The following is a 72,089-nucleotide window of genomic DNA, read 5'->3' as shown; positions in this document are numbered from 1 at the left end:
ATGTATCATTCTTGCCGTTCGAAACCTCGAAGAGGGAGAGACTTAAGAGAGGTGCTTGAATCAAAGCGAGCCAAGAGGACTCTTTCCAATATTGACATTAAGGCTAAAGCTCAAGCGCCTAAGAAGGAAGCACCTCTAGTCCAAACATTGACATATGAAGATCCCCTAGAAGAAGCTCATTAACTCTTACTTGAAATTAAGCAAGTGCAACTCGAAGCCATGACTCTCTTCTAAGGTGTGGAGGTGTGTTTCACACTCATGCGCAACATCGCCAACTGCCTTGTGAAAATAGGGCACTTTACTTTAGAGGATTTTAAGCCAAATCAAAGGTCTTAGGTTTTGAGTTTTTGAATATTGTAAACATTTAGTTAAGGCCTAAGAATTATTGTAAAAAATCAATTTTTGGGAGTAATAGAAAGCTTATCTATTTTGAGCCAAATATTCCTAATGTCTTTAAGAAAAAAGGAAAAAAAAAAAGAAGAAAAAAAGGGAAAAAAAAGTCAAAAGAAACGGTCAAAAGGAAAGAAATCTCAACTATATATAAATAAAAAGCCCTGCTCAAACTTTGTTTGAGGCAAAAAGAAAGGGATACAAAGATAAAGAAAAAGAGACATTTCAGAATATTAGGCTACAAGGTAGGGCACGTTTGATTCTTTCATTTTTTAAAAGCCTTTCTCTAGTCTTCATTTTGAACAGTCCCGATTGGGTTATGATAGAATATAATATTAGTTGCATTTCATGATGTTCTGTTGCGTAATTGCATTTTGTGTGCATTTGCATATTCATGCATTCATGCATACATGCATCATGTCATTCATTTCTAACCTTTGTTTTGTATAGTCAAGATAGCACCAAGGAAAGATAAAGCGCCTTAAGACGTCAACTAGTTAAGGATGTGTAACACCCACCGCCCAGCCCCGAGAGATCCGACGGCGGATGCCACATTCGGTGCTGGAGACACCGTCCTAACATAACATATAAATCATAAAATCAGATTATGAATTAGAAGTGATTAAGTGTTTACAAGTTTAGCAAGGTGCCGTAAACACGGACTTATATTCGTAGCAGTTTAAGATAAAATACAAACTTTATTTAATTACAAAATACAAATACAAGATTTAAAAACTTACAACAATTTTACTTTAGACTTTCTCCAACTTGAACTCTTATAACTCGAACTAGGAGTACAGAAGGAGAGAGGGATTATAGGTTATAACTAAAACTAAAACTTATGCCTTCACAAGGGGAGAGGCTCCCTTTTAATAGGAAAATTGGCGAATCTTTACTATTAATGAATAGTTCCTTGTCTGCCACTGGCTGAGGAAGATGCCTTGGCCTTTACTGTTGGAGATGCCTTGGCCTTTACTGTTGGAGATGCCTTGGCTTTTACTATTTGAGAATGACTTGGTGACTTAACTTTTACTGTTGCAAATGCTTCTTTTACAATGTGTCGGAACATGATGAGGAGGAAGAAGTTAACGTGTCCTTTTTCTTTGCTTTTCTTTTTATTTTTTCTTTTCTTTTTCCTTTAGCTTTGCCTTTCTTGTCTTTATCTTTTTGCTTTTGACTTGCTTTGCTTCGGATTTTTATGATATCACTATCATCACTTTCATCACTAGATGAACTAGATGATGAGGATGATGGTAAAACGATTTTACCCTTGCTTTTATGGTGTGTAGTGTTTGAAGATTTACTGGAGGATGCACTGTGGGCTTTACTGGTGGATGGTTTTATAGGCTGATTTGAACTGGTTGAGAGTTGTTCAGACATCTCTTGACAGATCAATCTATATTCTTCTGCTGTTTTAGCTGCAGCTAACCGAGCCTGACATTGGGCTTTTTGGATACCAAACTGGGGATTATCCTGAATAGCTAATGTATGGGCATAGGTTAAAGCTGGTTTAGATGGGCTGGATAATTTATTGCGGATCCATTGACTAATTTTATGTTCAGTGGTGGAATTCTTGAATGATCCCCACCATTTTATTTTATGTCTTTTTACTATCATGGGAATTTGACTTCCTGGAACATACTGATAATCAAAATACCATTGATATACCCATGGAGTGAAGAAGGTCATACAATAATACATCAAGGAAGGAATATGGACTTCTTCGGGTTTGGGTTTATAATGGGTTTTAAAGAACTGATACAAATAAAGGATATCATGAGGAATGATTTCCTCTGAAATTCCCTTAAATTGCCACCATCGTTTAAACCAATTTGGGATTTTTAAATCAGTGCGTATATTTTGATCAAAATATATTAACCATGAATGAGTAGTGGTGGGATTTGGAAGACAAAATATCGTATCCCATGCTTTTTTATAATCAAAATAATTATAACTCATATTATATTTATGTAATCCTTTAAATTTTACTGGTGTTACTAAAGAAGGTACGGGCCAATCCTTAGGATGGATGACGCGTTTTATTTTTATAGAAGAATAAGAAATAATGCCATTTTTATCAAAAGTATGTTTGATGTTTACTGATTCAGTATCTAATAATATATTATTATAATAGGCCTGAGGTTTTGACAAATCTGTCGGCATAAAAAACCAATTCTCAGGATAATAATTTTTTATAATTTGCCAAGGATTGGTATGATTATATCCATCCTCAATTTCGATTTCAAAATCAAATAAATTTTTATCAAACCATTTATGTATACTACCAGTAGATTTATATTGGATTTTTGGCAAATCCACAGCCATCAACGGATTTGATAACTCTTTACTGTCTACCGTTTGAGACAGAGTAGCCGTATCATAAGCGGATACGATCGCTTTAGATTTAGAAGACATACCTGGGTCCTCTGTGGAAGAGGATGCCATACCCTGCAGGGCTTTAATGACTTCGGGAGATTGAGAAAGTTCCTCAATCCATTTTTTAAGATCTTTAGGAGGAGTGGTTTTAGTGTTTAAGGTTTTAAGGTCTTCAGAGTGCTCAGAAAGAGCTTTAGTTGGGGAGCCGGAATCTTGTTTAATTTCTTTCCCTTTATCCTTCTTTCTTCCCATGGTTCTGTAAGAATTCTCTAGTTAGAAAGTCTGGAATATTATTATCATTGCCTTTAATATATTCTATGTCAAATTCAAAAATACTTAAAAGTGCTTGCCATCTAGCAAAAATTTGTTTAGAGGCAAGGTTTTGGACATCTTTCTGCAGAACATCTTTTGCAAATTGACAATCAATACGAAGTAAAAATTTTTGATTTAAAAGATCAGATTGAAATTTATTTATACAAATAACAATACTTAAAATTTCTTTTTTAAATAGTAGAATAATTTAATTGAGTTGGAGTCCAATGACCTGAAGTATATTGGATTATCCGTTCTTTACCATTTACTTTTTGTTTTAAAATGCCTCCATAACCAATATTAGAAGCATCAGTTTCAACAATTTTAAAAGCATTAGGATCAGGAATATATAAGTAAGGAATTTCTTTTACCAATGATTTTATCTTTTTTATTAATTGAGTATGCTGAGTTGTCCAAGGACCAGCATGTTTACAAAGTCTATTATGTAATGGTTTTATCATACAATTTAAATTGGGATAAAAATCAATTACATAATTTAAACAACCAAGAAAACGTTGTAATTGGGGTTTATTAGTAATTTCATCAGGAAATTTTTCACCAAAAACAAGTGCTCTTTCTATAGGTTGAATCTTACCTTGTTCAATATAATGGCCTAAAAATCTAATTTTAGTTTTGAATAGATCCATCTTTGTTTTACTAAGTGCTAAACCATTTTGCCTAATTACCATACAAAAAGTTTTTAAGTGTTTAAAATGATCATCAATAGTTTGACTAAATATTAACACATCATCAATGTATACTATACAAAATTTACTATAGGGATTAAATATGTCATTCATGATCCTCTGAAATTCAGAAGGAGCATTTTTTAATCCAAAAGGCATTACATTCCATTCATATTGACCAAATGGAACTGTGAATGCTGTTTTATATCTATCTTTAGGATCAATTTGAATCTGCCAATAACCAGATTTCATATCAAATTTACTAAAAATATTTGCATTGTATAATTTCTTTAATAGGTCTTTTTTATTAGGAATTGGATATCTGATCCATTTTAAAGCTATATTTAATGGTTTATAATTTATTACTAGTCTTGGAACACCTCGTTCAATTTCAGCATTTTTATTGACATAAAAAGCTGCACATGACCAAGGATTTCTAGATTTACAAATTAATTTTTTATTGATTAAATCTTGAATTTCTATTTTACAATGCTCAATTAATTCAGGGTTCATCTGAATTGGTCGAGCTTTAGTTTTAATAGTTTTTTCATCAAAATCTTTTTCATATGGTAAATCTACCATATGTTGTTTACGATCCCAAAATGCACTTGGATGCTCAGCACATAGTTCTTTTTCCATTAATGTTTGAAGATTTTGAATTTTATGTTTAACAAGATCTCTGCCTAATTGAGTTTGAATTCTATTTAAATGGATATTGTTATTTAAATCTTTTATATTTTCTTCTTTTGATTTTATTAAAGAATTGATTTCTAATATTTTAACTGAATGAGCTTTTAACAAATTTAATTGTTTTGTTTTAGGTTTTTCTGTAAATTCTAATCTAGCTCTACTATTTCTTATTTTGAATTTAATACAATCTTCTTTTACTGAGTATGGTGTTATTAGGTTTATAAAAGGAGTACCTAAAATGACCATATAATTTATTTGAGGAGATAGCAAAAATACTGTGTTTATTTCTAATTCTTGATTTATGATTATTGCATCTGTCTTTCCTATAATTTCAAGTTTAGATTTATTGGCTGTACTTAATGTTTCACTAGTTTTTAACCAATATCTTTTAGGAACTAGATCAGATTTTATACAGTTTAAATCTGCACCTGTGTCAAAGAGTGCAATTGCATCTATCACAAAATCATTTATTTGAATGTTTATTTTTACTAAATATTTTCGTGAAGTGATTTCTTGTAATAAATTGAGAAAATTACAATCTACATCTTCATCTAATTCATTTATTTTTAAATTAGTATCTGGTTCGTCTTCTTCTGAAGAAGAACTGGAAATAAGTTGAGATTCTAATATTTTTATTTTTTTAGAATTTTGTTGAAGTTGGGTTTTTAATTCTTTTACTTCATTTTTTAGCATCTTAATTTCTTTATATAATTCTTTAGTAGAGTCATCTATATCGACTTTTTTAGGTTGATTTTTATTTAAAATGGTAGTTAAATCATAAATATTAGACTGAATTTTAGGAGTAATATTTTTTACTTCATCTACGTCTTCAAAACTGTTTATTAGTTTTTTAAGAAGTTTAGCTTTAGTTTCTTGATCTTCAATATCATTAACTACTGTTAATAAATTGCTTTGATCTTTAGATAACATGTTTAAAGAAAATTTTGATGAACTGGAAGAACTTGAAGTAGTTCCTAATTCATCAATTTGATTTTCACTTTCATTAGTCTCAGATTCCGAAGAATCCGAATCAATATAGAGTTCGTATATTTTACTTAAAACGTTTTCTTCCAAATTTAATTCATGTAATCTTTTATTAAATTTACAAAATTTAGATGTATGCCCTTTTTTACCACAATTGTAACAAGTTAAATTTTTATAAGAAGTTTTAGTGGTAGATTTAGAAGGTTGTTTATTTTTATTTCTATAAGAAGATTTTGTTTTCTTTTTACTATAAAATTTATCTTGACTAGGTGTATATCTATATTGTTTTTTAGAGTATTTATTTCTATAATATTTTTTAGGCTTATTGGTTTTAGAACATTGGCCCTCACATTTCTGTGGAGAAGTTATACTATAGTCAAATTGTTTACAAAAAGATCCTAATTCTTTTTTAGTTTTCTGCATTTCATATTTTATCTTTCTTTGAAGTTTTAGATCATGACATATTTGCAAACCTTCCTTTTGAATTATACTAATTAATTGTCCATAGGTTAACTTACTATAAGGTATAGGTTGACCATGTTGTTGTTTAATATGATTTCTAACTTTTTCTCCCAAGAAATAAGGTAACCCAGCTAAAAACTTTTCTTTCCAAAAGCTTTGATTAGAGTCTTCCCTTAACATTAATCTAGTGAGAAAAGTCGTTTTATAATTTTGAAAATCACCTAAATGTTTACATTTTAAATTACTAAGTAACTCGGCATTTTTATCTTTTAAGTGAGATGGATCTCCTATAAAATGAAGTGAAATGGTGAGAATTAAAGATGACACTGCATCTTGAATTACTTCACCATTTTCATCATATATAGGTTCACCTTCATCATTTACTTGAATTGAATTTAGAATTTCTAAATGTTGTTGGTCAGTGAGATGATAATCCCACCATCCTTTAAGTTGGCCGGTAAATCCAGCAATTAAGATTTCTGCTATAGCTTTATCAGAAATGATTGACTGTGTTTTATAAGCATTTGCAGCCATTGTCATTTGTTGCAAAATACTTAAGATATTATATTCACTTAAACCATCTATGTTCCATTCATAGATTGTTGAAGCATTATATTTAAATTGAGATATAGTATTAGGTTTATCAACAATTCCTAAGTCTGGTGCTCTATTTACTATTTCTCTATGATGATTTATAGGATTGATTTCAAATTGTTGAATATTTTCTGAGTCAGGTTCACTAGCATCAGAGTTGGTGTTTTCTTCAATTATATTTATGTTTCTTGATGCTGATGATTGAGGAGTATCCTGAGCTACATGTTGGGTAGTAGCAGATCTAACTTGAATTTTACTTAATTGATCTTTTAGTGTATTTACAAATTCATTTTTACTAGATTGAGAAATTTGGTAAGGTTTAAACATATGAGTTTTTACCTTTTCTTTACCTTTTACAGTCTCATTTACAATTGGTTTATCTTCTAATAAATTTTCTATTCGTTTTAATTGTGTATTTAAACAAATTAAACTGGCATTACTAAAATTATTTTGTTCAATTAATTTATTATTTGTATCATTTTCCCTTATATTTTTAAATGGAGCACAGACAATTTCATGGTCTTGATGTTTTAATTTACTAATTGTTTTAGGTGGAAAATCACTTTTAATTGTCTGATCATTTACTATCCATTCTGGTCTTTTATCTCTTACAGTAATTGGATTTAAACTTTTATTAGAAGAATTTTCTTTAATAAATTTATACCAATCAAAGAATTTAATGTCAGTTTGAGTATTTAATTTATAATCTAAATATTCATATTTTAATTCTTCAAAAGTATATTGTTTTAATATCTGTTTCATTTTAAGTAAATTTTTAATTTTAGATACTTCTTTTATTAAACTTTTTTCTATATCGTCTTTATTAAGTACATTTAATTCCCTGTTGAGTTCACTAACATTTTCAGTTATGGCTGAAGCTGTTGGTGATACTGGAGGTGTATTTACTAAATTTGATTGTTGATTAACATAATTATCTACAGGATTATAAACTGCCTGTGGTATAGAATTACTATAATCAACACCTTTCATTTTTAAATTTGGAATATCAGAAGTAGAAAATCTTGGTTTTACTAATGTTTGAATTATTGGTTTAGGCTCAGTCTCTTTATACTTAGCATAAATAACAGAAGGTATAGATGAAGTAGGTTTATCATTTTCATCCGTAGTTACAGAGGAAGATGACCCTACATACCTCATACTTTGACTTCTATTAAATTTTAAAGTTACTTTACCATCTTCAAATTGTTCAATTTTTTGCAAATTGATGTTTGGTTTTACTTTATCAATAACTGGAGGAGGTACAACCCCCTCTAAAATCCATTCATCTGGAAGTGTTATATCCTTCCATTGGATGGTTTTAGGAATTACTGTGTTTGTTTTAGTCAAATCTGTTTGAAGAAATCTTGTTTCACCAATTTTAGGTTGTAGTTTATATTTAGTACCAAAAGCTGAATTCATTGCCTTATAATGAATTTTATAAATTAAAGCTATAGGAATTGATCCTTGCTTCATTTTATAATTATGAGTTTTAATTTCCAAAACTATACTTTCTAAAATATTTAAATCATTTAATGAGACAGTCATATCTGGATAGACCTCAAAGGAGATCGGTCCTTCACTTAAGCTAGTCTCAACTGATCCTAATAAAGAATCTTGAAAATTTAAAAATCTAGCGTCTCTTACTACTGCAAGAATACTAGTATTTAATCCTTCTCTGGTTAAAGGTTTTATTCCCACTTGAATTAATCCTATATGAATATATTTATATTTTTTACTTTTATGATGTTGCAAAGTTTTAGAAGATAAAAGAGTTATTCTTTCAAAAGGTTTGCTTAATTGAAAATCTCTTTCTTCGGTTTTAATTACATAGTCAGTTTTAAATAAATTAAATTTATTTATTTTATAAATTTGTTCTTTATCAACTTTAGGTATTTCCCATTCATCAATTGCTTTACTAAAATCTTGTAAAATTAATTCATTTCTATTTATTACCCTTTTAATTTCTGAAGAATCTGAGTCATCAGATTTAATACTACTTACTGATCTACACAATAAAGGATCCATTTTAATATATCAAAGAAGTTTTGACAATCCGGTTATACCCTTCCAGGTTATACCCATTCGATGCCCCTCATGGGTCTTATACTACTTCTGGGTTCAGTAGGAATAGGGTCCAGTGGACAATGCCAACACAAAATTGATATACTTCAAATAAAAACTTTATTAATGTTAAACAATAAGAAGTTTTAAACCGTTAGGCTCTGATACCAACAAAAGATAAAAGGATCGATTATCGATTTAATAATAACAAGTTCTTATTTAAAACTTATAGTCAAGTCTTATAGTCAAGTCTTATAATCAAGTCTTATAATAAAGAATCTTTAAATCTAAAAGTCTTTAAGTCTTTATTCAAAACAAAGACTTCTTACACGTCTTTAAGTTTTATAACAAAACAACAAACAAGTCTTTATCCTAGTCAAGTCTTTATGTAACAAATCTTTACAAGTCATAAATATGAAGATTTGATTTTAAATAAAATCATATATATGTATAGCACTAAGATTATTACTAGGATTTAAATAAATACAGATACAAATATTTAAAGATAAATCATAACTGTGAACTAAAATGCTATGATTAATTGGATTTATATGAATACTTATATAATTCATTAATTATAAAATCAACATACAATTTAAACAATTTTTCTGATGTGGAAGATCAGACTAAGCTGCATCCACAGAGCATACTTATCACAAATAAAATCAATTTACCAAATAATTTTTGTCAATCAACTCAACCAATTTTAATTAATTTATTTTAATTGAGGTTTAGGGTTCCTGCAACCTTAACCTGGGATCCCCAGAATTATATATATATATATATATATATATATATATATATATATATATATATATATATATATATATAACTTATAAAAACAATTTAGGAAAAATCCTACAGCAAAACTGCAAGAGTTTCCCTTTAAAACCGAGCTCGCCAAACATGTAAATACAAAACACTCCCAATTTTAAACTCTAAACCCCTAGCAAACTCCAGTAATCATCATAGCAACACAACAACACTTCTATACCTTCATAACTGTAGAAACCCTCAATAGCATTTTAATGATCATCAATTAAATGCATTCATTATATATATATATATATATATATATATATATATCAAGTCCTTGTGTTCTTAATCATACCAACTATCTTAAACATATTTTATATCCAAACATTAAATAAAAACTCATGCTTATCTCCAAATATATACACCAAACTAATTTATCATTACATGCTTAAGTTATAATTCACATGACACAATCTCCGAAAATGTAATAATTATACATGCCATGATTCTTAAGTACATTAAACTAATTCTACCACTACTAAAATAGTTTCTTCTGTTCTGAAGCTACTCTTCTGATCTTCAAGTAGCAACCACGGACTTCAACCTGCGCGTGATAAAAATCAACGCGTTGAGTCTAAAACTCAGTGGTGCTCATAAATGACAAACTTACCAATGTTGCACTGGCAACACACTTAAAATATAAATTTTCATCAAAAGAACATACATTTACATTTATAGCAAAGAAATATCAAATAAACTTATAATTAATAACATAAATAATTTAATTCTTCTAAATCAGAAATTCATTACTTGGACATTTATTATACCAATACACATACTATTTATTTTAAAACCATGTACCGAAATATCATGCTTTGAAAATTCATTTGATAACATAATCATTTATTTCCCAACTCATTCATTTAAGTGCCTTAAAAATATTTTCCAAGGGCTCGCATACACTTAGGAGAAAGAGAAGCAGATATGTTTTCATAACTTATTCATAATGGCCTTAGGTCGCCAACCTTTTCATAACATATAGAGCGCGTCCGCCCTAACATAAGACACCTACGTGCCTAGCATATGATCATAGCTTCTTATCATATTGGCATCAAATGACGAGCATGCTCATCATACATAAAATCAAATCATGCATCAAATTCACACCAAGTATATTAGAGCCTAAAATCCTTGTTTTAATTCTTAAATTCATAATGTCAGCTTACTTTAGAATGTCAGTAACTCATCAATACTTTCACTTATTTATAGCTTTTGGCTTCTCGGCCCAATTTGGGTTCTAAGCCCATTTATGGTACCTAGCTCTTACGCTTAGCTAGCAACCCACCTTGACCCGCCATCTAAGCAGAGGCATCATCGCTGGTCACAGGTAAGTTTTCAGACCAACAGGTAAATTTTTTCTCATTTTGCATGCAACAGCATGTTTCTCAACAAATTCATACAAATTCACATATATTCATGCAAAGCATGCATTTTCATGAATTCATGCAAAGTCATTCTTTTTCACATATTTTTATGCGAATTCACACATTTTCACATGAGCACACTTTTCCAGGCATAATCACGAAATTTTGTTACTAACTTTAACTGACCAATGGCCTTGTTTCCTATTAGCAAAAATTGCTTCTTACAGGTATTTCCAAAGTGACGCAATTCAAATCAAGCCGTTCAAAGAACGCACCCGCCCAAAGTGGTGCATTTCAGATCAAGCCGTCCCAGTTGGCGCACCTCCTGATCAGATTGTCAAAACTGGCATTTCCTTTCAGTTCAAGCCGTTCAAAGAATGCACCCACCCAAAATGGCGATTTAAGATCAAGCTGTCCCAGGTGGCACACCCTTTGTCCACATTGTCGAAACTAGCATTTTCCTTTAGTTCAAGCCATTTAAAGAATGCACCTGACCAAAGTGACACATTTCAGCAAAGCCGTCAAAAATGGTGCAATCATCTGCAAAAGTTGCCAAACATCATAATGGCACAATTCCTTCACTCTACATGTCCAAAGTGACACTCACCCAAAGTGGCGCATTTCAGATTAAGCCATCCCAGGTGGCGCACCTCTTGATTGGATCGTTGAAACTGGCATTTCCCTTCAGTCTAATATGTTCAAAGAATGCACCCACCTAAAGTGGTGCATTTCAGATCAAGTCGTCCCAGGTGGCACATCCACTGTTTGGATCGTCAAAACTGGCGTTTCCCTTTAGTCTAAGTCGTTCAAAGAACACACCTGCCCAAAGTGGTGCATTCCAGATCAAGTCGTCCTAGGTGGCACACCTATTTTCGGATCGCTGAAACTGGCATTTCCCTTCAGTCTAAGTCGTTTAAAGAACACACCTGTATAAAGTGACGCATTTCAGTAAAGTCGCCAAAATGGCGCAATCATACGCAAAAGACGTCAAGAATCATGACCAATTCAACCGCCAAACATCGCAAAAATGGCACTCTACGTTAGCAAAGCTGCCAAAATGGTGCACTTCCTACACCCAAGCCATTCAAAGAACGCAAACTAGCCAGGTAAGCATTTCTTACTCGCGCGTCTACTTTACACTTTGACGACATATTAGTCAAAAAGTAAAGTATCATCAAAGTGGGGGAAAACTATAGATGATAAATTTTTGCCCCTAAACGGCTCAGTGATGATAACCTTTTTTTTTTACACAAAATTGAATCAGGATATCTAATCGCTTTGATTCTAGGACTGATGATCCGTAACTAAGATAATTGAGTTGTTTGACCGTTTTTACTTTTTTGAATTTTCAGGGGTTTCAGAGTGAAAAGGGCCAAAAAAGCATTTCAAGTCCAACTGGCACGCATGCTGGTGAGCCGCCTCATTTTGCGTGTCGACCGGTCCAATTTGGTAAAATGGGCTGGCCCGATTTTGGGGCCTACCAGTGGCACCTACCACCTAAGCCTAAAATAGGGCCACCATTCCCATATTTGCCTATAAATAGCGTATTGGGAAATGTGTAAAGGAGAAGGAAGAGTTGATTGCCTAAAAAAACTCTTACATTTTTATGTCTCAAACCTCTTAATCAAAATCTACAACAAGTTCTATAGATTTAGCTAAAGAGAGAACAGATTTTTATCAGAAACTTCAATGGGTTTGTAATCAATCTTTCTCAAACACCAATCAAACAAAACAAATCTCGGATCATTGATCAAAGATCAAAGCTTATTGGGTATATCCTACCACTTTCAATATGATCTCAAGTTTTTCTTTAAAACAAGGTAAACTAAGAGCCTAAACCTTTGTTCTTCATCCTTTTCTTTTCTTTGGTGACCTAAATCACCGTTCTTAAGCTTAATTATGACAGAAACCTGGGATCAACTAAAAGGGGGCATGTCTGTGTCAAAGTGGCACAATAAATAATCAAGTTGTACAAGTCACTACGTGTGACGTGCGCCACAAGCAATGGCTCTGTGCCACTTCTTCACAGACAGCATCTGAGGCTTCATCTTGATTTTTCTAATTAGGGCAAGACCCGCACGCCACTTCTAGTGGCGCCTAGGTCTTCATTTCAGAATCTCAGAAACATAAAATCAATAACTCAGCTTTGACTTTGGGATCTAATTAAGTCAATCATTAAGCATCCTTGCTTAAAGTGCGTATAAAACTCATTTTAGCTCGGATGAGCACATAAGGGATGGGAAATGGGTAGTGATAGTCATAATTGTTCATCATTTATGGTGAACAACAAATTCTTGAACTCAAATCCTATTCTAAGTTAACTAATAATGTTTTATTATTCTGCCATTTACTTTCCAGTTCATTTAGATTTTATCATTTAAATTCCTGTCATTTACATCTTATGCACTTTACTTTTATGTTTCCTTAATTATTTTAAAGCTAACCCATCTAAAGTTAGATTAGAACATTTTACACATTCACATTCTTCATGTTAATTATTATGACTGCGTGCTGTTGATATTCAATTTGGATATATAATTGTATTATGTTTGTGTTGTTCTCCTTAAGTTCTTACTACTTTTGGTTAGTAAGCTTAATGTAAAGGTCCTTGATGGGTCCTATTATTGCATATTTATAATAATTAATGGGTTAGCTGATTGTTTGGGGAATTAATTGGGTATAATGTACATTTAGGAATTGGTTGTAATTCTTTTCTACTTTCTCCCCTTCTTTGGATGATCTATTTTATGCTTCATGTATGGACAATATGCTTGTTTGCCATGATCTTTTAAAAATGCATAAAATGTTTTACATCTCAATTAAAGTTAATCACGTTATTAATCATAATGAATGAGTGGACAATGAAGGAGGCTGGTCTCTAACTAGGAAGTTCAAGTTCCTAATCCCTTCTCGACACCGTACCAAACTCTCTGATCCAGTCTCTGTTTTAAAACCGGATTAGTTGAGTCCAAAGAATCGATTAATTCATGGTATTTTCCCTGAAGAGGGTGGCGACTCCAAATCTAAACTCTTACCAAAGTAAGAGCCATTTTTTTATTCCTTTCTAAAAGGACCGCCTTTCCCGAGGATTAATGAATGGGTCTAATAAGAGAAAATTGATTTAACAAAATAAAATGAACCAAGCCGATTTCATTCCTTCATGAAAAATCCATATGTCCTCAGTGTAGCTTCAGGATCGATGCATCAAGATTAATAGATGGCATAACATTCATGGTTAGAACACTTCAGGAAGATCATCAATGCATTAGACCTCTTAGGAATAAAAATCCAGATTGTAATAGTAGATGGATTAGCAAGAAACTTAAAGATGAACTAGAGAGTGATCCGTACCTTAGTTATGATGTCATGCAATTCAAATTAACAAAAGAGTGGGGTATTGAACCATAGAAGTGGCAATTAAATTGTGCTAGGAATAAAGCTAGGGAAAAGACAGAAGGGTCTCATGAACAGAGTTTTAGGCAACTCAGGAGGTACTTAGAGGAGCTGTAGAGGTACAATCCTAGGATTTTCATTAAATTTGAGCCTAAGCCTAAGAACAGTTTGGAGGAGCACATTGTTTTTTGTCATTTGTTCATATGTTTCGAACCAATGAGAACTGAATTCATAAATGGATGTAGGCCTTCACAGGCCTAGATGGATATCATTTAAAAGGGCCTTTTGGTGGTGTGTGTGTTTAAGTGTAGTGGGTATTGATGGTAATCATGGAGTCTTACCACTTGTTATGGCCATTGTGGACTTAGAATGTAGCTCTATATGGGGATTTTTTTTTTTTTTTAGACTGTCGTTCTCAGTGCATCATAGATGGGAGTGTGTGTGTTTAAGTGCAGTGGGTATTGATGGTAATCATGGAGTCTTACCACTTGTTATGGCCATTGTGGACTTAGAATGTAGCTCTATATGGGGATTTTTTTTTTTTTTAGACTGTCTTTCTCAGTGCATCATAGATGGGAGTGGTAGTCAAATTTGGACTTTCATGTCGGACTGACAAAAGGTAATGTAATTCTTTTTTTCTTTTTTATTATTGCTTTTGTACTTAATTTCATTTGCTTTAATGCTTCTTTTAAATATGAAAGTTATGCAATAATTTTTGTAGGGTTTGATAGATGCAATAAAGACATGGTTCCCGAGTGCAAGGCACAGATTTTGTTGCCAACACATTTTTATGAACTTCAAGAAGCAATATCCTAAAGGTGTCTTTAGAAAGAACTTTTGGGCTACAGCAAAGGCAACTTATATTCAAGAATCAAGGTTTACATGAAGAATATTGAGAACAAGATGGATGGTAAGCCCCATGCATGGCTTATGAACATACCACTACACCAATGGGCAAGAGACTCATTCGCATGTGATTGTAAAAGTGATGACATCACTAACAATATGTCTGAATCCTTTAACTCATGGCTTGGAAAATCAAGGTCACAATCAATAATCAAGATGACACACAAACTCAGGTCTTATGACCATTTTTTTGTCATTTTACTATTGTACCTAAACACTCCGTCCCCACTACTATTAGACAAGCCTAAAGAGATGCTCACTGGCATGCAACTATGAGGGATGAATTTAATGCACTTATCCAAAATCAAACATGGGAGTTGGTTCCTCGACATTCCTAAAATATTATCGGTGTAAATGGCTTTTCAGTTCAAGTTCAAGGCTAATGGAGAATTAGACAAGTACAAAGCACATCTTGTTGCTAAGAGATTCACATAATGTCCAGGTATTGATTATCATGCTACATTTAGTCCGGTTATCAAACCAACTACTATTTGTCTTGTCCGGACACTAGTAGTGCAGCAAAATTGGTCTTTACATCAATTAGATGTAAACAATGTATTCTTACAAGGGAAACTTGATGATGAGGTATATATGAGTCAACCAAAGGGCTTTGAGCATCTTGATTATCCTGGCCATGTTTGTAAATTGCGGAAAGCAATCTATGGCATAAAACAGTCACCTCGAGCTTGGTACATGGCATTGAAGAATTTTTTGATCAGTTATGGGTTCTTTGGATCTCAATTAGATAGCTCTTTATCTATCCTTGGACACTCGGGTATCATTCTTTGTCTTCTTGTATATGTGGACAACATTATTCTGACTGGTAATTTAGTAAATCTGCTATCTCTCAATCGATCACTACTCTGATACCATAAAGAGATTTAGTGAGGCTGAAGAAGCGTATCTATTAATATTGATGATTACAAATAGATACAATTATATACGAGAGAAATCAGCATACAATAGGAGAAGAAATAGGAAAGATGAATTACAAATAAAAGATAAAGTTCCTAAATATTGTTAACTTCCTGATTTGGTGCGATTTGTTGTGATTATGTTATTAGACATATGCCCACTAAAAAAAAAAAATCAGAAATTAGCGACAGAAAATTCGGTAGGTGAAACTTGAAATTCAATAGGTAAATAAGATTACCTACAGATTAGCGACAGAAAAATTTTGTCGATAAAGTACTTATCGCAAATTAATTACCTACAGATTTTCATTTTGTCGGTAAATTAACTACTGAATTTCTGTCGCTAAATCTATATATCTGTTGGTAAATATGAAATTTATGTCATAGAATTTATTGCTAATTTTTGTCGAAAATATTTTGTTGCTATTGTCGTAAAATCATCGTTATTTTTAATTTCTAATTATCAAAATTAATTTATTTAGTCAGTAATTTGTCAGAAAACAATACTTTGTGAAAACTTAGTTCATAAATGTGTGCAAAATTGAAATTTTTTAATTTGAAATGCCAATTAAAACCTATAAAAACAACTATTTTATATCAAAGTCATTTATTTAGACCTGTATAGTTGCAAAGTCATTCCAAATATCACAAATTTAAACTGTAATAGTATTTATATAATAGCATCCATAATAATATCACAATATATCAACATTCATATAGTTGTGAAACTATTCCACACTAGTTAAAATAGTAATCAAAGTGAAATAAACTCAACATAAAACATATAAAAGCTAAAACTGGTCATCATCCAAACTAGCATCATCCCGATCCTCCTCCCGAGCTGCTCTGTCTTCTAAAGTCCTCAGTCCAACACCATCAGCAAAACTAGAACAACTAGTGGATATTACAAACTGATTGGCTACATTAGGTAGATCTATGCTAGCAAAAGGAGAATTTAGTGCACCGATTGTGGTGGTATAAATTGGATGCATCCGCAAATGACGCAACAAGAGGTGTGTGCTTCACAATAGGTGTATTGGAAGAGTCTATTGATTTAGGATTATTGCTGGAGTTTAACAAGTCTTTCCTGGATTCTAATAAAATTATTTATTTTGCTGATAAAAAAATATATGAAATATGACTCAAAGGAAGATTAGAGCACTTGTTGTGTTTTACTGAACTTTTGTTCCTTTCTTTCCCTCTCAATTATTGTCTTGATAACAAAGCTAAGCTAAAATGGAACCCATCATATAAAAAGTGTTCATTGTTTTTTCACAATGAAAATTACTAAAAGATATAGAAATGAGGAATTTGTGCACTTTTCATGCTTTACATTAAGTAGTGAAGCTATTCAAAAAGTAGTACAAATAATTTAGTATTTTAAAAAAGCCTTTAATGAATTTCTCATGAACTATACATTTTTCCACCAAAAAAGTTCTCAATAGAAAAATAAAAAAAAATATATACAAGTTTGAGTGGTTTATGTAGAGCAATCAAAGCTGCCTTAAAAAGCAAAATGCCACAAGATGTGTTTTTCCTAAGCCCTTTCATCTTACAGGATCAAACATGAGAAAATACTGGACAATTCATGAAACTTGTGAATAATGCAGTAGAAAAGCTCAAATTTTAAGGTTATCATAAAGTAATTGGTGGAAGTGATGCATAGCTTTCTCAACTGTGGGAGCATATCTACCAACCGAATATGCCGGCGAGTGGAGTCCCCTCTGAACGCCTTCGCATAGCAAAATATCTTCCATCTGCACATCATGTATGAGAACCATAAGCGCAACATAGGCAATAACTAGCAAGAATTGAACTGAACTGTCGACTCTCTGCACCTGCACTCTTTCACTGTCTACAAGACTTTGCTCAATGAAAGCTTTGTCATCCTGAGGCCAAATTTTAAAATTGGTATTAATTAGGTCGGATTCCTTATAGATAGTATTCACTCAATAAATATCACATGATATATTGATGACTTCCAATGCAGTTTTATATGCATGCACGCTACTATACTACCAACAGAACAACAGAAACTTTTTTTGCATTAGATATTCTTTGCAAGCATCCACAGTTTAGAACAATTCCCCAGCAAATGTCCACATCTTACTAACCAAGAAATTACTCCTTTAAATCCATAAACATATAGTATCATAAATATTTGTAACTTAAGAATTGCAGCTTCTCATTTACAGACAATGTAAACTAGCCTTCAAAAAGCTATACTCACAAAACATTATATATAGTTTTTCTAACGCGTTGTCAAGCAAAATTTTACTTTCTCAAAGGTAACATCAACTTAAAAATTTATAATGTAGGAACAACTTCAACTGCAGTGTAACATTCACTTAAATATCATTTGTTAGAAAAAATTTTAGAAATTTTATGTAATGTGATAGCAACAATATATGGCCTCGTGTGTCTGTCTACCCAAGCTTCAGATTGTTTTACAATTGTACCTTATTTTACAATTTATTTCTAATGTTTTATTTCTAATAACAATCAAAAAAATTTCTTATTTTTAAAATTTTTGTTTCTCTTATCCTCCACTTCTACCCACCCACACACGCACCATCTCTCTCTCTCTCTCTCTCCTCTCTCTCACACACATCAACAATGGCACATTTGAGATCTTACATCAAAACCCATTTCTCATATCAGGAGCTTTTAAATCACACAATTACATTAGCACATAAAAATCATTGATAGTCCTTTATTCACTTTTCAAGCTTTAAGGCTGCTCTTAGTATACAAGCCCTATGGAACTATTATTGATTGCAAAGCTTTCTCCATATGGTAGATCATTAGGTATAATCCCATATGAATGACATCTTATTGAAACTAAGCCTTGTTAGTCCATGACTATGTATTTTGGAGTTGTTGACCTCGAGGGAGTTCATCATGCAAGTTATTACAAAGTTGAAAGGGTAGAGAGGAATTGGATAAGAGGTAAGAACCCATGATGGTTGTGAAAATGTGTAATATGGACTTACTTGGGCTTGGGCCAACTAATGCTAAAAAGTTAGTACTAACCAATTAGCTAGCTAGTTTGCCATATGCCCTTTGTGGGTGAGTATTTAATTCATGTGGAATTCTTAACACTCCCCCTCAAGTGCAATTGTGACTAGCTTCTAGTTGACACTTGAAACTTGATATCGTCCCCCTGAAATTGAATGGGCACACTTGAAACTTGATATCCTCCCCCTAAAATTGAATGGGCCTTGATGGGACTAGACATCCAGACAAGAGCCCGAATTGAAATGTAACGACAACATTGAGAATAACTAACTGAAACCGGATCGGACCTACTCTGGTACCATATTAAAAAGTTGAAAGGGTAGAGGGGAATTGCATAAGAGGTAAGAACCCATGATGGTTGTTAAAATGTGTAATATAGACTTACTTGGGCTTGGGCTAATTAATGCTAAAAGGTTAATACTAAACAATTAGCTAGCTAGCTTGTCATATGCCCTTTGTGGCTGAGTATTTAATTGATGTGGGATTCTTAACGCAAATAATTGTAATTTTAGGGAAAAGAATAGTTAAGGGAGAATGATGGTGGGGATGACAACTGCCAATTCCTCTAGGGAACTTCTATACCATTAGATTAGCATGAAGAGATGTTGGCAAGTGGAGGTGAGGGGAGGAGAGAGATTAAAAATATAAAAACATAAGTTTTTAATTGCAAACAAGTTGGTTGAGTTGTGATTTAATTATTTAAATTTCAAAGTGGAGTACAATTACAAAAACACGCAAAACTTGGGTAGACAAGCTTAGGCTACCCAAATACACGAAGCACACTCATCACAATGATAATAACAAACTCATGAAGCTAAATTCAAATATTTGTTTATACCACATTAGCAGTAATAGGCACAACTTTTTTTTTTTTTTTCATTTCTCAATACAATACAAGTACAATGCAATAGCATCTTAGCAAATGATCTACTATAACATTTGGATGCTTAAAACAAAGGGAGTAGGAAGAGAAGAAAAGGTAGAAAATTGAACATGCAAAAGGAAATTACAAACATGAAATGGTACTATTACAAATGATAAATTGTTAAAGATGTAATTTTACCTCTTGATTTGTACTATTTGAAAGGAAATTTCAACACGATATAGATATGCAACAAATTGCTTACATAATTTTAACTAACAAAATCACATGAGCAATCCTTACGGCAACAATTGGTCAACTTGAAAGAGATCATGGGGAATTACGAGTATTTCCTGGTTATTCAACTTTGTAAACAATACCAGTTGATTATGTTGAAAGATAATGTCAGAGATTACTAGTACTCACTATTCTATGTTGCACAGCCATGACCACGACATCTAGTTGGTCATCCATGTAGCTTCCAACATGATTCCTTAGTATTTCCTAGCCTTCCATAGTGATCACGCTGACAAGGATCCTCTTCTAATGATGTATGAGTAGTCTGGGAAGATTGAGAAGCTATAAGCTTACCTCTCTCAGTCAGTGGATAACATAAAACCACTTCTACTTTCTTCCTGTTGAAAATAAGAGTATGTCTCCTCTAAGGAAATCATAGGATCCTTACCCAAGATTTAGATCTGAATAGGGTCATATTCAACATTCAATCCAACAAGGAACTCATATGTCCACCATGTCTCAACCTTCCTTTGGTATCCTATCACATCCTCCTCACAATTGGGATAATAGGTCTCATATTAATCTAGTTTTTGCCACAGGTTATTCAATTTAGCATAATACTGACTAACTTTCAATTCCTCTTGCTTTGTGCCATGAACTTTGTTGCAAAGCTCACATGCAACATTCCCATGTTGAGAGTAGTTTTTCTAGTAACAGTTCTCCAAGTTTTTGCAACAATTTCCAACATCAAATATCCATTTGCAATCTTGGGTTCCACAGAGTTGATAAGCCAAGACATGACCAAAGAGTTTCCAGAGTCCCATTGATCATAAGTACCACTTAGAGGTGCCAATGAGCTTTTAGAACCAGTGATATAACCTTGAAACCCTAACTTTAATGAATAAAAGACAAGACCTTGACCAAGAAAGGTAATTTGTACCATCAGCTTGGCCGAACTGATTTGCAAGGAAGGATTGTCATGTCAAGGGACAATCTTGATGTCAAGTTCGCGAGGCATCACCTATTATTTATACCTAGAAAACAAAGAGAAATTGGGTTAACAACCCGAGATAAGGCAAAGAGGAAGAACAACCTTGAAATTGTGTCAAACCGAAATAGTAGGCTAGGTAGAAGCGCAACACAAGGGGGAGGCACCGGCCTAGGTCACTATCAGAGATGTTAAAATCAGCGTCATGTGTCTGCGCGTGGAGACCAGGAACTTCTAGCAACGCGTGGGCCCACTTGCAGCGTCGGATGGCTGCCGAATTCTAGGTAAGGGCCAATTAACATCTCCTCTTCCTCCTCCTCCAATGGGTGGTGTTAGTCACCTCCCTTTCTATGGTTGCCAAGAAGCTTAACCTAAACTAGGGTTTTCTCTGTCTAGTGTGTGAGACGAAAAAAGGTCATGTTGTGTGGAGAAATTCTCATTCATATTGGTAAAGAATTGTTACAAGCCTATTTATATACATTAGTCTAAGACTATGTGAAAACACACAATAGTTCAACCGCACTCAAAGGTAAGGCATTTCCCATTTCTATGTATTAAAAATAATGGTATCTCCAATTATAGCCCCTCTGGGATGTAAAATATATCTCTTCTCATCATCTTCATAGTGTATGAGACAAATTTATGAAATTTTTAGATGTATACATAGGGAAAGCCGTGTGCAATGAAAAATGCAAGCACGACTAGGAGAGTTTTTTTTACCTATTTTTTTAATAAGGAAAATTTCTACTTTGTTTGACTAGTTTTGGGTTCAGGTCCCGATTAACCCACTATGATTATCATATTAAAATCAGATGAAATCCTATATCATATGCATATAAATAGAAATCTAAATTCGATTTTTTTTTCACTCCAAATTTTAGCCAAAAATTTTTTGATGAATCTAGATAGATAAGATCATAAAGATATATTCATGAATGTTGATATTGGTTGACACAGGTATACAGTGACGGAGCCAAGATTCTTCCATAGGGGTAGCAAAAATATATTTGTGATTTCATACTACGAGTAGAACTAAGAAATTAAACTTGATTAAAAAAGCATGTAAGAATAATATAATTACACAAACTACTATATATTACATGCAGTCAAATTTTTTTAATGAAAACACTATAAATAGCAACAAAATGATAAACATATTTAATATAGATAACAACTTTCAATATGAAAGAAAGAATCAACTTCCTAAAATATACATATTAAAAATTATAATGAAAATAAAAATTAGTGTTTATAACTTTAAATATGTTATTGTGTTTTTAAAATTCGATTAATTTACTTTTATATTATTTTTAAAAACAATATTAAAATAGAATCACGAATTATTAATTAAATCTATATCTTTCAATAAATTAAATATCATGTGTTTATTCAACAAATTTAGAATTCTAAAATTTATTTAGTTTGTGAATTTAACTAAATAACCAATAATAAACAATTGAATTATAAATTTATAATGCTATTGTATATTTTAATATTTATGTGAACTTTTTGTGTATTCCTAAAATGGAAACAAATTCAAAACTAAAATTAAAAAAAGAATGTAAAATTAATTTAATGATATAAATTATTCAATTGCAACAAAAAGTAACTTATGAAAATTATGGGAAGATATATATATAAACTAACTACTGGCTAAAACTATATTATATATATAAATTAACTAAAATTGTTTACATATAAAAAATAAAAACTAATTAAAATGTAAAACTGTTGTAAATAACTAAAAAGTAAAATTATTGTCAGTAGTAATCGAACTCAAGTCTGGAGGCTTCAAAGCAGAGTTTTTACCACCAAGCTAGAAAGTAAATCATAAACATTGTGCCCATCAAACAATTTTACAGAAGTCAGGGAGCGGTGGCCCCCCCAACCCCCCTAGCTCTAACACTAAGGGTATATAAGTCATGTTACACCACTAAATAACAAGCCCTCAATTTTCTATTTCAATTCATAGAGAATTCATGTGCTTGGGAGTCCCTAATGATTAAATAAACCAAGATTTGACCATGACAACAGTTTTAGAGAGATGCGAAAGCAAACCCTTTACAATAAAAGAGTACTATTTAGAATACACAAGTCACCACTTCTCAATCTCATTTTTATGGTGATGAGAGTATCTATAGGGTACGATGTTGACTGGTTCAGTGTTTGGCTTCAGTGGGATTGAGTGATCATATGTTCTAAATGGGGGTAATGAGGTAGGTGTTTGAAACATATGTGAGTATTTTGCAAAGTACGGATGTGATCATAGGTGAGGGTTGGGTTTTGTTTTGGGCTGGTTGTTGTTCTGTAATTGGGGATAGGGTAATGCAAACAGTTTGGCTGTGACTCCCTTCCCACCAAACTGCATTAGTTTTCCCAATGCCTTTTGAGGTCATCATCCTTGTTGAAACTTGCTTACTCAGCCCCCTCAAATCAAGTTTCTTGCCCTTGTTTTGAATACTCAGCGTGTTTTCCTTGAAACCAAAAGTCACAGGTGAGCGACATTTCATCCAGTCCTCTCCTAATATCATGTCATAGTCCCCCAATTCTATGACAGTTAGATCAAAGTCAAACTTATAACCCTGCATATTCGACTTGCAAACATTACACTTCCCCATGATAGTTAGCTTTCTACCATTAGCTACTGTTACAATGACTGGTTGCACCTTAGACACATGTAGTTTAGATTCCTTAGCAACCTTGGAATCTAAAAAACTATGGGTGTTAATCAAAATTGTGATGGGTTTTCCCTGTAGATGCCCTTTTAGTTTTAGAGTATTATGACTGAATCCCCCATCCACAGCACTTAGGGACAAGGCTATATTCTCTAATGTTTCTTCTAATACTTCATTCTCATGCTCTTCAGCCTCATGCCACTCCTCATCCTCCAACTCCTCCTCAACATTGGCCTGAAGTGTCATTACTATCTTAGGTATACACCCATGACCCTGGAAATACCTCTCATCACACTTGTAGCATGCCCCAGGTGGTTTCTTTTGGAAAGCAAAAGGTTGTTTGGTTTGTGTGTTTGGTGGATAAGCGCTAGCTGATTTGTGTTCTGTGGTGGTTTTTGGGTGTATTACGTGTAGTGTTTGTTGGTATTATTGGGTGGTCTAGTAGGGTTATCGGGTACAGGATTCCAAGGTTTAGAAAGGGAATTAGGTTTATAAGTGGGTTTAGGTATGGTAGCTACCAGATGTAACTCCTGCAGGCAGGGTTTGAACATCTTAACTGCAAACCTAAGTTCGTCATCCTTAAGCCCTCCAATAAAGCAGGAAATACAGTAGGACTCAGGATGAAGGGGAAATACCTTTTCTATTCTCAACTTTAAGGACACAAACTTATCCTGATAGTCATCAACAGAATCAGTTTGCCTCAACTTTTGTATTTCCTCAATTATATCATTCTCCCTTTGATCTCTAAACCTTTGACAAGTAGCCTAAGCAAACCCATCCCAATCTAATATCTCTTTTCCCTTACTCCAGTTAAGGAATCAGGCCTCAGCCCTGCCCTGAAGAAACATACTAGCTAGATCTACCCTCCTATCATTTGAAACCTCAAAATCTGAAGTATTTCCTAAACTTGCTTAGCAAGGATTTAGCATCTAATCCCTCAGAGTTAGGCAAATCACACTTGGGGAGTAGCTTATTAAAATAAGTCCTCCGCTGTGTGTCATCAACTCATTATGTTCTCAATCCTCAGGGTTAGAAAGTATTCCCCTATCAGTTCCAGGAGATTCAGGGTTAAGGATAAAAGTTTCCTTAACTCTGCTACTGCCAGGTTGTGAGGAAGTGCCTCATGAATGAAGGAAGCAGAAGATAATTGGATTCCTTGAATCAGCTTGGCCAAGTAGGCTATCACTTCTGATTCTCTTGTTTGATATCCTCATAAATCACTTGTAATTTCTTCTGCTCCAGCTTCATGTTGTTTTGCTCTTGCAGCAGGTTCTCAATTGTGTTTTGGTGCTCCTTCAGTTGAGATTCAATGGACCCAAGCCTGGAATTCATTTGCTCTTCCAGCTTGGAGTTGAGAGAATGAAGCTGGTCTTCCAACTCCTCCAGGGATATAGGGATGCCTTCAGAAGAAGGTCCCCTCGTTTTCTTTGCAGCAATGGATTTACTCATGGAATCCAGCAACCTTAGCTACTCTGATACCAGTTGTTAGGAATATTCCTAACTGATGGCTAAAGTTAGCAGAAAATAGGGTAGATGAAGGAAATAGAAAGGATAGAGAATAGAAAGTAGATCAGAATAAGAGAAGAAGAAGAAGAATGACAGAAGAAAGAGAAGAAGAAAGGGAGAGATGGAGAGAGAGAGAGAAGATTTGTATTACTGCATGATATGATTCCTAGTCTCTAATGAGACATATACATATAGGAATTAAAGGACTAGCTGTCACTAGCCAGCTGTGTGTAGTGTTGAGAATATTTCTAACTAACTAATATTGTCCTTTAGCTAATTTAATTCCCTAGCACATTTCTATCCTTTCTCCTATATGTAACAATACATTAATTAGTGTAATGTTGATAATTGGTGCACTAGCCACAAGGCAAGCAACGATGACATAGATAGTAGTGACAGAAATTAAGTAAAGCACCAGATTAGTGTCCATCCATGGCCTATACCTATATAAACATGATAAAGAAGCCGAAAAAATTAGAAAAATACCTTATGATAAGCTTCAATAAAATAGTCAAATATCACTTGGCATTTGCTTGTTCCTAATGGAAGCACCAGATTGGTGTCCATCCAAGGTCCATACCTATAAAAACAAGAAATAGCTCAACATAAAAGAAAAAAATGGAAACAACAAATATCATTCATAGTTGCATCTAGCAGCTATGCACGGACCTATTGATCATGAAATTAGGATAAATGAAAGCATATAAAGCTTTTGATCCAAGCCGACCAAAATCATCCGCACTTTGTGTTGAGCTTCCTTCACATCTTTGGATGCTAACCTTTTCATATACCTATGGCAGTTATTTAGGTGAGAGGACAACCATACTTGCAATGAAAAGTCACATGGTTGATACTTGAAGTAATAAATTGAAATATCAAATGTGTGCATGGCAGTCTTCCAGATCTATTACAGTTACTGAGCTACAAGTAATAAAACTAGAACAAAAAACCAAGGATGAGAAAACACTAGAGATGCATACTGAAGTTGAGTAAGAGTCAAGCTTAAGACCAGACGCCAAAGCTTTATGTGCATATGGCACATGGTAACCACCATCTAAGTAGTTGTCGCAAAACACCTGAAAGAAGGGAGTGTAGAAATCAGTCCATGAAATCAAAGTTAAACATAATGGAATTCTAACTACTGGTTTTAAAAGTCAAATTTTTGTCGAGGACATGAACTCATTGTACAGAAAATGAATAGATTATTTAAATTCCTTGTGTGAAAATTAATTAGAAACTAAAGAGGACATTCACCTAGGACAAAGGGATTCCTATCCCCAATAACTGCTATTGTTATCAGAAGTGAGGAAACTCATATTTAAGGGTCATACCTTCCAGTTACACTCCATATTATATACACGCCTACAAACATGATTCAAAGAGGAATCAACTCCGCCATTTTTCAGTATTTCAGAGCAGCTACCAAGCCATTCATTTTCCACCATACTGCCTTCAACTCCCTGCTGAAGTTTACTCTCTTTTTCCACATTAAGAAGAATAAATGGTCCCCAAGTAGCAACATTTATAGGAATAAGCCCAAACTCCTACACTCCATGGCCAAAGAATCAACTAAATTATCCATCAATTCTAGAAATATACATAAATGGAAAATGAGATGACCATTCTAACAATTCAGCATACATTTAAATTGAAATTTTGCATCCCTGTTATTCTTGTTGCTTTAAGAAGTGCTCCATCTAACCCATATGTCCATGCCTGCAAAACCATTGGGTATGCGTGTGAATTATTTATTGCTTTATTTTAAGGATATTAAATATTATGGTAACTTAAACCCCTTTCCCCGATAGAGTTGCCCTATTATACACTTTAGCCCCAGTTGTTTGAAAATTAGCATTTTCAGTCACTGAAGTTCTGGAGAAAAGGCAACATCTAGACAAATAGAGAAATATGACAGCATTGTATTATTAGTTTAATTTAAAATCATTTGTTTTTTCTTTTTTTGGCTTCTTCTCATTACTGCACCTCTTTCTCTCTCCTCTCCATCCCTCACAGAAAGTAAAGCAATCTGTCTTTTTCCATATAAATCTCGTTCACCATCATTACCTGTACTCCAGAACCTCTTTATTTCTCTCTCTTTCTTTCTCTACAAATCAAAGCTCAAAGAATGGAGGACCCTAAAGACCCAACACATCAATGGAAGACCCCCAGGAAAAAAATTGGTGAATGACACTAGGTTACTAAATTTTCAGCTTACTTCTATTTAATTTCAGACAAAGATTGAAATTTTCTGCTTTTTTAATGTTTTTTGAGTGGGGACTAGATATTTAACAAAGATAAACCCCAAGAACATTTCAAATATTTTTGAAACAATAAGGAGTATATTAGAGATAAACTACAGTAATAACTCCTTGTTACCAACAAAACAACGAATATTAACACATAGAACCATTTGATACAAGTTTCAATTATCCTTCCCAAAGATGAGAATGACATCCTCCAATGATTTGAGAGACACCAATATATCAAAGTTATTATCTTCTGAACCTTAGTGTTAGAAACCTTAAAGGAAAATAAATTCTGCAAAGTAGAAGCTTCCCGGACTCTCAAAAGATCATGAGTTTCACATGGAAAAACTGATGGAAGTTTTGGCTTAACCCAAATGTGGTTGTTCTTTGTGAGGACTGTGTTGATAATGCTCAAGTTAACAAAACACACTAGTCCTACCTACTCTATTGTGTTTCTTAAGAATCTCAAATTGACTAAATATCAAATCCACAAAGGGCATATAAGGGTGGCAAGGTAACTAGCTAATTGATTAGTACTAACCTTTTAGCATTGATTGGCTCAAGCCCAAATAAGCCCACTTCACACAATTTTATGGATTCTAATCTCTTATCAAATTCACCTAACCTTTTAACTTCTAATAGCATTCAAGTCTGCTACAGCTAGATGCCAAATTTAAGAGAATCAACTTAGCTTTAACTATGATCCCTCCATAGAGCCTAGCACGCAAATATTGCAACCATATATTGATGATTGCATCATCCAACTAGTCTGTTTTCAGAGATTTCAAGTAAACTGGGATCCTTAAAAGTCCACTTAGCCTCAACTGGGTATAAGATAGAATGTTATAAAGATGAGTCTTGACAAATAGCTTTTCCAAACAATTATAATTAACATTTTAGTTTCACACTCTACCCCAATTCATTGTTGATGGAAGAGAATATACACTCTCTATAAGTATCACAACAACCTAGCCAGAGAAACCCAGCGCATCTATGGACAAAGAAAAACTCTGAATCATAGCCTATCATTGGTCCACCAGTCAAATGACATAGAAGTTGCTTCACTTTGTCCATCCATTGAGGCATAGAAACCAGCAACTATTCAACCACACAATCAGCATTTGAAAATTTAGCAACTATATAGCGAATAAGAACCTAAGCATCAATGCTATGCTACACAAAGCACGATAATGTTGAACTTTTGACCCTCAGGAAATGAATTTAACATTTACCACTGAATAGCAAAATATTATAATACATTAACGCTAAGATGAAAAATCTGTTAGTTGGACCCGTACAGGTCTTTGTTTCTAATCAATATGAAAGAAATGCAGAAAGGGGGCTGAGGGAAGATTTCCGTAAGTAAACTCACATGGTATGGGCAAACAAAGCAAGACTTTTGCCCACTTCCAGATGCAAGAAGAGAGCCATGATGGCGACACACATTGTGAAATGCATGAACCTTGCCATCATCATTTCTACACACAAGAAACTCTACATTTCCCAATCTGCCATAGTTGATTCTCAATTAGGTACTCAGAAATGGGGAAAAGATTGCTAATTGAATGGAAGAGAACAATATTCAAGAACTCCCATTTCTTTTTCTTCTATAAGAAACAAATGAAAGCATATTTTGAAAGAAAGCAGGCAAGAAATTGACGATTAATAATAATTGTACCTTCCAGTGAAAAAATCTCGAGGATCCTTTATCTGTTCTGTGTATCCTGGAATTCAACGAAGGAAATTAGTTGTTACAATCCCACTTTTCTCGTCTCAAAGACTAAATAATTAATAAAAAATAGAACTAACCAACAGCCTGCCAGCCTCTGTAGAAGACGCGATGGAGTTCATAATCAAAAAAGGAAGGATCAGTATACCAGGAGCTGGGTGGAGTGGAGGCTTTTTCGATGGGTATATGAGGGTCAAATTCATCTACGAGTTTTTGACAGTGAGTTTGCAGAGAGAAGGAAACCGTGAGAGAAGGACGATGTTGAGCAATAATTGGATTGTGCTGTTGGATTTGATGGACCCGACTGCTAATGGGTCTCAAAGAGATCATCGAGATTGCAGTGGTCATGCTCATCAGTTACGAGCATTCCAGTTTGACACTCTCTGTTCTCCGGACTATTTCCTTTGCAACGTCACTGACTCACCGTCGCATTGTTGGAAGTCCTTTGGACTGGCTTAAACTCGAATTTTACAACCGACTCCAATTGTCATTTAATCAAGTAGTCGTGATGATAATTATTATTATTATGAATTACTTTAAAAACTGTAATTTTGTATCAAAAAAATTTTTATTAGTAATAATACCCCTATATTGAGTTATAGATTGATGATAGTTTGAAATTTTTAAAATTATTGATTTAATTTTTAATCCAGATATAACATATTAGGAATGATTTCGAAAGTCAAATTAATATATTTTTCATAATAATTTAAATGAATTATGGATCTAAATTTGAAAAAAATATTTTGAAATTTTAATTTGAATATTATATGCAAAACTATAAAAATTTTAAAAAAAGTATCAAATTTTGAGGACTTAAATTGATTATTGATGGGTTTAATAAACTTTTATATAATTTACTTATAAATTAATAAATTCAAGTTTTAAAAAAACTAATAAAAATAAGACTTAGATTTTTTTTTTTTTTTTTTGTAACCAAACTTTCCTTTTTGCCAAAAATAGAACGTAGGCTGAAAACAATATTTGGACAAAAGACAAAATTTGATACAGTAAGATGAAATATTATCACAGAAGTTTTCACTTCGAAAGGGAGAGAGATGGTAATGGACATGAAGCCATGATATGGAAAATGCAAAGACAGATCGATGCAATGCAATAGTGTTGAGGAGAACAATTTTCAATGCCAGCAATCAAGGAGAAATCAATCAAAATCAATAAATTCACTTTGTTGGTGCAAGTGTCGTGTTACTTGAACCACAAAAATCAATAGAATGAAGCAGTCCAGGAGAAAGAAGAAACAAAAATAAGACCAAAAGAGAGATCTCAAGTAGACAGGCAGGAATCACGATTGAGTTTTAAGGTTATTTTTGTTTTAGCAATCCTTTAGTTATTGTACTTGCAGCTTGACATGAACAAAATAAATGAGGATTGACAGTTTGATAACAAAGTACAAATTTAATTCTGATAGTTTGATCAAGATGCGTATGACTAATATACCACAAAAAGCCTCAAATATACATAATTTTGCAAGCAAAAACAGTAAAACTTCAAAATTTTCACAAAAGCATCAGTCTGTTTACAAACAAGCATTCATCACATATGGAGAATCTATGATTGAAGACATAACACTAAAAACATTAGCATAGAGCCCATTAGTAACAAAATAGTAATTTCAATAGGAATTAAGTATCATAAGAAATTAAATACTAAAAAGGGTCAGTCTGACCTTGTATTTAGCAACCTCTTCACTCCCTACCTTGAGATCACTCCTGGTGAAATCTTGATAATTCATCTTATGTGAATCTGGGTTAAATTTACTCTAAAATTAAAGACAGGTTTGATCATTCATAATCAACATATTCAAGATAGTGATTTTTCCAATTATTACTGTAACAGCAATGCCAAACAGATCAACTAACAAAATTGAAAAGTTCTATTGCAGAATCTATAATAAAATTATAGCTTTTGAGGACCAATTACTTGAACTGGCCATCTAGCATCAATACCATGTTGTTCCAAGCTCTTGCATAGTTCATCTGTCAACAACTTTGAGCTGTCAATTATGTCCACATATTTCTGATCAAACAAAACAAAAGGAAAGAGTAAATATATCACTTTGTTCAAATTCTCTTACTGAAACCTTTAACAAAAGAAGACAGCAATATTGGTTTCTAATGCATCAATGTCCACTCTTAATTCTTTAATCTGATTCACTCCCTCTGGAAAAGGAAATTTTCAAGAACTTGCATAACAAGGGAAGGGAATTTAAAATGAAGCATATAGATGTTAAATTATTATATATAAAATAGCAACTAAATCAGCAGCACAAAGCATATTATAGGTCAGAATTTATATATAAAATTATTATAATTTCTTCACATCTGCAGCCTCTAGTAGTTTATTGTAATTGCTCTTCCTGAAACAAAAAGACAGCGAATTAATTTACCATTTATATAGATTTAAATGTTATAATTGAATTCTTTTAGCTCTGTTTATAGCTAATTTCTTCAAATTTAGAATCATAGTACAATTTATATGCTTTCTACAAATTTAGAATCATAGTACAATTTATATGCTTTCTACTGTACCATCTGCAACAAACTTTCAAGATTAAATACCTGAAATTTTTATGTCTGTTTAAGTTTTTCAAATCAAGCCTAAAATATATCCCGTCAATGAACACATCTAATGCAAACCAACAATGCTACAAATAGTTACTGAACAAAACATTAATTTCAACAGAACACCAAACACTAAAATCCCCAAATCCCATATAATCAAAGATTGAAAAAAAGAAAATAACTGAAATTGAGCAGCAAAATCCGTGGAAATTGATGAATGCTGATCAGCGTTAGCTATTGCGTCGATTTTTTTTGTGATATGTGGGAGCAGTCTATTCTCTCACTGCTAACTTTTAATATATTTTAAAGCTATTACCTTTTAATATATTTTTTTTGTGATATGTCTTGACGGCGTCGTAACAGACTTACTGAAAAACCCTAAGCCCTCTTTCGTTACTCTATTCTATTCATTTTCTCTTCCGCCGAATAGAGTAACGAGACAAGAAACCAAGTCATCTAGTCGCTCCCCATTACACTCAAACGAAAGCATTGATAAAATCTTGCTATATCCGCGTTTGGTGAGTAAGGAATTTTCTTTGATTTTGTTTTCAGTTCTCATTAATTCAGTGGTTTTAAAATCGAATTCAATGGTATGATAGTTCTTTGATTCTTGCTTCCAAATTTATGATTGTTTTATTATTTTCAGTTGAAATTATAAACTTGTGATTCCAATTGCACAGTATGAATCTGAGTGATGGCCTTTTGGATCATAAAATCAGAGTTGGTTTACAAATAGCTGTTGATTAATGAAATTTGGTGTGCTGTTGCCTTCAGCTTTATTTTGCTTGTGAGACTTTTATTCGAATCGTTTCCATGAATGTTTTGGTGAAGTAATTCCTTGAAACTTTTGAAAGGAAAGGATGTTTTTCTTTGTTTTTGGGTTGGGGGGTTCAGTTAGTATAGCTCAGATTTCGTACTGAAGTAGGGATTATATTAGTCAGTTCTGGAATGGTTTGGATTTTGTGAATGGCAAAAGATTGTCGGATGGGGCAATTTTTATTCCCGTTGCTATTCTGTTCCTATATTCTGTTTTTCAATTAGATAATAGTATTCTACAAAGAAAATAGAGAAAAGATCATGGCCTGAATTTACATTGATTATTGTGATTTTGCTGTTTCATGTGTTGAATTTCATGCCACGGAATTTATTCGCTTCTTTTTATAGTCTGTTATCATGTTCGTATTGGACCTCTTTTTTCATGGGTTTATGATGTTAGGATTATATTGTTAGAACTTTTTGAATGGCATTTTTGAATGAATATATTACATCATAAATCAAATGTTTTGTTATTCCAGAACTTGGGTGATCAATCACAATGCAGTCTGGTGAAGCCTCTTGTTCAATGGAAGTAGAAAAGGTTATAGATGAAACATCTTTGCCGGCGAAGCCAAAGTTTGAGCCTTTGAAGGCTCATGAGATGTCTGATGGTCGAGTTCAATTTAGGAAGGTTTCGGTTCCACCACATAGGTATTCACCTCTTAAAAAAGCGTGGATGGATATTTACACTCCTATATATGAGCAAATGAAGATTGATATCCGTATGAACCTCAAGGGTAGAAAGGTTGAATTAAAAACCAGATCTGATACACCAGATGTTAGTAACCTGCAGAAATGTGCAGATTTTGTACATGCCTTCATGCTAGGCTTTGATGTTATAGATGCTATTGCACTACTGCGATTGGATGAACTATATGTGGACTCTTTCGAAATCAAAGATGTTAAAACCCTTAGAGGTGAGCACTTGTCTCGTGCCATTGGAAGACTCTCGGGTAAAGGAGGCAAAACAAAGTTTGCTATTGAGAATGCTACAAAAACAAGAATTGTGATAGCTGACACTAAAATTCACATATTAGGATCTTTTCAAAACATTAAAATTGCTAGAGATTCTCTGTGCAGCCTCATTTTAGGGTCTCCTGCTGGAAAGGTCTACTCGAAGCTTAGACAAGTTACTGCTAGATTGGTTGAGAGGTTTTGATAATTTTATTTGTCATTATAGCTCCATTTGAGATTTTATGTGCTGAATTTTTGTGATTTTAACTGTCATTTACATTTTTGTCTTGGTGACCTTGTTGCCACTTGCTGAAACGATTCATTATGAAGAATAACAATACCATCTGTTGTTTTCAGTTGCAATTGGAATTGATAATGCTTTTGATTCAGCGTCTTTTGTTTCAATCTTTTGTTGCTTCTCCCATTACTACTCTGCTACTCTAATTAGGCATGGCCGGTTCAGTGAATAACCATTGGCAGGCAAGTCAGCATCTCAACCTGAATGATGCATCTTGCTTTGCATTTCGAGATGTCATTTTCAAACATATAAATCTTTTTTTTTTTCCAGTGATCAGAATCAGATATATTGTCAAGGTAACAGGAGGAATGATTAGAAGTCTCGTTACATAATCAGTCAGTTTTTACATAAGAATATCACTGATTTATGCACGCATGAAAAATGTAATTAAGACAATGTAGTGGAAAGGTAGAGCTCTGTAACCTTCGTTTCTTATTGGGTGATCTGAATCTTGAAGCTTAAAACCAGAACCAGACGTTAAATTTCTAGACACAGAATTTCCCATTTCCCAAATAGTGTATACAGGGGGTAACATGTTGTGAGGCAAGAGTTTGTTTTCACCTGTCCTTGACACGAGACGGGTTTAAAGAAGGATTTATGTGGGATTATGTTTTCACCTATCCTTCTAATATTAAGAGTAATCCTATTTGCATTTGCCCTCACGACAGGAAGTCACTACCATCAGATCAATATGAGGCTGAAACAAAAGAATTAGATGATTATCCCACCCATTTAGCAAAATAGAATTTGGCTTAACATTGCGAATCAATGCAGCTGGGAAATATAAAATTAAACCATAGCCTTCCACCAAAATAAACTAACTTGTTATAGAAACTAAAATTTCAAGCTAAAAACATCCTAAGAGCTTATACAGATTTCCCAGTTCTTAAACAGATATAGGCATGGCCGGTTCAGTGAACTGCCGGTTCGAGATGTTTAAAATTTTAAACCGGAACCAACCCTTGAACCTCCGGTTCCGGTCCGCTTCCGGTTCCGGCACGGTTCCGGCGAACCGACGGTTCAAATTACGGTTCCGGCATTACGCAAATTTTTAAAAAAATAATAAAATTTTGATTCCGAATTCATAAATAAATAATAATTTTAAAATGTTTAAATTTTATTAACTAAATAAAATATTATAAATTTTTAAAAGAAAAACTTCTATTAACTAACTTAGAACTATTATTACATTAAATTTACAAATTTTGCTAATTCACTAATATAGAAAACTATAAATGGAATATAAAATTAATGAAATGAGTTGGAAATTATTATTTTCAAATACTAAGAAAATTATTAAAAAAATCAAATGAAGTAAATTTATGAATGGAAAAAATTGAGATTAGAGAAAGAATTTGAAATTGGATGTAAGAAAATAAAAAATAAACAATAGATAATTCCAATATTAAGGAAAATAAAGCAATAGAAAAAATAATGAACTATGGAAATTTGAGAGAATTTTGATTGAGAATAAGAGAAGAGTTATGATATAATTGGTTGTGAAATAAAAAATCATCAACTCATCATATTTATATATTTCTTATTTATTAGTTTATCAAATTATCCCTTATAACAGAAAAATAACAATTATATTTTTGGATAATTTAGTAAATTACAGTAAATAAATAAATAAATGATTAAAAAATGAATAAAATTTATTTACCAAAAAATAAATAAATAACACCTATCATATCAAAAACTATCCGTTACACTCTTTTTTTTATACACTTGAAAGTATTTTTTTTATATAAATCAACTATTCATGTACCATTTTTTGTATAAATTAAGTAAAAAAATGTGTATTTTTTTCTCCACTTTTTATAACTTATGTACCATTGTACTTCTCTTTACCATAAATCAAATCAACCACAATTAAATCAAGTGATATAAATTTTTTTATAAAAATTTTAAGCTACAATTTTTTTGTGCATCCGGTTTCGGTTCATACTTTAACATTCACATGAACCTTAACCGGCCCTTAAACTGCCGGTTCCGGTTCAAAATTATAAACCGCCGATTTCGGTCCGATTTCGGTTCATCTACAGTACGGTTCGGTTCTGATTAGAACCGAACCGGTGTTCATGCCTAACTCTCATTACACTAATGCCATGTTTGGTATGATGTAATTAACTATGTAATGGAATGAGGATTGTATTACATGACTGATTACATTATTTGGTTAGATTTTTTCTGGACAATGTAATGTAATTGAGATTATATGTGTAATCATCATTACTTAATTTGATGTAATATTCATTACACAAAAAAAACACATGTATTGCCCATTACATCAAGTTACTCTAATAAAAACTTTACCATTCAAGACTATTTAACACTACCGCCGCTCCACCACCACCACCATCACCACAGTGCCACCACTACCACCATCACCATAACACCATCACTACCACCACCATTTAACCACTACTCCGCCACTCATACCACCATCTCCACCATTGCTCCACTACCACCACCACTGCGCCACAACTACCACCCCCTTACCAACTCCTTAATAACCACCACTACTACCGCTCTACCACCACCATAACCACACCACCATCACCACCACCGTGCCACTGTCGTAACCACCACCACCGCTCGACCACCCTCATCACCGCCTCCACCGCCTCAACCACAATCGCTCCTCCACCTCAACCACCACCACTCTCACCACCACCGTTGCTCCATCATATCACCACCACCTCACCATTGCTCCACCACCATCACCATTGCTCCACCTCCGTCTCAACTACCACCACCACCTCAACCAACAATCACACCACTATCACCACTCCACCACCACAATCACTGTTCTATCACCTCAACACCATCGCTCCTCCACCTCAACCACCGCCACTGCTCCACCACATCACCACCTTAACCACCAACTCAACTACCACCACCATTACCATTGCTCCACCGCCTCTACCTCAACCACCACCACCACCACCACCTTAATCACCATCATCACCACCAGCACTCTACCACCATCATTAGCACCACAACCATCAGTTTGCATTGCTGCCCCCACCACCTCAATCACTCTACCACGACCACCACAACCACCACTCTACCACCATCACCATATAATAAAAATTATATTTTGGTATTTAATATGTAACATAGAAAAAAAAATTATATTTTATTATTTTATTTTATTATAGGAATGAGCAGAATAGACTGAAAAATCACTAAAAATATCAAAATACCCATAATTTTTATATTGTAATTTAATTCACTCAATGAAAATATATGAAAAAAAAAAGTTAATTTCTAATGACTTAAATAACTTTATTTTGTTACATTACATTAGGGGTGAGCATTCGGTTCGATCAATTCGGTTAATTCGACCAATTTGGTTCGTTGAATAAATGTTCGGTTAAAAGTTCGATTAAAAAAAAATTAAAATTTCGTTGATCGGTTAAAAATTAATTTAACCAAATTAATAAACTCTCAAAACTACATCGTTTTGATTAAGCAGATAATAAAATTAAAAATTAAAAATATTTTAGCTTTTATTTTGATTAAGTAGTAATTAATAACTTTGGTTAATTTTTATTTCGGTTAGAATCGGTTAATCATATATTTCAATTAAATTCGGTTGGCTAATTAAGTTTTTATTTTCTTTAACTTTGGTTCAGTTAAGAATCAAAATTAATTCAGTCAAATAATTCGGTTAAAAAATTAATTCAGTTAAATTTGGTTAGGTAAAAAAAATTTGATTAATTTTTTTTGGTTCAAAATTTTACTCAAATTGACCGAATTAGCCGAATGATCATCCCTAAATTACATTTTTTTCGGCTTACCCTTCTTTTAACTTTTTAGTTCAAATAAATTTATAAATATAAATCATCTTTAATAGCTTAATATAATGAACAGTTTTTAGTTCAGATATTTCTTTTGTATTAATAATGACGTGGTGGAGTGGTGGCGGTGGTGGTATAGTGGTGTTTGAGGTGGTGGTATGGTGGTTATGGTGGTGGCGACGGTGGTGGTAGTGCTGGAGTGGTGGTTATAATGGTGGTGGTGGTGGTGGTGAAGGAGGAGTGGTGGTGGTGGTGGTGTGATTTGTGGTGGTAGTATTTTAATTACATTACATTATATATTTAAAAACAACATAAAAATAGAATGAGAATTACATTCCATAAATTTTATCAATTATATTTCCTAACATAGTAATGAAAATTTTAATTACATTACATTCCATTTCATTATATTTTTCATTACGTTACATTTTTTATTACATTGCATTGCATTACATCCAATCAAACGTAGCCTAAGTAAAACCTTTGAATAGATTAAAATATGTATTATGTTTTACCTAATTGACAAAACAAGTTCCTTTAATATATCATCATATTTTTGAATTCAGCCTATTTTGGGATTTTTTTTTTATTTTTCATAGGACAATACTCTTTGTTCTCTCAAAAATTTTAATCTAGATGTAATCCTCATTTACATCTTTTGACTAATAATTTCAATTTATGGAAATTTCTTTTTTTATTAGGTATTGGAATTCTTTTTACAAATCTCATGTTTCCTGCAATTTTTTTAGCTAAATTCATGGTTTATGCTATCTATATAAATTTATAATTTTAAAATATGGATGTGATGTGACAAATGTAACATTTTATCTTTTCTTATTATAATTAATCTTTTTTTAAAATTTTAATAAGCATTAAGTTTTTTTTTAATTAAATAATGAGTTACAAATTAATGAAATCTAACGGAGTTATAATGGACTCCATTATAATTGATCTTTTGTTTTGCATTTAATAAACATTACGTTTTTTTTAATAAATAATAGAATCATAAAACTAATGGATCAATATTAAGGAGTTATAATTAATAAATATTAATTAAATAATTAAGTTACAGTAATATTATGGTGAACTAATATAATTAAAATATAATTTCAATTCACTAAAATTTATTACATTGTAATTAAATCTTCTTATACCTAATTTATTATAGAAAATTAATAAGTATTTCAGTTAAATATATGAAATTCTGAAGGGAAAAATAAATAATTATATCGGTTAAATTACATAAGAACCATGTAAAATTCACCTTTCATCATTTAATCAAATACATTAGCAAATCATTTAAATTAAAGCAACATAAATATAAATTGTAATAATTTTCTTAATAATTATCTATTCAAATCAATTAAAAAAAATATAAAATTACACAATCCGTCCAAGCTGAGTACATAACTAGTTGGGATTATATATATCTGTTGCACATAAAAGCTATATTTTGGTTGCATAGAGAACTATCCATAAGTGGGAGTTCAGTGCGTAGTTGAGAAAACCATTAATTGATGTCATGAATCTCCTAAAAATTGACTTAATTATCACATATAAATTAAAAATGAAGTACCCGTACAGATCTTTCCAAACATTATTTACATGTAAAATGTATGCAATTCATATATAATTAAGGAGATGGCATTATTACAATATAAATAATGTAGAAAATGCAAATTATATAATAATGTATGTAAAAAGACAGAAGACTATAATTAAATAACATTGAAACTTTCTGCATTTCAGTCTAGTCCCCATGAATATGGTAGCTGGAAATAAGCAAATGAGAACAAGAAAGTTTCAAAAATTTAAATCTCATTGTTATGATTGTATTGGGAAATTAATTGCATACCAACATGCATAAATGATAGGCCAAATGCATAAATTTGATCTTGTATTTTCGACGATTATTCTTGTGGCCCCTGAACTTTGTGAGAATCCATCATAACTCTAAACTTTTATATCAAAATGCCATAAGAATAATTGACCAAAGTTTAGGATCAAATTTATGCATAGGTAATTCATTTAATTAGTGGGTGGGGTCTAAAAAGGCAGCAATAAGAAGAGCATGTGTAATACTTAAAACCTAAAAGAATTCTTGCTTAAATATTGGAATATATGTACAGTCTGTTGGACAAAATTATCTGTTTTAATAGTAGTTAGCTGTTTTAGTAGTATTTAACTATTAGCCGTTTGAGTAGTTTTTCATGAAATTCTAAAAGCTAAACGTTAAATGAATTAACTTTTTATAAAACGCTACATTAACATTTAAAAACTAGTTCAAACATTATATTAGTGAACACTATAAAGTTAAATTGGATAGTAACTAACAAGTAGTTTATTTACCTTAGTTTGTAAAAAACTCATAAGCATGTAGAGGCAGCATAACTTCCCATATATGGACACTCTAGTTTTATGCTGGATAGGAAGAAAAAGATTTCCTTAATTTCAATGTAAGAGCTAAACTTTTGACACATCAAATGACAAAAAGTAAAAAGCAAGATGATTTTATAGTTAAAAATATGAGAGTATATCATAATTGAAATTGGACTTATGCTGAAAATTTACTTGAGTTCTAAAGTGACCCTTAATTACTTTAAATACATCTAAACAAATCCAAAATTAATTTTTTCATCAGTTTAGTCCTTAAATTTTTATTTTTAGACCAATTAATTTCAATTTTTATTAAAAGGAAAATTATATTAATTAAAGAATCATAAATACACTCTTTTATTAAAATTTTTCTTTTCAATTTTCCCAAATCATAAAGCCTGATATTAAATGTCATATAGTTAATTTGAACTTTAAATAATCTAAATAAAAATTAAATGAAGGGAGAAATAAGATTACTTGCACCTAATCATCACTGTCAAGCGAGGATTGAATGTTGTAGCCATCAACAATAACTTGAGGAATATGAGCAATTTTGGACCAATCTTCACCCTTTTCACGTTCACATCTTTTTCCCAATGCAAAACAATTTTCAATCTTCAGTTGTTGAAGAGAAACTATATTTTTCAGGCATGCAGGTAATTCTTCAATATTAGAACAATCTTCAAGATGTAAGTTTTGTAGAGTGTACTTGGATCCTTGGAGAACCCAATATGGAAAATTCACTAATTTTGGCAACCCTACAAGTGCCAAATTTTGAAGGCTGAGTTGATTGAAATCTTCCTCATCCACCATAACCAAATCAATATTTTCACAATCACTAATCGTAAGAGTTTTTAGTGAACTCAGATATTTTATGCTTGGTGGCAAACAAATTAAACTTTTACACTCTACAATAATTAGTTTTTTAAGTTTGCTAAGGCCTTGCATATCTTCACATAAGTATTTTAGATTTTCACATTGAATAATGAACAAAAATCGAAGAGATTTCAAGCATCCAATTCCATTATTTAACAACCTCTCCTCTTTTGTTGTCATTTGTAAAAATCTAAGGCTGATCAGGTACTTTATATTAGTCGGCAACTCTTCAAATCCCTGACAAAGTAACAAAGCTTGTAAATTTTGCAACTTGCAAATAGAATCAGGGGCTTTGATAATCTTAGAATTTCCATGTAAATGGAAAAATCTCAAATGCTTTAAAGTGCCTATTCTCTCTACTGTAACGTCTAATTTCAAATGACTTAAATCCAACATCCGCAAATATTGAAATCTTGACAAATTTACGTCCAACATTAATTTGCTGTTAAGATCCCTTTCCTCACTCATAAAAACAATTGTTCTTGCATGGTCTAATCCTTGTAAAATCGTGGAGAGATCTTGAGGAAGTGAAGCATTGTCAGGAAATAACAAATGTCGAACATTTTTGGGGATCTGTCTAGTGCTAGAGGTCACTATTGAATATTCATTTTGTGTCAATGATAATGCAAGATCATGCACTAAATCATGCATTTTACACTTAATAAATCCATAATTTTCCTCGAAATCTTGAAAAAAGCACTTAGATGCTAACTCCTTCAAATAACGCAAACCCGCATCTTCCAATTCCTCACTTTCATTCATCGATCGAACAAGTCCATGTGCTATCCAAACTTGAACTAATTCAACATCATCATACACACGTCCTTGGTTGTCGATTTCCAAATTGCTCAAGTTTTCTGTCTCAAGTCTCATACCATTGGTTGTCGATTTAATAATTTTCTCTGTTAATATTTTTATATCAAAAATCTTCTGATACACAAACCCACATTTTAAGTTCAAATAATCTCTTTACTCGATCATCATTATAAATCAGTTTAGCAAGTGTAGTTTTGCCCAAACCTCCTATTCCAACAATTGGAATAATAGATATTTTCCCATCCTTCATCAAAAGCTTGATGATGGTTTCTTTATCTGTGTCTTTTCCAATGATATCAGAGGCTTGCATATAGGAATAGGTCATCTCCCTTGCCCTATGCATAAAGTATCTATTTTCATGTTGTTCATTGAGATGGAATTTAGCTTTATGACTTGCAATCTCATCTAATCTTTCTCTTATTTGCTTTATTTTCTGACCCATTTTAAAACGAAATGCAAGTGGATTAGAGGATGAAAAGAAGCGGCCAACCTGAAATTCAAATAAGTATAATATAAATTTAGAGAAAGAAAGAGGGTCGAATTTAGTGAGTTTAGATTGCAGATGACTCGGGTTATTCATTTGATTAACTATTGAAGTGATTGCCTTGAATTATATTGAACAGAGTATCAACTTCAATTTGTAACTTAAGAATACCCGATCTTTAATTTATGTAACAATAAAATGTCTATGAACGTAATTAAGTATTTCCGCTAACCGGAATGTCACATCTTTGACAAGTAGCAGTTTTTTAATGGGATAATGTAATTTTTGGTGTCTAACTTCAATTTTTTTTTTCCCAATTTAGTGTCTATTGATGAAGTGGAAAGCCAAATTGTCTAGTAAGACGAATTAAGGCCCACATGCCTATGTATGGCCTGACTTGTAATCTATGTAAGCTATCTAACGTGGTAAATATGATTAGATTACCGATTTATAAAAGAAAATTTATAAAAGAAATTGCAATCTTATGAATAATAGTTAAAATTTTGATTTCTGTTTTCTTTCTAAAATAAATGATAATAAACTTTATATATAATATTATCTATAATCTACATATATAAAATCTATATCTAGAATATATATAAATGTGGAATGAGAGGGGAACATTGGGAATTATAATTAGTATGTAGTTAGGGAATTATATATTTCCTGACAATAAATAACTTTTATATATCTATATTTATAATATAAATTTATAACTATAATTAATATATATATATAAGTGAAAATGAGTGGGGGAATATTGTCATTGTCAAAAATGCTCATTCTAAGTTTATCGATTGAAAAAAATATTATTAAGGATTTTAATTTGATTAATTGTTTGAAAAAAATAAAGATACTTTAATTTTGATTGATTATATTAATTTTCTATTTAAATCTAAATTCTCTTGAATAAATAAAATTATATTATATATTATATAAGGTTGAAATAACCCAAATTTTTATTTTCAAAGATTTTTCATTTAAATTTAATAAACTGACAGCGTGGAAAATGTATTTCAATATTTAAATGTGAATTAATAATTTGTACAGTGATAAACCGAATTGAAAACCAATTAAAAATCGAAAAAAAATCAAACAAAAATCAAGATTTGGGCCGAATCGAATTGAAATCGAATCGAATCAGCCCAAACCACTTCTAGAAGCCTCTCCCCTCTATATCCAGCGCAAACTTCACCCTGCAGTCCACCATTTTCTGCGCCACCTGCAGTCCACCACCGTTACTGCCACCACCGCGCCACCTCCTCTCCTCTCTTCTTCTTCTTCTTCTTCTTTCTTTCTTTCCTTTTTCTTTCTTTCTTTCCCTTTCTCCCTGCAACTGTGTCTGCGTCACTGCCAGCAGCTCCAGCAACATCAGTCGATCACCACCGCGTGCCAGTTGCAGTCGCACCGCCTCCTTCGCGCGCCAGCACGTCTCGCAGCTCCTCCGCGCGCCACAGTCAGCCCTCTACCAGGCCTGTCACGCCTACAGCAGCAACACCAGCTTCAAGCCTCGCTGCCAGCCGCTCCTTCGCCAGATCATGCGCCACAGCCGCCGATCGCCACTGTCTCCGCCTCTCTCCGCCACTGTCAGTTGGATCCGGCCACTGGCAGTTACTGCCCTTCGCTCTGGCACGCGTAAAAATTCCTGATCAAGCAAAAATTCGACAAAAATTATATTTTAATTAATTAATTTTATTAATTTTAGTTACTTGAATTAATGTTATTGTTGTAGTTGATTAATTTTATTATTGTAGTTAATTAATTTAGTTAATTTAATTTAGTAATTGTGAGTAGTTAATAGATTTATAATATTAGTGTTGATTTAATTAATGAACCTTGATAATGATATATTAATAGAATTAAAGGGTAGATTAAGGTAGTTTAGGTATAATGTTATTGTAAATTTTAAATTTGATTGTGTGAGGATGTTGAGATTGAAGGAGGATGGGAAAAATTTTATTTGATTGATTGCCCGATGGATGGGCTGTGTGGTTTGGAGTTATTAGATAAATTGTTGATATTTTAACAGGTGGATAGTCCAATTTTTAGGGAAGATGTTGTCGAAATTTCGGTAGAAAATAAAATGAATTTCGGTAGCAAATAAAATTCGTTATAGAAATTTAATTATTTATAGAGAGTAAATTATTGATAGAAATTAAATAGGTTAAGATTAGTAGTGTGATGAATAAATATTTTATCTAATATAATTCTTTTTTTCCGATGTCATTCTCACTTTGCTTAGATCGCCCGGGTCCATCTAGTGCTCCTCTCGGACAGAATCAAAACTAGAGCTTCGTTCTCCACCACTGTGAGTAATAATGAATAATGCATATCAACACTGCATTTGCATATCATTTATTTATAAACATTATATTTTTTATTTACATATTTACAATATATTATAAGTATTTTATCATATATATTATGTTACGATCACTATAATTATATTTATATATTGTGCATTTGGATGGAATTGGTGTATTATGATGAATGAAATGTCTGATTATTTGTGCTGTGACTATACTGTGATTTGTTTGTGTGGAATTGGGATGAAGTGGGTCACCATGGGTTTGTGAGAATGGTATATGTGATATGGATCCTGAATATGATATGAAATTTGGCAGGGTAAATGGGAGATCGGCGCCCCCGTGTGCACCTACTGCTATGATCTGTGTGATATGGAAAACCACAGGTTGGTTTCTTTATTGGGTGCACCTGATAATCTAGATTTGATCGCAGCCCGCAGGGTGGTCTCCTGTTGTGAGCGCCTGATGATCTAGATTTGATGGAGACGACCGGGTTACCTCCTGTTGGTATGGAAAAGAATAGAGAGAATGGAAAAACAATGAGAGGGCTGGTCAAGTGAGGATTAGACCGGTCGGCCAGTATGGGGGATCGGCTCCCTGGTGCACATGTGAAAGGATGAGCCATGTGGGAGGACGGCTCATCGGGGGTTTCGGTGACTCCACTGACTAATTTCCACGTGATGTGATTATTTGAAGGTGATATTGTTTGTGGGTGCTGATGTAATGTCATATGATTGACTGTTGTGTGTTCATTCAGTATACTAGGGTGCATTTTGCTTGACTGTATGTGGTGTGTATTATTTATTATTATTCACTGAGTTGCAAAACTCACCCCCCCCCCAACAAACCTCCCAGGTAATAGGAAGCAGCTGATTCGACTGAAGCTTTGCAATATTCTCCACAGAGTTGTAAATGTAAACTTTATATTTTTGTTATTAAATTTTGGATGTATAAATTACTCTATTATCAGATTATTATTGAACTCCGCAGTTATAGGGTTGTGTATTTAAATTGGGTCTTATTGTTAGTACTACGCTATAAATTAATTATTGTGTAATTAGCTGCAGGTGAATCAGTAAGTCCATATTATGATTATGATTTATTATGAACAGGCCCTGGTTAAATTCTATGTATTATTTGAGATTGGGTCAGATGTTTGAAAATTTTTATCAACCTGTATCTTTAAGTCATATGGGCTTACTGTTCTGATGAAATTGGGACAGATAGGTAGATAGATTGGATAATTTAGGCTTACTACGGGCCTCGGGAGCCTTAAGCTTACCTGGGCCCTAGTGTCGGTCCGGCCCACGGAATCGGGTCGTGATAAAGGTATATATTAAATGCAGTAAGAAGTTTTAAGAATTTTAATTTTATTGGTTGAAAAAAAAGGTAATTTAATTTTGAAAGGTTAAATTATACTATATAAGGTACATATTAAATATGTTAAGAATACAATACATTTAGTTATTATTTTTGATAAATCTTTATTTTAATTAGTTATAATTATTTCCTACAAATAACCTATACTATAAAAAATATATGCAATATATTATTATTTATTAAGAAATATATTATAAGATTTATTATTTGATATAAAATAGAAAATAAAACTATATATATATATATATATATATATATATATATATAATATAATATAATATAAAATTATGATATAATATATTAGCAAACCATATAATATATTGAAATAATTTTTTTCTCAAAAACAACAACCATAAAATTAATTATATACTTATAGACTTTAGTGAAAAGTAAAAAAATATAAAAATTATAAATGATGCTCTAAAACAATAATTATTATATTAATTATTATAATAGCTAATACCAATTTCTCATATTTTAAAAATTAAAATCATGAGTATATGCAATAAGTACTAACGTGCAATTCTAAAAAACTATTTACATAAAAAACTATAATATGTGAAAATGTAACTTTTTACAATTCATTTAGCATTATATAATAAAAAATTAAATATTGTTCGAGAAATATACAATTAATAACCTTCTTCATGTTTAACAAAATTGACCTATAAATGTCTAAATTTTAAAACTAATTAAGAATATAGATCTTACTAAATAAAGAGGCTTAGACATACTACGTTAAATATTTTGTACATAATATTTATAATTCTAATATAATTGTAGAAAATTAATGATAAATAATTCATTTTTTATTTTCAAACTAAATGGTTATCCATGCTATTGAAAGTTCTCTTCTAAATTATATGACTTTACATATATATTTAAACAAAATTGTGAACTAAAACCTAATTTTTTTTGCGAAATATTTATTTTTTAACGACTAATTAGAGAACACAGAACTAGCTTAGCTTTTTTTATTATTTTGTATACAAGAAAAATAAATAATAATAACTGAATTGATTTGATTGTATAATAATTAAAATAACTTAATGCAAAAAGCATATTTATTATAGTATCATAATATTGATTTTAAAAATTTTACAGTAAAAAAAAAATTTGTATTTTTATTATTTTATATATGTCGAACAGGTGACAATTTCGGGTCTAGTTAATGGATCGGGTCTTTGAATGAGGTCAACAAGTTAACCTACTAGGTTAACCCACAATTGACCCTCACCAGAGTTGGGTCATTCAGGTTTAGACTCAGGTAGAGTTTGGGCGGACAGATTCAGGTTGGGTTTACAAATTGGGTTGAGATATGATGAAAAGTTTTGTATTCTAAATTTCTTTTGGATACATAAAAACCGAATGGATCGAAATAATATTATGGGCTACACAGCAGGGGTAATTTTTTCCTTTAAATAATATTCACTAAAACTCGAGACCTCTAACTCCCTATATTTTCTATAAAAGGTAGAAAGACTAATCATATCACACTTGATTGGAGAAGTATTATTAAACTAATAAGTAATACTAATTGAAATTATTATTACATGTTCATGAGCATGTGTGTGTCTTTCTGTAATTTGATTCTATTGCCTTTTGTTTCTAGTTACTAACTGGTAACTAGTATTGTCTCATGCCATTAAGCTAGTACCTGGCAGTTAAAAAAAAAAAAAAAGGAAAGAAACAAAAATGGAAAATCTGCCAATATCGAATTTTCTGCGTTATCGATATAAAGTCTGAAAATTATATATATGAAGGAGAATGACTTATCTATATTCGATGTATGAATCCATCTTATACAGCAAATCAATTAAAAATAATTTTTTGAATCAAATGAAAGTATTTTGTTAGGATATAATAGCAATTAGTTAAGGAGTTAGGTTGTTTCTATTTTTCTCTATCTTGCTCTCTATTTTCTCTCTTCCCAATCACTCTAGTTAGGTTGTTTCCTAACAATTGGTTTTATATCAATATTTATACTCTTATAACGGCCATATCACCTATTATTTACAATTCAGTATCCTAACATATTTCTAATCAGAGATAAAAGAATAAAGAGTAATCATTTTTTAAAAAACCTTTTACTAATGTAGGCAAATCTTATCCTGTCCTATATGAAGAGTGAAAACGATTAAGAGGCATGTACCTTTTTTCTGGTGCTTCCATATAATTTAAGCACTTCCCTTCTCTTTGTCTCTCACTCTAATTCATCAAGAACATCTTCAGCATCATAAAGGGCGTCTTTAAGCTTAGCCAACCAAAGGCGCAACTCGCGGTCCTTTGCCTGCTTCTCCTCTACATCCAATAGCACAGCTTCTATAGTTGACAAGATATCCTCAAGCTTTTTCACTTCCCCTTCAAAACCCCATGCAAAACAGATCTCTTTGTAAGCATTATAAGCTAGCTTTTCCAATGCTTTTTCGGCTATATTTAAAGCAAATGACTCTATAGCCATGTCTTAATTTTGTGTTTGAAAAATTATAAAGTGGGTTTCGGTTTCTAAGAATGAGCTAGAAAGAATTTATGAACATCCCATTTTATAGAGTATTCAAGTATAATGTTGTGAATTAAAGTATGTATTCTTTTCTTTTCTTTTCTGGAAATAACTAAATAAGATGCTAAGTCTTTTGATATGTAAAGTTGGTACAATTAATGATTTATTTCTATTATCTTAAGTCTGTACTCATTCCAAATTCCTACTTTTTTTTTAATATATGAAAGATCTAATAGATCGAAATCATTTTTAATTTTTTTTTAGATGTCTATGTATAAGGAATTAAAATTATATTCTATACACAAAGATCGCAAATCTTTAACCAACTGAAAAATTCAACATCCACTCAAATTCAATTCACAATTCATTCAAATTTCTATTCATCTTGAAACGATCTAAGCCTGTATAGTTTGAATGCAATGAAAATCAACTTTTTGCCTAATTCATTGCCCTGACTTAAATATCTAACCTATTTAACACCATCTGAAATGTTGTGTATTTGATTTAATAGCCAATAATAAAAATATAAATTTTTTGATAAATTTGAAAGTGTTATTTTTGCTATGAAAATAACATCAATATACAATATTAAGAGAAATTATAGTCCTTGAAATAACTTATTTTATTATCATACGTCAATTCCATTCAGTTTTTACTTATTTCTTCTTCTTGCATGTATAAAATAAAAAAGAGTTTTTTTTTTTTGAAAGGAAAAAAAATTAAGTTAGTCACTTTTTTTTTTTTTGGAAGAAAAGTTAATAACTTATTCTCCACTTGATAAGGAAAAATTAAATGTGTCGTAATAAGAATTGGGTTTCAATTCAGAGCCTCATAGAAATATTTATCATATTAAGGCTTCACGCTTTAGATTATATAAAATAAGTTTCAGAAGAATATTTTCCTTAATTTTCTGTTGTTTGGTGCGTTCAGAAAATAAGTAAACGGATAATATTTTTCTCATCAAAGAAAAATTAATTCATTTTTCAGAAAAATAACTTTCCATTTTCGTGAGAGTAAAATATTTTCCGGACATTGACAAACTTTATAAATTCAATATTTTTTAATTTATTAATCATTGTAGTCATTATCACCGATCACCATTTACCACCGACCATCACCATCGGCCACTGGCGACTTTCATAATTTACATTTTTTTTTTTACATTCTTCTCATATTTAACAATAAAATTTTTAAATTATAAAATTTATATTATTATTAATATTTTTTATAGCCTTATGAGATAAAGACTTTAATATTTTAAACTAAATTTCAATATTACAACCAAACAATGAAAAATAAGTCATTTGGAAAATACTTTTCAAGGAAAATATTTTTAATGGAAAATATTTTTCAGCAATTTATTTTCCTGCAAATCATTTTACGGAAATAATCGGAGCATAAGTCAAATAATTAAAATAATAAACTTTAACAATGAAAACAAATAATTGGTTTAAAATAAAATGAACTATTTTTCAGTAATCATCATCCTTAGTATCATCGTTGTTGTTGTAAAGAAAATAAATCACATTTGTTTTGTACGTTTTATTATTAAATAACATTTATTTCATTCACTAATCTTATTATTTAAACATTATTAAGCATATCTTGAACGTGACACAACTTAAAGTAAGAAGGTCTGCAATTTGCTTTTTGGACGAGATATAACGAATCTGAAGATGTTTCTTGGCAACAAGCTCTCGAACAAAATGAAATTCAAGCTCGATACGCTTGGTTCGGTAGTGAAAGACATGATTGGTATACAAGTAGGTATCCCTGACTGTAATATCCCCAATTTGACAGTATCAAATATTCTTATTACTATGGTAATTATTTCCATTCGGAAGGATAGAATAATTGGAATTACCTTAATCTAGTAACATAAGAATGTTAATTTTAAGTTACAATGCAAATTGAAGTTTAATTATGCTAAGAGAATTAAATTGGAATAAGGTTAAGTGAGCCTAAGCTATGATGATGAGAAGCTAACATATGAAACTCCTCTAGCTAGCGTCTTGATTTAACATCCAAATAATTGATATTAGGCATTTAAAGTATCACAAATGAGATTTCCACTTCTTTTTGAATAACTGCTCAAGTAACAAAATACCATAAATAAACTCACCATAATGATGACAAACTCAAAAATTATCAAATCAACTGGATCAAGTACCAAAATTTCAAGATATATATAACAATACTCCCAAGATATTGAAAATAATAACTCAAATTTGTATCAAAAGACAAAAATCTAAGAATTATTTTAAAAAAATAAAAAAAGAAAATTAAAAAAATTGGATTAAAAGGAAAAGGGATGACCATTGGTGATAGCTGACACGCTTTTTCGCAAGTGTACGAAAATGTAAACAAGTAATAAAGAGTGAGTAGAGTATCGTCCCACGAATATTGTACACCAAGTACCAAAATTGTGTTAACTTAATATTATTTAGACGACAAAAAGGAGAATTATTTTAACGAAAATCTAAATAAGTAAAAGTGAAATAAAAGAAATCAAGCAAGACAATTCGATGAAAAGAAACCAAGAATTAAAAACTACTAGGGATTTTGATTTCACTTAATTCTATCCAATTTATTTTATTAGTTTGATAATTAGTTTTAATTGTTCAAGTAGGGGAAACAACCCTAAAATCACTAACAAGCTCTCCCGATGTATTGTTAGTTATTTTAACCCGGTCTAATTACCTATCTTCCAATAGTGCAATCAAACATGAATTAAATCATTAAGTTTTATGGTTTGATTATGAATTCATAACCTAAGGTTATTAACTTATGAAAACCTCCCGTGAGTCAAACCATATAGCTTCCACATCAAGTTATTATTCCCATGTAATTTGTTACCTTTTTTCATATCAAAACCCTTCTTCCGATAGTGATTAATGAAATAAATCAATCCAGGGGAAAACTTTGCCTGGAGGCATTAAGTTCAATAATAAATTATATCTTGAACAAAGAAAAGCAAATCTAATATTATAAATTGGAATCGAAATTAAGCTACATCAAATCCCTAGTATGAGAGTTTAGTTCGACATAGTAATTAAATAAAACTCAATTGAAATTGTAAATAATTCCATAAGAATAACAAACAAAAAGAGAGTTTAGAATAAAAACTAGTCGATGATAAGCTTGAACGGCTTCCTTGAATCTTTACACCAATCTTCAGTACTTGAAGTCTTGAACAGAGAAAACTATGTAGGAATTAATAGAACAAAAGATGGTATATAGAAAATCACCCCCAATCACAGCTAGTCTATCTCTTTTTACAGACTTTCTGAAAATCTCTTCCTGATCCTTTTAGGAAAGTAGATCTCCTATTGAGTAAGAAATCTTTTTGAGGTAGAAAACTGTTTAGCTTGGTATTTCTCCCTGATTAGGACTCTTTTAGCATCTAAATAGGGTTTACTTGATTGGCACGTCAGAAACGCATCTCATGCAGGTCTATACAGGTGGCACGGACTAGAACTAACGTTTTCGTCACCAAGGTAAAGTCTGACCTTCACCACGGGCGTGCTGTCTGGTACGGTTTGGACGTGCTAGGCTCTGAGTCCCTGAGGTGAATGCAGCACAGGCCGTGCTTGGAGGAGCACGCTCAAGGATCGACAGTCACTTGCGGCACTGGCGTGCTCTCTGGCACGGCTTGGGTGTGCCAGGGTTTGGAGACTTCAAGGTAGTTGCAGCAGGGGCCGTGCTGGAGTGAGCATGCTCAAGGATCGACAACCTCTTATAGCACGGGCATGCTCTTTGGCACGGCTTGGGTGTGCTATCTCCTGAGTCTCTGTTCACTTTAACACAGCACGGAGGTGCTAGATGACACGCCCAGGGCGTGCTAGAGTCTGAACCTAGCAATACTCTTTTCTGCACTTTTGGTTGATTTTCTATAAAAATGCTACAAAATTCTCCAAGATTAAGTAAAATATGATTCAAGGAAGCTTTAAACAAAAAATATAAATAAAACTGAATAAAAACTAATTAAAGTAATAAAATCAATAAAAAATCCTAATAAAACTATATTAAAAAATACTATAAAAATAACACTTATCAATAGCTCACCAATCCATAAAATTTTTGATTAGGAAAACACTCGTGATGATAATTTCCAGCACTTGCCACGTTGGCATGATGATGTGTATTAAACTTCAGGCCAAATAAGTGTCTAGATAGGTAAAAGTGGGTCCCACATAATTCTAATGTATTTTTCAGCTGTCCACTTTATCAGGAGACACCAAATTGAAAAAAAATTAAAAATCCAGACACTAAATTGATAGCATTTTCCGTTCAGACATTAAAATAAAAAACAATCAAAAGTTGAGACACCAAAAATAATATTATCCCTTATATAAAATGTAGATTTTTGGAGTCTTGGACTAGGTTGTAGTTGTTCAAGCAAAATTTGGCTATGGAACTCGCAAGTTGTTTGATGGTTGCTAAGAAGTAGGGGTGGCCATTTTTAGGTTTTTGGAATCGGAACTACCGGTTTGAAACCGATGGAATTGGAATTGGAACCGTGAGGAACCAGAACCCAGGGTCTGTGGTTCGGTTTCGATTTTAACTTTTGAGGAACCGTGAACCAGCGGTTTCAAGAATCGGTCAGAATTGGCTGGAACCGGCGATTTAGTTAGAACCAACAGTTCTGATGGTTCAAACCGGCGGTTCCACTCGATTTCAATAATTTTTTTATTTTTTCAAATATTTTTGTGAAATCTCAAAATTAACGCTCCTAACAACTATATAACGGTTAGTTTTAAGGGTATTTGTGAAAAATTAATTTTTTGGATTTACTATAAATATCCCATTTCATTTTTAAAAAAAAATTAAGTTCAAGCCTTTTTTTTAATAAATTAATTAAGTTAAGCCTTTTTGATTTTATAATATCTACAAATCAACCGAATAACCGGTCAGAACCGTTGATTTGGAACTATTAAGGAACCGAAATTGGAACCATAATCGTTCAATTTCAAACCGTAACTAAAACCGTCAATTTTCAGTTCAATTCTGTTTCTAAATTTTTTGAAACCAAATCTGTTAGGTTCCGGAACCGTGGCCTCCTTTGCTAAGAAGAGAGAAAATTGAATTTTTAAAAGAGGCAATTGCAAGAGACTGGCGTTGGAATTGAAGGGTAAAATAGTCAATTTATAATTTTAGTAAGCTTGTTGCTATGATCTTAACAAATATTGCTCTGACTATAAGGCCGCCCTTTATTTATTTTTGATTTAAAAAGCATCAAAACTAGGGACGGTTTCCATGGGCCGAGATGATAAATTCGAATCCGGTTGAAGATTAAAGTGGGATCACCCATTGAATTTAAGGGATCGAGTGCAGGGAATCACAGCACTTTCATTTTTCTTATTTTTTTTGGTTCTTTTTCAAAGAATTTATTTTTTTGTATAAAAAAAATTTTATTTTTCATTTTTTTTTTTTTGGAGTAGCTGTAGTAATAATAAGTGGGGAATTGCGTGTTGGGTCCGGGCCGTCAACGGTCTTACCGACAGCTTTTATCTCACCGTTAAGTTTTGCTTTTTGCAGAGCTAGAATTTGTTTTTTTTTTTTTTTTTCTTTCTTTCTTTTCGTCTCCTCCTTTTTTCTTTTTTTTTTTTAATTTGTTGGTTTTATGAAATCCACAAATATGAGAAATATTTGTGAGCTTAGTATTTTTTCAAATGAAATAAGTATTTGGAAATGAAAGGCGTATTTGATTTAGAAAATTACATTGGTATCATAACTCATTTACATTTAATAGTATTCATTGACAAGTTAGTAAATGAGCCAAGTCAATAAATGAGCCAAATCACTCGTTCATTGGTTAAAAAAGAAAAAAAACTAATGCTTTGTGAAACTTTTAGGAACATAAACGCATTTTCATTTTTGTGGATTATAAATTATTTAAAACAATTATAAATTATTTAAATTACAATACTTCTGCTTCGTAATTTTGAATTTTTTTTATTTTATTTTGAAAATGTAATTCATTAATAATAATATCAAAAATTACAAATAATCATATAGACCGACCATAAAACTTTACTATTAATAATTAATAGAATTCGCTGATCTTTTAATAAAGTTAAAAAATTCATATTCTTTTAAATAATAAAATTAAAATTAAAAAAATATTATATTATATTTTTCTGTTTGGAATTGACGTTGACAAAAGATATATTCTTTTGACTTTTATTTTATTCTATTTTTTATGACAATTTTAGATAAACGTAACCTCAATTAGTTTATTCTAATTTTACTCTTATTTAGATATCTTATCTCTGTCAAACTTTATCTCTTTTTATTACAAAGAGTTAATCAAAAGGTGATTTAGTCAATTGCCATGATTGTTTCTATAATTAAGGTGTTAAATCTTTTCTTTTTTCATGAAAAGTCAAAATACTCGGTCTGAAAATATAACAAAATTAATGCAATGGTAGTTGTAACAAAATATACGGTCTATAAATATAAGTCATTTAACTGTTTTTAAGTGGCAATTAAAAAATTATTAAAAAAATATTTATTAATTTAATTTAATTATCTTTTATCTTATACCATTGTAATTTAACTAAAGATAGCTTTATAAAATTATAGAAATAAATTTATATTTATAGATAGAGAAAGCAGTTCTTAATTTGATTGAAGGACACCGACCTCATCTAATTATTGCCCTGATCTCAAAAAGTTTCTCCATCAATTTACCATTAAAATTAAGAGAGCGAAATAAGAAGCTGATAAGAGAGATTTTAGAAAGTTATATATAATAATTTATTTTGTTTGGTAGAGCCAAGGTAAATTTGAAAGAAAAAATATATGTTAATCTTCTCAAAGTAATGATAATCCTAGAACCTGCCGCCTCCTCTCTTTCTCTCTAAAAATCTAGAATCTTTTTCCCCTTCTTTTACTGGCAACAACCGGTGAGTTTACGTCGGTGTATTTTTACTGGTAGTCACCCATTTTCTTTTTTTATTTGATTTTTTTGCCAATAATCCTTAGATCTGTTTATAGATCTAAATTATTGTCGTCCATACATTGAAATTTATTATTGTCCATATATTGAGGTTTTGTACTCAGATTTATAAATATATTTATTTATAAATCTGAGTTATTATCGCGCATATATTGAGATTTATTATTGTCCATATATTGGGGTTTGTTCTCAGATCTATTTATAGATCTGAGTTATTGTCGCGTATATATTGGGATTTATTATTTCCCATATATTGAGATTTTATTTTTAGATCTAGTTCTGAGTTATTGTTATTACCATTATAGTGATTTTGTCTAGCGTCTTTTATTATTTGGATAATTATACAAAAAGAAGTGCAGATCTCCTTTCCAATAAAAGGAAGAAATTTGAAGATAATTAGATCGGATTTATAAAAAGCCCACAGAGTCGAACAATGGCCATGGATAGCCACCAAGTGGAGCAAGAGATCGTCTACACTTTGTCAAATCGATCAGATAATTTAAATCAATATTATATATTTTTTTATTCTTTGTATAAGTTGTTTATTATTGGGCTTTCTATACAAAATATAGAAATATATTGATCTGTATCCCATATATGTATATAGTTTCCAATTAAGAATTAATGAAATTCTAGTTTGATTTTTCTAAAAAAAAAAAATGATGATAATTTTAGATAAGATAACTTCTAAAAGCGATAGATATTTTTTGGTTTGTCATTTTAAAAACTTAAGAAAGGATAAGTAATTAGTCGTCTCTCCCAAAATTATATTTCCAAATGTTTTCACACAGCTTAAAGAAAGTTAGTTAAATTAGTATCATTTTTTTCTTGTCTTTCCGTATAATATATATCCTTAAAGATCCTAAATTCGAAATATTATGAATAGTTAGTATACCAATAGGGGTGGACACGGTTTCGATTTAAAAAAATTTTAAATCCGGAATTGAATTGAAAACTAATAGTTTAGGTTATGGTTTGGAATCAAACGGTTATGGTTTTAATTTCAGTTCTTTAACGGTCTAAAATCGACGGTTCTAGCCGATTTTTCGATTAATTTTCTGGCGAATCGTATAATTATAAAATAAAAAATTAGGGAACATTTTTTTTGTTGAAAATTTAGAATTTAAAATATCTATGAAATAATTTTTAGGAAAAACTTTAAGAAAAAATTAATAAAAAGGCATAACTTAATTTATTTGTTTTAAAAGAAGCGTTTGAACTTATTTTTACTTTTTTTAGAAAAAGGGCTTGAACTTAATTTTTTTTTTTAGAAAAAGGCTTGACCTTAATTTTTATTTTAAAATGAGCAGGGGTATTTAGAGTAAATCTAAAAAAATCAAATTTTCACATATACATTTAAAATTAACTTTTATATAGTTGTTAGTAGAGTTAATTTGAGGATTTTACAAAAATATTTGAAAAAAAAAAAAAAAGTTGTTGGAATTGGTTGGAACCGCTAGTTCTAACCGGTTAGAAAAACTACTTGTTCTAGCCTGTCCACGGTTCCTCAAAAGTTGAAACCGGAATCGGACCGCAAACTCCTGTTCTGATTTCGATTCCTCACGATTCAAATTTCCATCAGTTCTGAACCGACAGTTTTGGTTCCGAAAACTATGAAATGGTCGCCCCTGTATATCAAGATTTCAAAATTAATTATCTTAAAACTTTCTATATCATTGAAACGACCCGAAAATTTAATTTCGTAGAATTTTCATTTAAAAACTAATTTTTTTATTTCAACCAATGAGATTATACCAGCTAGTATTTTATTATTGCTAAACTGGACCCATAAATCAATTTGATTTTTCGAAAACCAAGCGAAAAACTCGAAAATCAAGCAAATTGAGCCAAATCATAGAATTAGACCAAACCGGTTCGAATCGAACCGGAATGGTCTAGAAGCTTTAGAATTCTCCTTCTTTTCTTTTTTTTCTTCTTTTTCTTTTCTTCTTCGGGGGGGGGGGGAGAGCAGCGTCGACCCACCCTCCTCTTCTCCTCCTTTCGTTTTTCCGACCGCCTGAGACCAGTGCCGATTCCGCCTCAGCCATCGCCTCCCTGCCGCTGCCGCCTCCTCACGGCAGCGTCTCCGGTATCTCTCCCTTTCTCCCTCTTTCCGTTCGATTTCAGCGCAAGTCAAAGAGAAGCAGGAGGCTGTGTAATCGCGAATCGAGCTCCACCTGCGATTCCGGCCACCTGAGTGTGAGTCACGCCGACCTGAGCTCCTTGCTCCGTCCCTTCGCCGTTCATCTTCTCTCCTCTCTTCCGGCGAGCACTGTAAGAGTGAGCTGCGATTTCACTTCGATTGGCAGACTCCTTCAGCGCTAACCTCTGCTTCTCCGGCAAGACCAACTAAAGACCAGCCGATTAGACCCTTCCATTGTCGCTAACAGCTTCGCCGGCCACTGTTTTCGTCAGTTCCGATCAAGCTAACGCCGGCAGAGCTGGATTTTGGGTATTTGGGTTACCACCGATGACTTAAACCGGAAATTATTCAACTTCCGATGCATTTTGTAGCCAGGGAAATTAATTTCAACCCTTTTCAATACATTTCATGAATTTTGATCATGATTAGGAGAGTTGATATAGAAATGGAAATTCTTAGCTACTGTTATGCAAATTAACTAAGAAATGTTGATAAATATTATTAATGGGAGCTACAGTCTAAGTTTTGGATAAGTTAAATAGGATATATATACTATATTTGCTAGACCATTGAGGAAATTTTGATTTAAAAATGAAAGATTTGAAGCATAAATTAAGCTATTGCGGAAAATTTAGACCCTAGCTTTTATTGTTTATGCATTCTTTAAGGGAATTTGGTTTTTTTTTAATTTAGTCTGAATTAATAGCTAATTTAATGGGTAAGCATGAATAAGGAGATTTTAGTTTAGAAATAAGTATAGCGTGAGGATGGCAGCAACCAATATTGTTAATTGGTTGAGCTATTGTTGAACTATAAACCAAATGAAGTCGTGAATTAAATTCTTAGTGCGGTAAGCATAGTATATAAGTTTAAGCAAGGGAGAACCTAGTGTTTCATGGGCAGTAGCTATTACAGATAATTGATACCATTTTATATATAAACTAATGTAATAATGGACGTACATATATTTTCAATGTTTTTATATGATTAGTATTGGTTATATCTAGAAAGGGAATTTTTATGTCAAGATGGAGAAAGATTCATGAAGCTTTAATTGATATATAGTTAAGTTGTTAATTGGGTTACTTAGAAGATGCCTTTATTAAATTGTAATTTAATTGAACCATCGGTTCTTAATAGCTAGTTTAGAATTTAATAAATGTTTAAGGACGTTGTTGACATCTTAAGTAAAGAATGGTTGATAATATTATTGGACCAGGTTAAAAGTTACTTTAAATTGTAAATTTATGGTTGAGTGTGACATTGCTATTTAAGGAGGACGGGTGTTTAAATTGGTTGATCGCCCGATGGATGGGCTGTGTGATTGATGATTGTTAAGTATATTATTGTGATATTTGAATAGGTAAATAGCCCAATTTTTAGGGAAGGTGCTGCCGAAATTTCGATAGAACTTAGACTAGTTTTAGCTAACAATATAAAGTAATAAGTTTATTTAGAATAATTCTATAACTTAATACATAGTAAATAAAATATTCTAATTATTTTACTATCATCACTATTTACTTAATTATTCAATTACTTATTTATTTTCATTGTTATTGTTTATTCCCATTATTATTATTTATTCTATCATTGTTGTTTATTGTTAATATTATTTATTTAATTGCATTTGAGTATGAATTTCTAATTGTGCATTGCATTTCGATTATTAACTTTGAAATATTTCTGCACTTAATTGAAATGCTTGATTAGTTGTGATGTGACAATGCCTTGCTTTGTTTGTGTGGAATTGGGATGAAGTGGGTCACCATGGGTTTGTGAGACTGTTTCTGTTATACGGATCTTGATTCTGATTCTGTTATATTTTGATTCTATTATATGGATCCTGATTCTGTTTCTGTTAGCCGGGTAAATGGGAGATCGGCGCCCCCGTGTGCACCTACCGTTACCGTTACTGTTAACCACAGGTTGGCTTCTTTATTGGGCGCACCGGATAATCTAGATTTGATCGCAGCCCGCAGGGTGGTCTCCTGTTGTGAGCGCCTGATGATCTAGATTTGATGGAGATGACCGGGTTGCCTCCTGTTGGTATGGAAAAGAAAAGAGAGAATGGAAAAATAATGAGAGGGCTGGTCAAGTGAGGATTAGACCGGTCGGCCAGTATGGGGGATCGGCTCCCTGGTGCACATGTGAGAGGATGAGCCATGTGGGAGGATGGCTCATCGGGGGTTCGGTGACTCCACTGACTAATTTCCACGTGATGTGATTATATGAAGATGTTAATAATTGTGGTGCTGGTGATATGCCATTTGTGTGACTGACTGTGTGAGCATATACCTAGTCGGATGACTAGGTTGATATATTTATACAATTGTGTGAATGCGTGTGTTGTGCAATAATTATGATTCATTAATAAACTCACATCTCTTTTGTTCAAATCTTTCAGGAAGTAACATTTTCTAAATCCCAGCTATAACTCTGCTCTTCACCGTTAAAAAAGAAATTCACTAATTTTAGTATTGATCAATTAAATAGATAAATGTCCGAAGACTTATATGTATACATCCGTCAGTAAACTCCGCAGTTATAGAACTTGTATACTTTTAAGTTGTGTATTATTGTAGATGGAATAATTCTGTGAACCTGTATTATAACTATAGTGTATTGTAAGCAAGGAAATTTGTATGTTTAAAATTTTATTGAGATAGCAAATTTGTAGTGTTCAGGCTTACTACGGGCCTCGGGGGCCTTAAACTTACTTGGGCCCTAGTGCCGGTCCGGCCCATGGAAATGGGTCGTGACAATTATTTAGTAAATATAATTAATATTAATTATTTAGAAGAATTATTATAGAAGGTTATCGTGGAAAAGTGAAAATAAAAAATATTTCTGAAGATGTAGGTGAGACTATTATTTTGATACATCCAAAATGGAAAGTGGGATAATAATTTTAGAACAGAGAAAGTTTATTCTTGTTTTTTAATTTTTAGTATCTCTATTAAATAATTATTTAAAAAAATTAATATAAATAAAATTAAATATACTGGGATTGTGTTGTAATTATATATATATATATATATATATATATATATACTGAGATTGTGTTAATGATTTCTTCAATCCTTGTGTGATTACTTAGATGACATTTGGAATTGAGAGAGTATAAAATACAACAATTTGACAAATGCTGCCATTAAAATTGTTGTATGGAGAAAATAAATACAAAAACAACGAAATGGGTAGAAGGGTAATATGGGTAGTTGAAAGTATTGGTATTAATATTAATAATTATATGGTACCCTCGTTTCATGAGACTGTAGAGTCCAGACAAGAAAATGACCTGTTTTCACATACCCCTATTTCTTCCTCCATTAATGGAGCTCTTAAGTTTATAAAACCTCTTTCTCTTTCTCTAATCCAATCTTTATTTCTTCTCTTTTCTTTTCTTTTCTTTTCTTCTTTTCACCTCACATCACTTTCACACTTTCTATTTCTGGCGCCATTTGCTGTCTCCTTCGTTCAAACTTCACTCCATTTTGCTTATTTCTCTCTTTCAAAACAACAAAACTCTCTTTTCTCCCTTGCCCAAAACATTAACCCACCCGTACCCAATATGGAAGAAAAAGAAGGTACAGTTTCAGGGGCACAATCTGACTAGGACACTGACTCGCCGTCTCCAGTAAACAGCGTTATAATGCCACAGGTAATGAATATAAACATGAACATGGCTGCAGAGAACATAAACATGGAAAGAACCATAACTAGTTCAGGAACAACCCCACCAAGCGGCTTTGGAGGATCCAGCAGCGCAGTTAGTGGAAGTAGTGCGGATTTTTCAGGGAAAAAGAAGAGAGGAAGGCCAAGAAAATACGATTCAGAAGGAAACCTAAGACCGCAGCCATTTCATCAACCATTAGCATCACCACATGGTTTTTCTTTCTCTCCCTCTTCACCAGCGCCGCCGTCTTCTGATGGTTCTAAAAGAGGTCGAGGTAGGCCTGCTGGCTCCGGTAACTGGCAGCTTCTAGCTTCTTTAGGTGAGTTTAAAGAAATCCAGAAATTGAAAGGATAAAGAAAAGAAGAAAGCTTTGGACTTGCCTTTTTTTTTTTTTTCTGGTTTTGTAATTGGTGATTGGTTGCTGAGAAAATGTAGAAAAAAAAAGGGAGAAAAAGTTTAATTAAGTATGATGTTTTTTATTTATTACATTTTCCTTTTATTTGAAACAAAAGGCAAAGGATTCAAACTTGCCAACTTTTTACTTTATTTTTAATTTTTTTTTTTTTTGTTAAAAAAAATTCCCCATGATTTTCTCACCAACCAGTTCACAATCATCCAATTATGACCTTGAAGGAAGAACAAAGGAAGGTTATATAAAAATTAGTTTTGGTGTTTGAAAGGTTTATTTTTCGAGAAAACAAAATTTTAGGGTTGGGATTGGGAATTATTTCATGAAATAAAACACAATAAAATAGTATGTAACAAACTAGGAAATTGAAAAATTAGATTTATCTCACACTAATCCTTAATCCTTGAAGGGGAGCTATTTGCAAATACAGCAGGAGGTGACTTCACTCCTCACGTGGTAACCGTGCAAACTGGAGAGGTAATTATTTACTTTACCAATATTAATTGTCCAAGTTATAATATTTTCTAAATTTAGTTATTATTATTTAAAAATATATATTCCTTTTATAAAAAATGGACTGCAATATATTATGTACCATTATTGTTTGCAGGATGTTGCAGGGAAAATTGTGTCATTAGCTCAAAAAGTTCCTACTAAGCTTTGAGATTTATAATTTTAACTTGAAATCTTTATCAAACAAAAATTTTCTTAAACATTTTTACTCATTAAATTGAGTTACTACTAAGCTTTTATATACTTTACAATTAAAAAAATAATACTACACAGTTCAACTCTTTTAACTTTGCAAGAACTGATCTTTTACCAACCAAAACCTTAATTCTATTTATATATGCAAATATGTATTGCAAGGTCGATTTGAGATCCTTTCATTATCGGGGTCATTCACAGTGAGTGAAAATGGTGGCGTAAGAAGTAGGACTGGAGGACTTAGTGTTTCCTTGGCTAGCCCCGATGGTCGTGTTATAGGTGGTGGAATTGCAGGACTCTTACTGGCAGCTAGTCCTATCCAAGTAAACCCTTAATTTCTCTCATGCATTTCAACCTTTATTGCCTTTAAAGTTTCTATATTTCTAATACATGTGTTTGGTTAATAGATGCTTTAAGATAGGGGTGTAAACAAGCTGAGTTGAGCTCGAACCTATTAGGCTTGAAACTCGATGAGCTTAAAAATTCTCTAGACTTAAGCTCGGCTCGAGCTCGACTTGAGGCTCGTGTTCAAGAATAAGTTTTTGCTCACCTTGTGGCTCGACCTGATAAATTTTAAACTCAAGTTCGACTTCAGAATTTACTATATATATACTCGATGAGTTTTTGAGCTGAACATCATTAGACTCGAGATTTATGGAACTGAATTTTTTCGAGCGAGCTCGAACAGCTCACTGAGTCGGGTCATTTGTACCCCTACTTTCAAACTTGCAATTTAACGATACTGAAAACAGCTTGATATTAGTTTCTAATATTTGGTTTCTCCTTATTTGGTAAGATTGTTGTAGGCAGCTTCATGCCTAATGGTTACAAGGCACACAAGAAAAAGCATCATCGCGAACATACAATAATGAGTTCTGTAATTTTTTTTTTTTTTTTGCATATAAATTTCTCAATTTTTTTTTCCTTGATTGATTAGGCTCGAAATGAGTTCAAACTTGATATTTAAATGACATATTTGATTACCACTTGTCATTTTGTGGACAAATCTCAATTTATAAAAAAATAACAGATCGAGCAAGGCATGCTTTTATAAAATTTTGCATTCACTAAAAAATTTGGCATTTGTGTGTGTATATATATTCCTTCTTCTCTGAGGGGAAAAGTTATTATTCTAATTTCCTGCTTATAAAACTTGCAATTCTAATGCAGGTGTACTTTAGAAATGGAAGCTGACAAGACAACTGAAAGAAACTAATTGTATTTGAATTGTTGTTGCAACATTTTAACATTTATCAACAGAACATTCTAATATTCTTTATCCACAGAACATTTATCAACAGAACATTCTGATACCATGAAAGTTTTTGCATACTTACATTACATTCATCTGTAAACATGGGTTTTAAATAACCCGTATAAGATAATGTTTGTTATAATACAGCTAATGTAACTGCCCTTAGTATTTATCTCTACAAGCTACATCATTATTTAATAAATACCATCAGATTTTTATGAATTTTATAAGAGTTTAAATTGAATATCTATAAAATTTTAATAGACTCTAAAAAAATCTAAATTAAATACTATTGAAATTTTAAAAATTTTTAAAATTTAATAAAGTTATAATCTAATACACCCTCCTAATTATCGTCAAACAGCAATAAAAATTGCCACATCAGCATGGCCCAAACTTAAAAGTGACAAAAAGATTGTGGCTCAGCCCAAGCCTAAGCCACGAGGCAATAGAAACTTAGCATATGCCAAAGCTATGAATATGGAGATAAGTCCTATTCCATAGCCAATACGAGCTATGCCAAAAAGTGAAATGTTAATCAAATACTAACTGTCAACATTCCTAAATAGTAATCTACAAGTAGTCTTCCAGACTTCTATGTATGGGACCTCAAGTCAGGCATGGCCGGTTCATTAATGTTGATCCTGAATCGGCTCTTGAAGCGCAGGTTTCGGTCCGGTTTCGGTTCCAGCCGGTTTCGATGAACCGACGGTTCCGATCATGGTTTTCAGTAATATATATTTTTTTAAAAAAAATCAATTCTAATATTACATCTTTCTTCGTAAATATTAATATGAATTAAAAAAATATTGGTAAATTTTATTTTAAATCAATTTTAGAATGCTCATACTCATATAAGAACAAAAGTAATTAATTTTACAAAATAATCAAATAAATTATCACTTTATTTTGTTTAAATGTTATTAATTAAATAAATTATAAGAAAATTTTGAAAAATGCTTCAAAAGATTGTAATTTTAAACTTAGTAAACAATTTCAGAGGTAAAAAAAAAAAAGTTAAAAATAATATAAGTTTAGACTAAATATTTCTCTCTTTTTTACCATTTTACTTTATATTTTTAACTTTTAAAGTAAAGTGTATTTTAAAAAAAAAAATCTTTACTAAAGTATATAAAATATTATTGAATATTTTAGAGATGTATAAAATAGGCTAAGTGATTATCATTTTGAAAATAAAAATATAAAATTTTCAGTTCGAACCGGATTGAAACCGCCGGTTCCAGGCGGTTCAGGTTCATATTTTAACATTCACATGAACATTAATCGGCCCTTGAACCGTCGGTTTCGGTTTAAAATTTTAAACCACCGGTTCCGATTCGTCTACAGTACGGTTTGATTCCAGTTCGGTTCCAGTTAGAACCGAGCCGGTGGCCATGCCTACGTCAAGTATTAAAGTGTCTACAGGTATCCCTCCCTTCTATGATGCTCTAGCCTGTCGCAACTCCCTTCTACTTTCAATTATTGTTTCAATCATCTTGTTGCAACTATGCCCACAAATTTGAAACTCATCATGATCATTAATAAGAAAAATAAATATAAACATTAAGAAGTATAATGAGAATAAAATCAAAGAAATGTATATAATTAGATTTTGAAAATAGAAGTCACTAAATAGTTATACACAAATTACTGCTTCCACCTATTGTCTTTCACCTTTATGATAGTTGACATTAGCACTCCTCTATTATTTACTCCCTCATCCTATAATTTTTGTCCTACTTTAGTTCCAACTTGCAAGTCGTTATCTTATTTCCTTCTCTGGTAGTGAATAATATTTGAAGTTTATTATTTTGCCTTTATTTAATATACTTCTTCGTTAACAAATATAAGTCAAATCATTATATTATCATTAATTAAATTCTTGATAGAAAAATTAAAATATCAATCTTTAATCTTCGAAGAAAACTCTATTTAGTCAAATGTTTAACTATAATTTCATTAATTTCAAAAATAATTTAATATGAATCATTTAATTTTAACGGATATTAACATGGGTGCTATTATCTGGCTCAAGACAAATCAGGATCATTGCCTATAAATTCATGAATATAACCTCCCAAATATTTTGGAGCAATAAATGGGTGGGAAATAAACTTAATTTTAGAGAAAAATTTATTCATTAAATACATGTTCCCATAACCAACGATTCTTCTTCTTCACTTTATTAAATCACATTTGGAATCCGATTAAATTTAGACAATCTAATTTGAACTAACATCTATTAATTACATATTAGATTTTAATATTAGTAATGAATATATGTTGGATATTTTGTAATGGATAAGCATGCAAATTCAAATAGATTATATTTATACCGATAAATTTATTTCATCAACCAAAATAAATGGATGAGGGTTATAGCTCAAATGGTATATAAGAAGATCCCAAGATCAATTTTGTATAAGTTATTTTGACATTTTTACACATTTTCCTGTTAAGATCAATTGTTATTTAATTTAATTTTAATTTAGTGTCTTAATTTAATTTGATTCCAAATATACCTAAGTCCAATTTAATTAAAAAAAAAAATACTGATTTAAAGTTTCAGAGTAACATATGACCATTAGTGTTTTATAAATGAACAAATCACTTTGAGCAAAATGGATATCCATTCATGAATAACCAATGTTACGTTATTGTGACTAGCACACTAGAAGAAAATATCGAAATGGCAATAGATTTTTAGAAATTGATCAATTCGTTGCTAATTAGCAATATTATATCCAATATTGAAATAAAAAATAATATTTCTTTTCATTAAATTGGGTACAATTTAATGAATAAAATTTTATTTTCAAATTGTACCCATATTAAAGTAAAAAATAATATATCCATCTAAAATACAATACTTTTTATTTATTTATATAATATTGACAACAATTAATGATTCCCTAAAATAAAATTATACCATAATGAATAAAATCTATTTTTATAAGAAATTTAACTTGAGTATAATTGCAATAAACCCTAACTAAAATTCCATGCTTTAAAAATGGCAAAATAAAAATCTAAACTAATATTCTATGCTTATAACTAACAAAAATTTATTGTTTTACTTAGTTTTTTATGAATTTTAAAAAAAAAATCCATAACTATTATTAGCTAGGGTGTTGTTAAACGGTGAGTTTTTAGTTAACATGACCATATAGATCCAATAAAAATAATATTTTATTTATTAAATTAGGGTGTTATTTAACTGAAATTTAAATTCATGATATTAAGAGAAGAAAGTTTGATTTAAGGTATAACTAAAACTACGCGCAAAGTTTGAGTTTTTTTTTTTTTTTTTTTTTTTTTTTTTTTTTAATGATTTAGCCTCTTCTAAATGATCAATTTAAAGCATATGCTTAGCCATTCCACTCCACTTGCAAACGATACTATTGTACCTACATAAATGAAATTAAGACATTTATGGTAATGCAAACTAAGAATGTAGGCGTTCCACTTTCTTTTTTTTGAAATTAATCTTCTTTTTTTTTTTTTTTTAGTTAAGATGCACAATTTTTGTATCTCTACTAGCTGCACTCCAGATTGTATAGATATGGATATGGGATACGGGACACAGCACGACACGGATATATACGGGATATGATAATTTTTTTTAAAAAGTAAAACATTGACACGCTTAGGACACACCACACTAAAGAAGTAATTTATTAATAATAAAAACAAATAAATTAAATACTCCATTAAAATTTACTTAAATATTACCCTATCCAAATGTAGAAACACAATATACAAAAATAAACAAAAGAAACTCTTTAAATTATAGAAATAATTTTTTGAGAAATAGAAAAATAAAAACCCTTAAGTTTGCATAGAGTGTTTCCCTATTATATAATTGCAACGTAAATTTTACTTCTATAAACAATAATGAGCATAATAACTTAAGATAAATAAGTTAAATTAAGTCTTAAAATTTATATCATGACTCACAAGTCTCTTTAAAGTAGGATAGTCCTTACCTAGATCTGGATATTCGAGAACCCTTTTTTTATATGAAATGCATGTCAAGGCTTTTAAAACCAGACCAAATATTGAGCCGGCTTCACAATTGGATCGCGGTTGGATCGTATCAACTCTATTCAGTCAGATTTATTTTTTAAAAAAATTTTTTATAATATATTTATAGAAAGAAAATTAATCATAAATAATTTTATAGCAAAACGTAGAGATATAATTGTGAAATATATAATTGTTTCAAACAATTCATCATCAAATATCAAATAATATATTAACTAATATGTTTAATATATTTTGTTTTTAATTAAATTTGATCAAAATTATAAGTGTATGATTATTCAAATAAAAAATAGAAAAACCTGATTCAATTATGCCTAAGTCCCATATATAAATTGAGTAAATCTGCTGAGACAGTTATTTCCTAGAAAAAATTACCAATATATTTTTTAAAAAATTTATAATCCTTAACAATAAGTGTAAAAAAAAAAAAAAAATCCTGCCGCATATAATATTTACCAATAAATAATAATATTTACGAAAAAGAAATGTTAGCAAGTTATTGATGATAACATATAATAAATGATAACATATATATATGTATACACACACTAGCCAAACACTCTTAGCTGTGTCTAGTCGTTCTTATATTTTTCTTTAGCAATCTTGTCATTACGTCTGGGATTATTGTTGGTAAAATTTGGATTTTTTGACATTTTTGTCGAGAGCTTCTTCTTCTTTTGTTAGATTCTGCTTCCAGATGTGATGAAAGACCAAACCAAGAGCCTTGTTTGGCAAATAAACATTTCATATAAAAATTTTTGAAATTTATTTACAGTTGGCATCTTCCTATTTGATATAAATAAATATTCATTTAGAAATTTATACTTTCCTTTTACTGGATTTGGTTATATTTGAATCAATTGATAGAATTTTCAAATGAGTTTGTAATTTAATAAGAGTGCAAGTTATTCAATTATGATAATCCTAAAAAATTATGAATTTTATAGTCTGTGAACGCACATTTTTCATGTGATTCATGAATATGTATATCTAGTTATAAAATTTATATAAATGTATGCCAAAAATGATGTCAATGCGAAAAAGATTAAGAGGATGTTTTTGTGGAATCAAATGCATTAGGAGGTAACTACTCACAATTGTCATCATTATAGGAGATGGAACACAAATGATTAATTAAAATTCTTTTTTAATACTGAAAATAAAAATTAAAGACTATGAGATGTTTAAGTATTAATTCTTTTGTCTTTTACCCTTCAAACTCTTTTATCTTTTGTCATCATTAGGACCCCGAATTTAGCTCGATAAGAATATACTTGAGCTCGTTTTGATTTTAGATATCAAAGTTCGAGCTCAGGTTGTTTAAAAACAACCGAGTTCGAGCTTAACTTGATGATTACAAACGAGTCAAGTTTGAGCTCGAGCTCAAAATATATCAATCCAAAACGATTTCGTTTTAATCTAAGTTTAATTAATTTTGACTTATTGAGCTATCTTGCGAGCTCAACTCGGCTCGATAAAGCCAGTTCGTGAGTAAATAACCTGAGCTTAAACTTGACTCATTTATTAAATGAGTTTGATAATTTGTCCCAAGCTCGGTTCGATAAGCTTATCAAACGAACTCAAGCGAGCTTTTATCTAGTCGAGTCTTGACCATCTTCCAAACAACTCGACTCATTTAATTTCCCATATATTTAGCATAAGTAATATGTTATGTCTTTACGTGGTAGACTATCCATCAAATAGTGACACTATTTCTTCAGGAAAGTGCAAAGCATTAGAAAATCTAAGGCTCTATTTATTTTCTGATAATAAATAACTTTTATATATCTACCTATAGTTTATTATGGGTCTCTTATATGACACAGCTCAATAAGGGGGTGAATTGGACTTTCAAAAAATTTAACTTTTAAAATCACAAATCAGAATTCTAAAGTAGCGAAATTAGAAAGTTTTTATGAGAGTTAATTATTATAATTAGAACTTCCTTATAAAGCTTATAGAAATACTAGAACACTGAATATAACTCAGATTCAGATTTCTTTAAAATATAGTAGAATAAGTTAGAAGTGGAGAAATGATAAATAGAAGTCCAGAATTCTATTAATTCCACAAAGGTGGAGCTTTTACACATTCAGAATTAGAATAATATCAACAACTTTGCATTTTTGAAATCATAAACAGATGTGTAAGTAGAATAAGTGCAATCAAGCAAGACTCAAAATTAAAACCGGTAAAAAAAGTGAAAACCGGGCAAAAACCGGTGAACCGGACTGATTGTTACTACCCGATTCAAATTAAAAAAAAAAGTCACTTTTCCTGTTGCTTTCTCTAAGCTTTCTGCTTCTCTTTTCCGTCAATTTTTATGTCCCAGAAGACGAGGAGATAGAGAAAAATTTTAGCTAAATATTTTGCTTGATTTTGCATAAGAAACTAATGGCTTAATGGATCTATTTTCAATATCCACATCTTAGGCTGCTCTTATGTTATGATTTCAAGTCGCAAAATTTGTGCTTGTAACAAAATATCATCTCTATAAGCCAACATTTTCAGCAAGTAAAGAAAGAAGTTTAGGCAAACAAAACAAGCCAGTTTCTTTCACCAAGGAGAATACCATATCAAATTGAGAAAACTTATTCTTCGCGCTTTCGTCCTGAATCAATTAAATATATCGTCTTTGATATACCTAAAAATGGAAAACTAAATGAAGCATGAAATATAAAAAGGAATGAAGTCAGATCTTAAAATACACAGAAACCCACTTAAAAAAGAAATTAAAAAAATAAATGATAAACAAAAAAGAAAATAAAAAATAAAAAGTTATTATTAAGAATAAAACCCTTTTTAAAATTCACCTAATATAAAAAGTTTCAAAATATATAGATATATAAATATATCCATGAAGTATTATATATATTTTTAAATTTAAATTTAAATTTTAAATTATTTGTCAATCTCACCCATACATATGTTCATTTTATTTAAATAAATTTTAAAAAATAAAAAATTTAAAATTTTTGAAAGATTTAATTGTGTATTCTATTTCAAAATTTATTTTTTAAAAAAATATATGCAATCAAATCATACAAACATAAAGAAAAAATGTAAATAAAAATAATATATATTTTTCTTTTTTTATCTCTTTCCTAAATAAAATATTATGTATATTCTATTTGAAATTTTATTTCTAAAAAAATATATATCCAATCAAATTATATAAATATAAAAAAAAGAATATTAATAAAAAGAATTTTTTTTTTATTTTTCTTCAAAATAAAATATTTTAAATTATAATTAGAATAGTATCAAATATTTTTAAAAAAATAAATATAAAAATTTTCATATATATTTATTAAAAATAAATTAAAAATATAAAATATAGAATTTTAAAATGTTTAATTATTTATATGTATTTATTTAAAAATAATTTTTATAAATATATCCAATCAACTAATAAAATGTAATTTTCTAATTGGTTATGACTGAGATTATTTTGGTATATTCTAAATTTCATTAAGGGCATTATCGAAAATCTGATTATTCCCCTGTATTTTCATATTTATATATAGTATAAATAATAGATTATAGATATATTATTTATCATTTATGAGCAAACTGCAACCACCAAACTGTTCTTTTTACTTCATCTTTTGAATTCCATTTTCTTCGATGGCTACTAAATTCTTCATCCTCTTGTTATTCCTTTATTTATATTCATATATTTTTCTCACTTCAACTCCATCTCCAGATAGTTGGAGATTCACCATCTGTCTCTTTCTACTACTACTACTGCAACACTACCAAAAATTAGATCTCCTCTTGCATCGATAGATCCACCAATCTCTGGTATTTTATTCAAAAATTGGATCACCAAAACACAAAGCTTAAATGCCTTTATAGTCTCTTGAGGTTTATTAACAGGTATTTTGTTCAAAATGACTAAAAAAAACAAAAAAAAACCGGGTTCATATTGGTTCTTTCGATTTCCAAGTTTGTCTAAATTTTTCTGGTCCAACATTTTTCTGACAATTCGAGTTTAAGTGTTAAACCAGACCAGACCAGCTATTACTTCACGAGTTAACATGTCCAGCTGGCGGGTCTGGTTCGATTTTAAAAACACCACGAATATACAAACCTCTCACATAGATGGACATATGCATTTCACAAATTTATTTCTACAACATTATCTTAACCACATCCACTGAATTTTAATTTCAAACTAGTTGGATTTGACTAAGAATTCTTTACTTCCATCCTCCATTGTTTATAGTCAAATATGCACCGATGTTTGGAAAAAAAAAAAAAAAATTTATAATAAGTTGTCCATATGACTCTAGATCTACCTTTAAAAAAAAAAAAAAAAAAAACATATCTCTAAAAAATTATAACATAAAGTGCATGTAACAGAATGCACTTCATATTTTATTTTTTTAAATTACCTTTAACTACTTAAAAAATTCCACTAAAAAAACTACTCCTGTCATCCTATTTTGTTTGTATGGTTTAATAAAACACACACTAATAATTTA

At 31.3% G+C, this 72,089-nt stretch overlaps 3 protein-coding genes, 1 long non-coding RNA gene and 1 pseudogene across 6 annotated transcripts; 3 read left to right on the top strand and 2 right to left on the bottom strand.

Annotated features, from left to right (window-relative positions):
- Nucleotides 1-17,251: 17,251 nt before the first annotated feature.
- Nucleotides 17,252-29,694, bottom strand: LOC105635914 (choline monooxygenase, putative (CMO-like)). The gene is made up of 10 exons (XM_012219048.4): nt 29,290-29,694; nt 29,159-29,204; nt 28,853-28,988; nt 26,876-26,950; nt 26,566-26,778; nt 26,215-26,310; nt 25,904-26,025; nt 25,721-25,814; nt 17,787-17,837; nt 17,252-17,705 (listed from the first exon to the last, which is right to left on the bottom strand). Exons 1-10 carry the CDS (start codon nt 29,561-29,563, stop codon nt 17,568-17,570), a joined length of 1,245 nt encoding a protein of 414 aa, XP_012074438.1. The 5' UTR covers nt 29,564-29,694; the 3' UTR covers nt 17,252-17,567.
- Nucleotides 29,695-32,149: 2,455 nt separating this feature from the next.
- Nucleotides 32,150-33,950, top strand: LOC105635915 (uncharacterized). Its single transcript, XM_089725376.1, has 2 exons — nt 32,150-32,309; nt 33,087-33,950. The coding sequence occupies exon 2, from the start codon at nt 33,107-33,109 to the stop codon at nt 33,764-33,766; it is 660 nt and encodes a 219-aa protein (XP_089581502.1). The 5' UTR covers nt 32,150-32,309; nt 33,087-33,106; the 3' UTR covers nt 33,767-33,950.
- A 6,507-nt stretch (nt 33,951-40,457) lies between these two features.
- Nucleotides 40,458-48,364, bottom strand: LOC119371570 (putative disease resistance protein At3g14460; annotated as a pseudogene).
- On the top strand, nt 43,188-45,628 carry LOC149494225 (uncharacterized). Its single transcript, XR_016321960.1, has 2 exons — nt 43,188-44,525; nt 45,379-45,628. It is a non-coding gene; the product is annotated as an uncharacterized LOC149494225 (long non-coding RNA).
- Nucleotides 48,365-60,699: 12,335 nt separating the features above from the next.
- On the top strand, nt 60,700-63,054 carry LOC149494224 (AT-hook motif nuclear-localized protein 11-like). 3 transcript variants are annotated; one of them, XR_016322040.1, is made up of 4 exons: nt 60,703-61,505; nt 62,005-62,072; nt 62,466-62,626; nt 62,711-63,054. XR_016322040.1 is itself a non-coding variant. In XM_089724704.1 (3 exons), the coding sequence occupies exons 1-3, from the start codon at nt 61,163-61,165 to the stop codon at nt 62,257-62,259; spliced, it is 465 nt and encodes a 154-aa protein (XP_089580830.1). In that variant the 5' UTR covers nt 60,700-61,162; the 3' UTR covers nt 62,260-63,054. The 3 variants fall into 3 exon arrangements, 2 of the variants coding, with proteins under 2 accessions (XP_089580830.1, XP_089580831.1); XM_089724704.1 differs by having other exon boundaries at nt 60,700-61,505; nt 62,206-63,054; XM_089724705.1 differs by having other exon boundaries at nt 62,466-63,054.
- The last annotated feature ends 9,035 nt before the right edge of the window (nt 63,055-72,089 follow it).

The sequence above is a fragment of the Jatropha curcas genome, chromosome 8 (assembly GCF_041381405.1).
Source record: "Jatropha curcas cultivar XTBG-Jc1 chromosome 8, XTBG_Jcur_1.0, whole genome shotgun sequence".
NCBI classification, from domain to species: domain Eukaryota; kingdom Viridiplantae; phylum Streptophyta; class Magnoliopsida; order Malpighiales; family Euphorbiaceae; genus Jatropha; species Jatropha curcas.
The sequence above is the reverse complement of the archived record's forward strand: the minus strand, read 5'-3'. Positions and strand labels throughout refer to the sequence as shown.

Bases quoted from the DNA above. Each gene is read 5' to 3' on its own strand.
- LOC105635915 (XM_089725376.1), top strand. From the start codon at position 33,107: ATGCAGTCTGGTGAAGCCTCTTGTTCAATGGAAGTAGAAAAGGTTATA.
- LOC149494224 (XM_089724704.1), top strand. From the start codon at position 61,163: ATGCCACAGGTAATGAATATAAACATGAACATGGCTGCAGAGAACATA. The intron at 61,506-62,004 runs GTGAGTTTAAAG...TAATCCTTGAAG, and splicing joins GCAGCTTCTAGCTTCTTTAG to GGGAGCTATTTGCAAATACA. The intron at 62,073-62,205 runs GTAATTATTTAC...TATTGTTTGCAG, and splicing joins TAACCGTGCAAACTGGAGAG to GATGTTGCAGGGAAAATTGT.
- LOC105635914 (XM_012219048.4), bottom strand. From the start codon at position 29,563: ATGAGCATGACCACTGCAATCTCGATGATCTCTTTGAGACCCATTAGC. The intron at 26,026-26,214 runs GTATGCATCTCT...TAACTGCCATAG, and splicing joins TTGACTCTTACTCAACTTCA to GTATATGAAAAGGTTAGCAT. The intron at 25,815-25,903 runs GTCCGTGCATAG...TTGTTTTTATAG, and splicing joins CCTAATTTCATGATCAATAG to GTATGGACCTTGGATGGACA.